The 72089-nt window shown below is 36.8% G+C and overlaps 1 protein-coding gene and 1 pseudogene across 1 annotated transcript; both read left to right on the top strand.

Moving 5' to 3' along the window:
- The first annotated feature begins 27993 nt into the window (after positions 1-27993).
- Positions 27994-29034, top strand: LOC111148817 (annotated as a pseudogene).
- Positions 29035-37324: 8290 nt separating this feature from the next.
- LOC111149178 (sulfotransferase family 1E member 1) lies at positions 37325-57305 on the top strand. The gene is made up of 8 exons (XM_022506117.1): positions 37325-37444; positions 43048-43210; positions 45973-46098; positions 47671-47768; positions 51513-51639; positions 53523-53617; positions 54754-54934; positions 57193-57305. The coding sequence occupies exons 2-8, from the start codon at positions 43063-43065 to the stop codon at positions 57303-57305; spliced, it is 888 nt and encodes a 295-aa protein (XP_022361825.1). The 5' UTR covers positions 37325-37444; positions 43048-43062.
- Positions 57306-72089: the final 14784 nt, after the last annotated feature.

The following is a 72089-nucleotide window of genomic DNA, read 5'->3' on the forward strand; positions in this document are numbered from 1 at the left end:
AAACGTTATTTACCCTGGTGTCAGACAGACCTAATTTTACAGAAAGACTGTGTTACCTGAAGTCATAAATAAATTGTTAACAAAGGGAATTACATTTGCCATTTGACAAATGCCTTCTGTGTGGCAGACACCTCATTCTCACAGAGGCCTTCACAGCTTTCTTCTTCCCTGACCGTCTTACCATACTGATCTCCACCAACCTTCATTCCTTCCTTTTCTTTTTTCAAAAGACTTAATTAATTAATTAATTTGAGAGAGGACATGTGTATGCATGGGAGAGGTGTGCACAAGATGTGGTGGGAGGCGAGGGAAAGAGAGAATCTCAAGCAGACTCTGAGCTGAACAAGTTGAGTGTAGAGCCCAACATGGGGCTTAAGGTGGGGCTTGATCTCACAACCCTGAGATCATGGCCTGAGCCAAATTCAAGTTGGACACTTAACCTACTGAGTCACCAGGCATCCCAAGTTCTCTTTTTTTCAAAATCCTGCACCATGCTCTAATGTAATGTATAATTTTTATTATATCTATTAAAAGTTTATGGTCTGCTACGTCCCTGTAGAATTCAAGTACTAAGAAATAGGCATCTTTGCCAGCGCTGTTCACTAATGTATCCTAAGTACCTAAGAAAGTGCCTGACCCACAGTATATAGCCAATAAGCAGAATTTCAGTAGTTAAAAGAAATAAAACATAGTTACTAAATGGTAATTTAGAGATTCTTAAATAATATAAAGGTTATTTTTCCTTATACTGATATGCCATACCTTACAAATCTATTCTTATTCTTAGAAGTCATACTTAGTTTTCTCTTTTTTTTTTTTTAAGATTTTATTTATTTATTTGACAGACAGAGATCACAAGTAGGCAGAGAGGCAGGCAGAGAGAGAGAAGGGGAAGCAGGCTCCCTGGTGAGCAGAGAGCCTGATGTGGGGTTTGATCCCAGGACCCGGGGATCGTGACCTGAGCTGAAGGCAGAGGCTTTAACCCACTGAGCCACCCAGGCGCCCCAGTTTTCTCTTTCTGACTTCTATTGATTTAAATAGTGTTCAGCAATGGGCAATGCATGAAATTGTTGAGTCACTGCATTGTACACCTGAAACTAATATTATACTGTATGTTAACTAATGGAACTTATACGAAAACCTAAAAAAAAAATAAAGTCAGTGTTTAGATGTGTACATTTCAGGAGTACACTAATTGCTTTGTGATCTCTAAATACATTAAGTTTATGGATATTTCTTTACAAAATTATATGAGTTTTTATAAGAAAGGGTTAAAATTTAGATATATGATGAGGAAAATAGTGTATGTTTTTAGGCATTTAAACATTCGTGAATTTGAAATAATAAAAAAGGTTAAAATGAGGCATTAGGAAATTAAGATGTCATGGATAAAGTGCCTGGAAAGTAAACACCATACAGTACCAAGAAATGCTTTTTTTTTTTTTTAAGAGATTTTATTTATTTATTTGAGAGAGAGAGATAGAGAGAGCACAAGTGGGGTAAGAGGCAATGGGAGAAGCAGACTCCCTACTGAGCAGGGAGTTGGATGTGGGGCTTGATCCCGGGACTCAAAGATCATGACCTCAGCAGAAGGCAGATGCTTAACTGACTGAGCCACCCAGGCACTCTTCAAGAAATGTCTTTGACTAACTGGCAACTATTTAAATAAAGGTAGAATTAGAACCAGGGCATTCTTTGCAAAGCATATTTCAGTGACATGAGGTCTATGGTTTCAATACCTTTCTTCAGCCATGATTAATGTGTAAGTATGAATAAGAACACACCAGTCTTTGACTCCATAACATAGACTAATTATACTATAATCTAAAGGCAGACGACAATCACTTCACATGTGCTCTTTAAACTTGGAATCTCAGAATATTGGAAAGGAAAGGACTAGAAAATTATTATGTAATTGAATTATATAGTCTGATGGAATTCAGTTCTGTTACTGATCTGCTAATATTGATATATTGGTTCTCACAGTTAAAAAATACAATTTGGTAAACTTTATAAATACTTATCCTTCTCAGGACTGGAAGCCATATTGAGCTCAGAAAAAAAAATTCTATACTTAGTTCTTTAATATTTGGAAAAGAAATAGAGGCATAGAAAAATGGTGATTCTTAATAGAAAATACATTATGCCTCATGATATGAATGTGGGCACTGATAATGGCTTAGCCAATGGGAAGAGAGACATTTGCATTTTGAAAATATAATTCTAAAAGTGATAATTATATTTAATATTCATGAAACAAATGTGGTTGTTAAATATGGTTGAAATTTCTAATTAGCAGCCATAGATCATACCTAACTACTCAATATCAAACCAGTAAATGGCTAGCATGGAACCACAACAGCTACTGAGGTCCCTGGCAGTTTCAATCAGAAATCAGTTTCACTGAGTTTTGCTTTTGGACTTAGTTCTTTTTTTTTTTTTTTTTTAGATTTTATTTATTTATTTGAGAGAGTGAGAGAGAGAGCACAACCAGGGGTAGAGGGGGGGAGAAGTAGCCCAATGCAGGGTTCCATCCCCAGGACCCTGGGATCATGACCTGAGCAGAAGGCAGATGCTTAATGACTGAGCCACTTGGGAGCCCTAGTTCTTTGTTCTTTTTTTTTCTTTTTAATTCAATTTAATTTAATTTTTTTAGTTCTTTGTTCTTAAAATGTATTTTGTCCTGGGTCGCCTGAGTGGCTCAGTTAGTTGGGCGACTGCTTTCAGCTTAGGTCATGATTTTGGAGTCCTGGGATTGAATCCCGAATCAGGCTCCTTGCTCAGCAGGGAGTCTGCTTCTCCCTCTGGACCTCTCCTTTCTCATGCTCTCTCTCTCTCTCTCTCTCAAATAAATAAATAAAATCTTAAAAAAACAATCTATTTTGTCCTGATCTCATTGTTGGGTCCCTGGGGTTCAAACCTACCTTTTCCCCTTACTAACTACATGAAATTTGTGCTATGCTTCATCCCCTCAATTCAGCTGATGATCCCAAGTCTTCCTTGTTCCCTTGAGACTTCATCCTCAAATTCCCCTTTTGGAACCACCTCTTTGCAGATCAGGTATTTGATTTTGTGTGTGGCTAAATGGTCATAATGCTTACTATCCCTTTGGGCTCAAACTAGAAAATATCAGAGATGGAAATAGAAGGGAATTAATATGTGAGAGGATGTGGAATTTAGAAGAATAGACCTTATGGAGTGGGAATCACGGGGGGAAGGCAGAAGGAGAGGACATGGGGAAGATAAATTTTTGAGCCTCTGGCTTACTTAGCACACTTAACAGTATCTGAGATGGCTATCTAGTATCCCAAAGTCTGAATATTTTCTTTCACTTGAAACGTTCAAATGTTTGCAACATTAAAAACTTTCATACATAATTCAGTAATTATGTGTATTGCAAATTTTATTGGAAAATCTCCAAGGTTTTTAATGATTATATTGTACTCTCTTTCATGAGCCTAAAGAAACCCCCTTAGATTGTTTATTAGAATAATAATACATGTTTGTTGAATAAAGTTCCAAGTATTTTATATAAATTATACTTTTTAATCTTTACAACAGCCAATGAAATTATGTCTAGTTTATAGATGTGGAGTCTGAGTCTAAGAGAGGTTAAACAACTTGTCCATGGCAAAATAGAAAGTGGTAAAGCCAGGATTTGACCTAGATATGCAGCCTCAGAGGTAACACTACCATGATATATAATGACTATATTTGTAATAGTAACTTCTTTTATCAGTGGAAAAGAGAAAGCATTCCAATACAAGAACATCATAACTCAACAACTCAAGGACACATAATTTTCTCATCTGGTTTGTTAATATCTCTTGAGTCTTCTTCTTAGAAATGAATAGCACCCTCACACTCCCCTGAATTCTCAGGTGACTGTGATTAAAAAAATAAATAGATAAAATATACAGGAGTTTGAAATATTCTGGAACCTATCCTCTTAAACATTAAATTATTCACTTGAAATAAGAGGAATTCCATCTTAATAAAGCATAATATGGCATGTTAAATAAATGGAAATTTAAGGAAGAAAATCAAGTATTATATTAATCAGCGAGGTTAGTAAAATTGTATCCTTTATGATACTATTCTTTTTAAAAATCATATTTATTTAAAGTAATCTTCACACCCAATGTGGGACTTGAACTCACAACCCTCAGATCAAAAATCACATGCTCCTCCAACTAAGCCAGCCAGGCACCCTCTTTATGATACTATTTTTTAAATTTAGCATATATTTATTGATCCATTCATTTATTGCACATATTGTAGGTGTTGTTGAAATACCAAGGAACAAGACAGACACGGTCCTAGCTTTCACAGAGCTTACATTTTATTTGTCCAGCAAAGTGGACTAGTGAATTAGTGAAAGCCAACAGTGAATTTCAATGCCTTGGTGGCTTGGTTATCAATCTCTCTCTCTCTCTCTCTCTCTCTCTCTCTCAATCTATCATCTATCTATTTAAATGAGTAATTGGACCAAGCACATAGGTTGCTATAAGAAGTAGGCTTAATTCTCCCTGTTTTTGCATCCCAACCTGGAGTAAGGCAGTAGGAAGACCAGGCCAAACTGGAAGTGACCATTTCTTTAGGACTCCAGAAAATAAGAACACAGAGAGAGAAAGGGCTAGCAGAAGGGAAAGGACTACAAAATTGATCAGAAAAATTCCATTGGAATTAAAGCCAAAGACTGTTTGGCAATTCTTTTTTTTTTTTCCCTCTCTGATAAAAACAAGTAACTCTCAGCAATATAAGTTCAAGATAAAAGAGCAAATAGTTGGGTAATTTATTGATGTTTCATCATTACCTTTAGAGATTTTGGAGCCTAAAAACTGGAGCCTAAAAAGATTGGCAAGTGCCTTGATTTATGGTCATCAAAATATATTTACCCACCAAGACAGAAAATGAATTCAGCTAAACAGATTCTTGGTTTTTACCTCCCATGGGTTTTTGCCATATTTCTAGTTATGATGGAGAAATCAGAATGCATGTTTGAAATACTGATATTTCTGGAACAGTATTTTTTTATTAACATATAATGAGCTATTTGTTTCAGGGTACAGATTTGTGAATCATCAGTCTTACACAACTCACAGCACTTGCCACAGCACATACCCTCTCCAGTGTCCATCACCCAGCCACCTCATCACTCCCACCCCACACCCCAGCAACCCTCAGTTTGTTTCTTGAGATGAAGAGTCTCTCATGGGTTGTCTCCCTCTCTGGTTTCATCTTGTATATGATCTCACCGACAGGAAGAATTTGAGAAACAAGACAGAGGATCATAGGGGAAGAGAAGGAAAAATATGCTATTCTTAACAATGAATGTCCTCAGGAGGCCAAGGGATCTTTGATTCATCACTTTTCCCTAAGACTATTTAGGTGTCTCTCCTCTGTACTCTTTAACCTCTCATGCTTGTCCTTATCACAAGTATCTCACTCCAGGACTGTGAATTTTTTTGGAAGAAGCAACAACAAAGTCTTCTTTAATCCCACATTTTACTGCTAGGGATCCAAAAGTTTCTTGGAATGATGTCCTACACTTATGCTGCTTACATTCTTCCCTCCCATTCCTTATGTACTATAAATTCACCCTTTGCCTCATTATCCCTAGTAACTGCCTCCTCCGGGGTCACTAATGACCTCTCTCTGGTTGGTTCCTAATGGATACTCCTAGACTATCCTGTTAAATTTCTGTGCAGTATTTGTGTCACAAATTCTCCTATTTTCAAAGAACACCCTCTTCATATGTCATCTCTAAGAGTACATCCTTCTGATTTTCCTCTTCTCTCTCTAGTTTCTTTAGCTGGTTATATTTCCTTAACCATCTCTTATGTATTGATAGTTTCAGAGGTTTTTTGTTTGTTTGTTTGTTTGTTTTAATGAGCCATTGTAGGAGATATTTCTTATGTATGAGTGATACTCAACTTCTTTGGAATGCCATCTCCATATTTTGCTAATTTCTCATGACTCCTCATCTTCTCATGATGGAAACCTAAAAATTTGCTTTGTGAGCCTCCCTTGATACTACCGCAAGGCATGTGACCTAGGTTCTGCCCAACCAATTCACTCTCAAGGTACCACAGTTGGAAATTCAGCGAACATGAAGAAGCAGGTATCTGGGGAATTAACCTCTCAGTGAGGATGATGGATGAGGGCTCTAGCTCTTTGCTGGTTAGGTTGGTAGAACTTCTGGTGTTTATTCTCTAGTATGGTCTATATGAACTATAAATCCTCAGGGGACTGGCATACACTGCATGACCCTCATTATTTTCCAAAGAAATGCCATGTTTTAGGTTTTAGCACTGCTCTTGTCTAGTGCTAGACTTGGATCGCTGAACCAAATTCTGTAAACTACTAAAAATCTTTCAATGCAAATTTTTTCTGCTTAAACACAGAATAGGTTTTTATGTCAGCAACTGAGAATAGTGATCAATACAGCCTTGATTTTCTTCCTTCTTCCCTCCCTTCCTACCTTTCTTTCTTTTCCACTCTCCATGCATTTTTTGAGTGATCTGATTCACTTCCATGACTGTGAACATTATTTTTGTTTTAAAGATACCTGAATCATATGACCCATGTAGACTTGTTTCTTAAGCTTCACATCTCTCTATAAAGTATACTCTGTACCTCACTGCTTCATTGCTCCATTCAACAAGTAAGAAGTATGTGTTCACCATCTGCCAACATCAGATTGGGTTCCAGAAACCCAAAGATGAGTTAAAATCAGACTCAGTCTTGTCCTCATGAAAGCTGACACTTAGTGGGTCAGGAGACACGATCAGCATAAACATACGCAAAAGTGCAATTTTGACAAGTTCAGCAAAGGAGAAGTGCACGGTGCTCTGGGTGATGTGAAAGAGGTGCTTGATTTAGACAGGTCAGTCAAGGCATCTTTCCTGAGGAACTGGCTTTTACAGCTGCAGTCAATGGAATGAAAGAGTTGAAAGGAGGATTGAAGAGCATTTCTGGCAAAAACAGAGCATGACGTGCAAAGCCTGTTGAGGGAAGATCAAGAGGCAGCTGAGGATGGACAGGACCAGTGGTTTGTTGGAGGGAAGGCGAATGGGGGAATGGGAAGCGGAAAGGGGATGTATGATATATGAGCTTGGCCATTCGGGGATTTGTAGGCTAATTTAAGGATTTGGCCTTAATCCTGAGAACAACAGGAAGCTATTGAAAGGTTTTAAGTAGGATTATGTTGGGAGGTGACCAGATCAGATTTATATATTAAGAAGCTCACTCTGGCCTCAGAGAGAAGTGAAAGCAGGTAGACCAGTACAGAGTCTTTGAAGTTATCCAAATAAGAGATAATAATGTTTAAATAATAATGTTGGTGGGGATGGAAAGAAGTGGACAGATTAAAGAAAGCTTGGAAAAGAATACATGTATTGAACTTTGCACAAAGGATATGAAGGAAAAGGGAAATAACACAAATGTGGATGTTAGAGCCTTTCATTGACCCAGCCATCTTTCTGAGGAAAAGATTGGGAAAGCCTTACAAGCATGTCCAACTCAGTGTCTAAAAGGAACATACCACCTTTTGCCCAAGCCTAGCTCTTGCTTCTCTAGATCATTCCAATTGTTCTGTTCAGACACCTCTCTCTCCCCAACCACCAATCTAGCACTAAATGGTTTTGAGTGTACCTACCAAATGTCCCAGGTCTAGGTGAGGGTCATGAGCATGCTACGAAGGCACACACACGAGTTGTGTCTTTCTACAACATCAATTTTATTCAGTCATAAAGCAAAGTTAATCAGAATTATAAAGCATGTTCAGGATTCCAAACTCAATGACATTTCACCATGTGGTTGAACTTGGCTTCTTACACAGCACACAGAACGGGGCGTAAGACAAACCACAGAGCCAACGACATAACAGAAGGGTGTAGGAAATTAACGAACCAAAGGTGGAGTCAGTCTGTGGGCAGGCAGTTGAGATAAGACCTCTGTAGTCGGGTCTGGGTCAACTCTTGGCACTTACTGCTTTTTATGGTCAAGCAATGAAAAATCTTGGTTCTGTTCAGAGAGCAAGTGGGCAGAGCCTTGGGTGGTGGATGCCTTTTTTAAGTGGTCAGACAGAGAAGTCACATCTGAAGAGTCTGACAGTTTGCTGCCAAAAGCTTCCCCTTTTTAAAGAGATTTAATGAGTCTCAGGCCCCTACAGACCTCCTCGGTTCTGCTTGGGTATCAGCTGATGCTGACCTCAGAAATATATGGTAGCTGCAGAACCTTTAACTACTTGTGTCATTGCATGACCCAGGACCCTTCTTGACATGGGAGACTCCATTTTTCTCTCTACAGTGAGCCACCACCAACTTCCTGGAGTGGTCGTCTCTTCACTCATCTCACTGTCTCTAATGTTGCTCCTCTCTGATCTGTGTTCCACTCCTGAGCAACAATGAGTCTCTCAAAATACAAAGCTGATCAAGGTACCTGTTTTCCCACGGGCTCCCCATTGCTTATAGGATAATTGTTCACCTAAACTCACCTATAACCCCTGCATGATATGAGCATTGCTGACTTCTTCAGCTCTACTTTCGCCAACCAGCATCTTTCCTTTCTTCATCTTTTCTGAAGGACACATCCACAACAAACTTCTTTTGGTTTCAAGAATGCATGAAGCTCTTCCTCCTCTATCCCTGGTCACCTTGTTTTCTTCACATGGACTATTTCCGTGTTCCATTACTGCGCTGCCTCCCCGCTCTTCCTGGCCTACACCTGCTTTGTCATCACCTCCCTTCCACTGTTTAAGTGACCCTTCTTTGAGTCTTTTGGACAGTGTTTAATTCCTATGTGAGCAGTATTGTATTTTATCGGCACCATAGTTTAATTGCTTACTCACACTTTTGTCTTTTCTTCTCGTTTGTGAGATCTTGGAGGGCAAGGACAGACATCACTGTTTCATCAGCAACATGCAGCACTTGAAATAGAAATGGAACTGAAATGGAATTAGCTCTTCATCCCTAACCCCATAGCCTTGACATAAACTCAGGAAAACAAGTAAGGACATTCATGAAGGTAACAAATTCATTTGTTCATTTTCATGTCTAGTAACTAATGATTTTAAATATCTAGGATCTGATCCATTGATGATAGAAATATTTAGACAAATTAAAATTAGTAATGCTTATTTTTTAGCAAACATAAAGTAATTTAGGGGCCCCTGGGTAGCTCAGTGGGTTAAGCCTCTGTCTTTGGCTCTGGCCATGATCTCAGAGCCCCTGAAATCGGGCCCTGCATCGGGGTCTCTGCTCTGCATGGAGCCTGCTTTCCCCTTTCTCTGTGCCTGCCTCTCTGTCTACTTGTGATCTCTGTCTGTCAAATAAATAAATAAAATCTTAAAAAAAAATTTATATAATAAAGTTATATAGACTTTGTGGAATTTTTAACTGAAGTATTGTTATGATCTTCAGTGATTGACAGGTTATGTTTCAGGAAATTTTAATAAATCTGTTTAACCTTATTTCAGTCCAGTCCTGCCTGCCTAATTAAAGATGATTTTTTACAGGACTTGTTCTGCTTTTCTCTTACTTTACATTTATCTGAGCATATTATGTTGCTCTTTGGTGATACCTAATGATCAAAGGAGATACTTCTTTCTTGAAAAGAAAGGAATAGAAATAAAAATAGATGTATTGTCCCTTCTCAAATCCTAGAAGGTACAGAGGGGATTAAGTCTCCCTTGGTTTTGTGTGTGTGTGTGTGTGTGTATGTGTGTGAGAGAGAGAGAGAGAGAGAGAGAGAGAGAGAGAGAGAAGGTGAAGAAAAAGAAGTGGGAGGGAGGGGAGGTAATACTTTGTAATTTCCTCTAGTCCATTCATTTAACATTGCTTTGCCACCACAACTCTTCCCAAGACACAAAATTTAAACATCTTTATTTAGAATGGTCAGAAAACACCTAACCTAGAAAGCAAAACTTTGCACTGCATCAAGACTTGTAGTATGTCTGACAAAGGTGTGTGGAATTAAATCTTAAGGTCTGGGTTTCGCCTTAGCTTTCAATGTTTCTTCTCTGATGCTTCCATTTAAAATCCTTAGGTCTTACCTCCTCCTACTGGAACAAAAGAGAATATCGCTTGCAACACCACCAGAAATTGAAATATCAATTTTTCTTTGAATATTTAATAGACTTCTCCTGTGAAACTGTCAAATCTGATACTTATTTTCCATAAAGTACTAAAAAGCTTATTAAGTTTCTTTAAAGGGTATAGTATTATTTAATTGGTTATTAAATTATGAAATTTCTTAATGTGGTAATATAATATTCAATAATCATTAAAGGGAATATAATCAAAACAATGTTTTTGATGTTTTCTCTGTATTTGCTACTAATTAAGATCAAATTTTATCAGGGATGTCCCCATTTTGTTTATTTTTAAAATTTACTAACAAAAACAAAGGTGTTCTATAGATGTCTTCATCAGTTTCATGTTACGAATCACCTGTTCTCATATCCAATATTGTTTATAGGGGTGATATTTTTATCTTTGTCCATTTTGGTTTGATTTCCTCCATTTTAATCTTTATCTTAAAGACAAAGATTGTATGCCTTTGCTTTTCTTCTCTAAGCAGTCTTTCATGCTCTTGTTTGTAATTGAGTTCTCCATACTTGAAGTCTATTCTGATATAATATTTTTTTCTAACTTTTAAGTTGAATTATTACTTCATTACTTGTTTATTTTAATTTTAGAACAGTTTCATATTTATAGAAAAATTGTGAAGACAGTGGATTTCTCACATAACCCAACCTGATTTTCTCTTCTAGTAACATCTTGCTTTACTATTGTGCATTTGCTACACTGAATAGACTAGAATCGGTACTTTTTATTAACTGAAGTTCATATTTGATTCAGATTTTCTTAGTTTTTACACAATATCTTTTTTCTGTTCCAGGACCCTATCTAGGATACCAGATTACATTTAGCTCATATGTCTTGTAGGCTCCTCTTGGCTCTAACAATTTTTCTTGTTTTTGATGACATTGACAATTTTGAGGAATAATTGTCAGGTAGAATGTAGATGTGGGATTTGTCTGATGTTTACTCATCAGACTGGGTCATGAGTTTTGGGGAGGAGCACCTCAGGTTAAGTGCTATTTTGATTTCAGCATATCAAGCATATATACTATTAACATGATTTATCACTGTTGTTGTTAAGTTTAACAAATATGACAAGCGCTTTGTGCTTTGGATCTCATCCCCTCCTGAGTTTCTGATTCGATAAGACTGGGGTAGACTAACAAGTTTCCAAGCGATGCTGACACTGCTAGCAAGTCTGGGGACCACACTTTGAGAACCACTGTTGTGAAGGAATAGAATGAATTGTGAGCAGTGACTGGCCCATAAAAGATGGTGAATTTCTCTGTCTATACATTATGCTTCAATAAGCTGATTTAAATAATTAAACAAACAAAAAAGAATTTTAAATATTATTTAGAAAAACCACTACTGTGGATTCTGGAACAATCATCCTGGCTCTCTTACTTTCTAGGTGAAGAATGTTGTGTGCATTCCTTATCACTTCTGTGCCCCTATTTCCTTATATACAAATGTAAATGATAATTCTTTTGAATTTATAGAGTTTTCTGAGGATTGAAATAGTACTTGGCACATGGTAACATTCAATTTACATTAGATAGTAATATAATACAGTGGTAATGTCTCATTAAAATGAAAGGAAAACTATTATGTCAGTACATTTTCCTAGTAAACCCCAGAAAAAGAATGAATCTGATTTCTTTTTATTTTTCAAAGACAACCAGGGTTAATAAAATGATAGAGCAGATTACCATAATTTTATTCCTAATAAAATAGATGTGAAAAAATATAAATATCTATTTAAAACCGAGCTGTATTCATGGAATTGATTATGTCTGAAATTGCAAATAGCAAGTTTTGCTCAAGCTGTGTGATGTCATATACTTTGACTTAATATATGATATAGATATTCACAAACAACTTCAATTGTCATGTTGATGAAAAAATATTATTATAACGCCTTGAGTGGGTTGATACTAGGCCTCAGTTTGTGCCTCTACTTAATTTATCTGTGATCTTTGGAATGAGTTAGACTGGTGGTTTTCAAATTTAGTATGTTTTAGAATCATCTTGAGGAATTAATTAACTTTGAGGGCTAATTAAAACACAAATCATGAACCCCACCGAGAATTTGCATTTTTCAGTTTGGCTGATGATATTGATGCTCCTGGTCCAGGGATATCATATTTTGAGAACTGTTCAATTAAAATTATGTGCGAAGACTATTAGAAACCTGTGGCATCCTACAGTCCTTTAATAACTCATGGATGCCTTTTAAGTTATGGGGTCTTTGAATAAAATGCCATATCAGAGAGTTGTAAAGACTTATCTTATTCACCTACTGCCACAACCCTTTGGGAGAAAGACTGTAAGGTAACCTTCCCGACATGTTGTTACTGTAATGGGTGTATTCTTTCTGTTCTCACTTACTCTTCAAGCTTTGCCCTCGCCGTTGCTCCTAGGAAAGCCGTCTATAAAAGTGGCCGGTGATCTCAGCTCTCTTTCCCTGAACCCACAGTCACATCACAAAGGAGTAAGGGAGTAAGGGTCAAGCCTTTCACCTCCTACTTCAAACTTCTCTATTCTATCCAGAAATTGGTCCTAGAGCCACTTAAAAAGTCAAACTGAACATTCAACTTCTTGCTTAAAAACCATAAAACTCTCCTGAATCTCCTGCCTGTGCCAATAGACACAGACCACTTCACATTTTGTCTTTGCTCCTAAGACTCACTAGCCTTGTCTTGCATTGTGGTGATCCAAGTTGTGTGAAGTTCCCTTTGTGCCCTGGTGTATTTTCCTCACTGCTCCTTATTCACACTGCTTCATGGCCTGGAATGATGTTTCTCCCCCATTCTCCATCTGACTGGTGAGGGCCTTGGATGCCGATTCTTGGCTCAGACATCTACTACATGATTCTCAATTTGCCAGGTAGAAGTCACCCGACCTTGTGCACCTGACCATGCTTGATCTTAGATCTGTAACACTGTATTTTATTTACCTGCATACTTGTCTGAATATCTCTTCTAAAAGGAATGTGGACACTAAGTTATAGCTGCAAAGAGGACTTCTTTCAGATAATAAACACGTATTTGTCCACATTTTCAATTTTATGAGCCTGTGTATCTTACCAATAGAGTATTTCTGCAACTTTGAATAGTATGTTGAATGTTTTTGTTTCTTTTTTTCAAATGCCAAAACTGAAGCTGAGCTGGGAGAGTCTCTTTTCTTGTTCTTCCAGTCTGGATCCTTCAGCAGATTGAATTCTAGAATCACCTATCCTGGGCTGCGTCATCGCAGCTCTGTATGTCAACTGCCTGAGGAAGAATTCCAACACCACCACTCACCAAAGTGTAAGTTAAGTTATCCCAAGGCTTACATTACAATGTTGTAAATGGGGCTCTGCCCTTTATTCTGATGCCCACAGGGCTCTCTGCTCTGAAATTTCTCCTTGACATACCTTCAGATGCCCTACATCTGTGTCTATGTTTGTAATTCTTCTATATGCATTAATTTTTTTTTAATTTCACTGTGGAAAAAACATTACCATGTGTGTGCTAAATGCGCTTACGCAGAGAGCGATTAACTTTCTACCTAGCCATTAGAGGCAGTTAGCAGACCTCTGCCTTTGGATGTCACAGTCTACAACATGACTTATAATTTGTCCTTCTGATTTCTTTATATTTGTGTCTCATGTGGAGAGAAAGGTCAGACTTAACAGAAGATGCTGACTTATCAGCAAAAAGAAAAGTGAAAGTCTTTGTGAACAATCTAATCAATTTGTTTCTAAATATATTAATGAAAGTTTCTTAGCAAGATGTGGATGAGTTCTGGTCTGCTTTTTTTTTTTTTTTTTCCATTTTTACTCCTTGTCACTATAATGGCTCTTTCAAAAAAAAAAAAACCAAAAAACCACAAACACCTATTTTGCCCCGGTTTATTTTTATTTCCTTTGCTTTGCATTTTCTCATGTCTGTCTTTCTGGAATACTTACTAAATAGGTTTTTGAATACCTAGATACATATTCAGTTTAACTCTTCTCCTACATTTTGTGTCTTCTTGACCTTGGTGGCTGATTTGATATTTTATTTTAATATCTAGAGAATTTATTTCAATAATCATGTGACTAAGTTCTAAAAGTAGTAATTTTTCCTTGTTCAAAGCAGTCGATTTTAAAATAGGTATAATATCCTGCTGAATAATTAATGTCATACCAATTATTCATTTTCTAAAGTTTTTTTGAGTTTTCTGCATAAACCAGATTCTTCAGGTATTAATACTTCTTTTTGTAACTTGGGTGTCTCTCTACCAAGTTTTTGTGTGTCTGTTTATACTATAACATGATTCACTATATTGCATATCATTATTCTCTAAAGTATATTTAACAGTATTCTTGAGGTATATTGCACAATTAACAACTAGAGAGAATAAGACATGTATTCGTGTGCTTTTCTTTACGGTGTACATTTAACTTCTGTTTGACAAAATCAGTTTGTTTTCTTAAGTGGTCTTTGTTGAGTCGGCAGCTCCAGGAATGCGGGAGGAACAATACAAATGACCACTGGGGTCACCATTTTCCAGCACCCCCTGTTATGCCCAAGTTTTCGTGTCCGAGAGACCACCAAGGAGCCAACACCAATGCAATCACACGAGGGTTTATTTGACAAGCTTAAGCTTGGGCCCTCGTATACCCGACACAGCAGAGTAGGGACTTGGACCCCGAACCAGGTTACAGTCAGAGTTTTTAAAGGCAGAGTAGGGGTGGACTCGGCGGTAGATGAGGACAGAGGGGATTAGGGATGATGTAAGTCTCTAAGGAATTTTGGAAGCAAGGTCTCCAGGACCTTGAGGGGCTAGCTATTGTCTGTGGAAAAGGTTATTCATTACCAGTAATAAAACCTTCTGTGAGACCCTTTAGATGTATATCAGTGGGTCATATGCTTGGGAATGATTGTTGACACTATTTTGGCGGTTTAGAGATAAAGTTTCCTAAAGGAATTGTTAAAGTAGTCTTACAGAATCCTGGTTGGACCTGTTGGAGTAGGGGTTCAGTCAGGCTAGGATTGTCCTTAGCAAAACCTCAAGGTGAGGGCAGTTGAATCCCCAGGGGAGAGCCACTCTGTCTGTTTCAAGGGCTTGTCAGGAGGTAAGGAATTTTAATGATTTTCTTCTGCCTCTGTTTCCCACATCACCCCCCTTCCTTAACCCTTGACTCTCCCGCCAAAAGGATGTATGTCCAGATTACGTCTCCATAGGTAACCTGATACCTATGCAGGAAACAGGAGTATCAGGATCCCCCACCCTATACCCTCCGGTCACCAAAACCTTACCATGTATGGATGTGAGCCCATGCCCTGCCTTGGCCCAATAAAAGACCCCGGCCGACTCCCTCCCAGCGAGACTTCCCCGACTGATCTCTTGAGTCACGGAACCTCGCCCGAGGGTGCCGACCTCCTCCTGGCGCCACTTTCCTGGCTCCCCTTCTCCTGAGCCCTGAAACTTTGCCAGAGATGCCTTTAATAAATCTCGCCTTGGGCCTGCCTCGTCTGGTGTTGTGTTTACCTCGCCTGCAAAACTTTACAGTCTTAAGTTACTAGGGTTGTGCTTCTCCATCTGTAGTATTTGTTCTAGAAATTTATGTTACTAACTAAAATTTGATTATTGTAAATTCTGTTGTCAATTGAAATTTCTGTTGGAAAAACCCATTTTAGATAGCTTCACTCCCAGCTTTTGTCCAGGGGAAATCTCCACAATCAGAAGCGGAGCGTTAGAACAGCTATTTGGCTACCCGTAGGTTAAATGCATAGGTTAAAACGCATAGGTTAAAATGCATAGGTTAAATGCATAGGTTAAAAGCTACCTTGACAGGCATCTCCTTCTGTGCACTTCTGCCCTCTCTGATCTTGAGGTTATCCTGTTCTGCTGAGATAACTCAATATCTTTGAAGACTTGTCTCCAGGGGACTGTAATTCTGCTGATAATATGACCTCACTTGTTTTATGTACTCCATCCTGATAGTTGTCCCTGTTTTGGTCATTTGGTGCTTATCAGAATTTGGGGGAATGTGTGCTTATAGTTATTCTATGATTTCAATATTATTTAAGGAGAGTGAATACATAAAGCTATATTTTCAATCAGCCTTCCTGACTCAACAAGTGTTCATTTCTTTTCCAGGTGTTTAAATATTTTAACATTCTGGACATAAGACATACAAAAGCTTACAGGACTGATTTTTTCATTCTGCTTACATACACTATTCAATGGCTTTGGGACATAATGCATACCCCCTGTCAACTGAAGCTACAATAAAAGATTTGGGCTATAATAGTAATCACTGAATTTTATTTCTAAAAGGATTTGCCTTCCAGGTAATCTCTAGAAATCATAATCTAGAAGTTTGTTGTTTCACCATTTAACAAATAACTTTACTACTATCTAGCTAAATATTGTGTTCCTTTTCTCTCCTTAAAACATGAGATTCCACCCCCTTACACACCACACCACAAATCATCATAAATATGTTCACGTCCTTCTTCCTTCCCATTTCAAATCTCATGTTGTTTTAATGCTTTGACCATGCTTTTTAAAAATTCTAACTGATTCTATGCTTTGTTCCTCAGCCTCCCCTGAACAAAACAATTCATGATATTTTTATTCTTACACATTCATACCTGGAAATAAAAAAATTATAAGTGCCTCACATTGAGTACAAAAGACAGTCTCAGTATCAGTCTTGAGAAACAGTCTCCCACTGGTTGCAAATTCTTTCATTTGGGGCTGAATATATCCCCAAGGACTTTTCTGTTCTTGCAGATAATCCATTGTGGTTCAGAATATAAAGGATGTGATCTTTACTTGCCATTCAAGCATCTGAGATGATTTTCTAGACATATTTACGACTGGGAAGGATAAGCTTACATATCAAGCTGATTTCAGAGTTTTGGGAAAAAGGTTTAAGGAAGTTCAGTTATACCTTCTGAATTAATAATCTTTGTTAACAGATAACTGTCAGTGTAGTCAACTCATGAGATTCCAACACAAGTATAAACAAGACTGAGAGTGTTCTAGAACATATAAAAATCTTAAACACAGGGGCACCTAGGTGGCTCAGTGGGTTAAGCCTCTGCCTTCAGCTCAGGTCATGATCTCAGGGCCTGGGATCCAGTCCCGCATAGGGCTCTCTGCTCAGGAAGGAACCTGCTTCCCTCTCTCTCTCTGCCTGCCTATTTGTGATCTGTCTCTCTCTGTCAGATAAATAAATAAAATCTTTAAAAAGTTAAAAAAAAATCTCAAACATAGGTGTAGAATCAGGAAAATACAATGTTTGTGTACAATTGAATGGAACTAAGATTTTTGGAAAGTGCCTTGGAAGTAAAGCAAAGCTAAAATAATGACTGAAACATATTACGGAAAGTGTTAAACACCAAAGATTTTTAAAAGTATGTAAAATGAAAAATTAAAATCATACTCAAAAGCAAAGATACAGCAAGTTCCATCTACCTACCAGCCATCAACATTTTTCAAACCTTGTTTCACCTCCCATCCTCAGTTTGATTTTTCTTGGAGTAATTTTTTAAAGATTTATTTATTTATTTATTTATTTGAGAGAGAGAGAGAGAAAGAGCATGGGGGGAAGGGCAGAGGGAGACAAAGAGAGAGAATCCAAGCCATCTCCCTGCTGAGCACAGAGCAGGTTGCGGTGGAGCTCAATCTCAGGATCCTGAGATCACCTTGAAAACGTGACCTGAGCCAAAAATCAAGAGTCAGACACTTTACTGAACCACCCGGGTGCCCCAGTTTTTCTTTGAGTATTTTAAAGCACATCTCAGATATCATACCATTTTGCCCCTAAACACTGTAGTGTGAATCTCTAAAAAAGTATTATAAAAAAGTACAACCACTGCTATAGACTGTTTATATACCTCTAAAATTTATATGTTGAAATTTTAATTCCTAATATGATGGTATTTGGAGGAGACCTTTGCGGAGTGGTTAGGTCATGAGGGGAAAACCCTCATGAATGGGATTAATGCTTTATAAGAGAGGGCCCAGAGAGCTTTCCTGCTCCTTTTGCCATAGGAGGTCAGGCAAGAAGACAGCTATCTACGATCGGGAAGAGGGCTCTCGCCAGACACTAAACCTACCAGCACCTTGATGCCGGAATTCCCACCTAATCTATGGAAGTTCGTTATAGCAGCCAAAATGGACTAAGACAACCACAATGTCATTTTATACCCAATAAAATTAACAATCTTTTACAAATGATATTTAATGTCAAGCACTTATTCGAATGTTTCTGATAACCTTTAAAAAGTCATTTTTTGAGCCTATTTTTCAAATCAAGATTCAAACAAGTTCCATTTTTAGTATCTCAGTTTTTTTCTTGAGTTCTTTTTTTTAATTTTTAAATTTTTTAATAAGCACATAATGTATTATTAGCCCCAGGGGTACAGGTCTGTGAATCGCCAGATTTACACACTTCACAGCACTCACCATATCACATATCTTCTTTTTTTTTTAATGTCTAGAACAGTATCAACTATTTTCATCATTGTTATTGAAATATGGAAAATTATTTTTAATTATTCTATGTATTTTATTATATAGAATGCAAATTTTTCCTTAAAAATACTCTGAGTTCTCTGCCACCGATAACATGATTGAGATACTTATTTTATATATTCAAGTCTTCTTGTGATCTAGTGCCATTTTGTTATAGTGCATCTCAGAAATGAAAATAAACAAAAAAGTTTTAGGAACACATGTATTTCCACCCACTAGTATATTTATAAATCATATGAGATACATATCTTCAATGAAATCAGTTCAGCACATATTTACTAAGATAATGGCAAGAAAATTTTATGGAAAAATAAAAATTGAAGGAGAAAAATTATTTTCAACTTAGATTTTTAATGTCTTAAAATAACATCAACTCTACAAATCACATTGTTCCCCTTTCAATCAGTCATGTTTATAACAAGACATAGAAATGGCTCTGAATTTGATAAATGGATTTGTTATATTTTAAACCATTTTCTTAAAATAAAGCACAATTTAAATCCAATTCTACATCTCTGCTTAAGTTAATATTGCGTTAAAATGACTTTGCATGAAACACTAGTTCTATCATAGTGGTAGTATGCCTAAGAAACATTCTTTAGCATTCATAGAACTATGTTACAGATACTTCAAAATTCACTTATGTCTTTCAGCATATACGAAACCTTCCAATAAAAAAGACAAAATTTGACAATGTTAATCTCTATCTTGAAAGCAAAGATATTTAACATTTATTATTACTGCCTCTGGAAAATACATTGACTTTCAAAAACATATGTAAATCACCCATAGTAACTAGTAATAAATTTGAGTTATGCTCAAAAATTTATCACTTGTGGTTGAATTTCTACAAAGCTACTACTTTATGTTTGTTAAATGGATGACTTTTCAAAGAAAATTTCTCAAGTTTCCAGAAAAGCTGGACAGAAAGTGCCTAGAGTCCCAATGAATCCTCAGATGGCTGGAATCATACAGGCTGCATCCATTTCGGACTGGTTTCTTTCAATTAGCAATATGAATTTAAGGTTCCTCCATGTCTTTTCATGGATTGATGGCTCATTTCTTCTTACCGCTGAATAATATTTAATGGTATGGCGGTGTCACAGTTGCTTTATCTGGTCACCTATTGAAGGACATCTTGACTGCTGCCAGCTTCTGCTGATTATTATTAAGGTTGCTATAAACATTCATGTGCACATTTTTGTATGGACAAGTTTTTTAACTTAACTGGGTAAGTACCTAGGATTGTGATTTTTGGCTGAAATGATAAGATTATGTAGAGTTTTGTAAAAAAAAACTGCCAACATGTTTTCCAAAATGACTACATTATTTTGTATTCTTTTTTTTTTCTTTTAAAGATTTTATTTATTTATTTGACAGATAGAGATCACAAGTAGGCAGAGAGGCAGGCAGAGAGAGAGGAGGAAGCAGGCTCCCCGCTGAGCAGAGAGCCCGGTGTGGGGCTCGATCCCAGGACCCTGGGATCATAACCTGAGCCGAAGGCAGAGGCTCTAACCCACTGAGCCACCCAGGTGCCCCCATTACTTTGTATTCTTACCAGCAATGAACAAGAGTCCCTGATGCTCCACATCCTCACCAGCACTTGGTGTTTTCATTGTTTTGGATTTTTGTGACTCTAATAGGTGTCTAGTAGTATATATCACAAATGTAATGCATAATTTTCTAATGTCATGTAATGCTGAACATCTTTTCATATGCTTATTTGCCATCTATATGTTTTGTTTGTGGCGATGTCTGTTCAGATCTGTTATCCACTTTTTTTTTTTTCTTTTGGACCAGGTCATTTTATTTTATTATATTTTTTAATTTTAGGTTTTGAAAGTTCTTTGAATATTTTAAATAATACTTATTTACATGGCTACATTTTATTTTATTTTTTAAAGATTTTATTTATTTATTTGAGAAAAAGAGGGAGAGAGAAAGAGCTTGGGAGTTTTGGTAGGGGAAGGAACAGAGGGGGAATTAGAGGGGGAGAGAGAAAGAATCCCCAGCAGACTCTGCATTGATTTGTGGGGCTTCCTGGCTGGCTCTCATGACCCTGAGATCATGACCCTGAGATCATGACCTGAGCTGAAACCAAGAGCTTGGCGCTCAACCAACTGAGTCACCCAGGCACCCCTGTATGGATAACTTTTAAAGCAATATTTACTTTTGCTAAAAATGTTAAAAATATGTTTTTTAAAAAGTTGTTCTTTTATCTAGTGGGGTACAATTATGAGAACAAAGAACAGGATTTCATTGTTGGTTTGTAAGCTGTGTTTTACTAAACTTAAAAATTCAGCTCTCACATTTTTGTTGTTGTTGTTGTTCAGCTCTCATATTTCTGTGCAACATAACCGAATGTATTTATTTTCATATTAACATACAACATCAGAATGTTTTAAAAATTGTAACTATCATGAAAATCTTGGAATAACATTATTTGCTAATGGCAACAATTTGAAATTCTACTTCCACATAGCGCTTCAAAACTTTTTCCTAAGGGAAAAAAAAAAAAAAAGAATTATCTGGCATCAACTTAAGGATTTTTCAATATTTTAAACTGCAACTTTTGGAATAAAAAAAGTATAGGAAATATGTTTGATTTGTGAGGAACAAAGAAAGGAAGAATAAAAAGGAAAAAAAAATGAAGGAAAAAAAAGAACTAAAATAGCAGTGGTTCCTATAACCTGGTAATATTCAACTAAATGTTCCATCTAAATAACATCTTATTTCTCTCTGACAGCTTATTAATGGGGTGTGGGGGTGAGAGGCAGGATATTATTTTTAGTCATGGTGAGAAAACTGCTTCATGAGTTCATATGTTATAAGGCCAAGCTTGTGAGGGAATGTCCTGAATGTCATTAACAGATAAACCAGGTTATAATCTCTTTGGAATTCCTTGATGTCCATAGACATAGCTCATTTGTTTCTCTCATGATAAAACACTTCAGATTCTGCCCAGCAGTTCTGAATTGCATTCGCCTATGTTTACATCAAATGCACTGTCTGTGTTATTATGGCTCCAGCAGCACCACGGCAAATCATTCCTACCTTGCAGTGTTCCCCTTTCACTTGCATTGCTAGGTACTTTGACCATGGCAAGAAGATAAGTGTCATATCTCATGGATCCAGTGATTAATCTGTACCCATAACCAGAAATCCCCACCTTTGTAGTAGTGAACGTTTTATAATGTTTGGATGCCAGAAATTGGATTGAGTTATAGGGAAAGATTAGAATCATAATTGCTTCATTCCCTTCCTATGATGTCAGGTCCTGCCTTTTGGGGAACAGCTTACAAAGCAGAAAACACCATGAGTGTCATCCTGGGAGGGGGCCAGCCACTGCCTGCGTTGTTGCCAATAGGGAACTGCAGTTCCCAAGGCGTAACCCAAGGCCATGGTTACAGGCTGCCTACTGCCTGATGGTCCAGACAACTCACTTACCATTTCCAGATCCCATTAGCTCTATGGTCATTTCTTTGCAAATCCCTCACTTTAATTTTGTCCAAGTAAATGGACCATGGCCCGGATAGTTGCAAAAGCTCCAACTATTCTTTCTGCTCTGCTCTCATCTCACCTCCAAGCTCGTCTTTGTTTTCGACACAGTGGTGAGGGTAAATCTTTTAAAATAGAATTTGGGTCTCTTCTTAGTCCTCTGCTTAGATCCTTGTGATAAATTCTCCCAGAATAGCCAAAGCAGTCTCCCTGGGCTACAAAACTCTGCATCTGGCTTCTCATCTCTCCCACCTCATGTCTTCATTTTTGTCCCTTTTCCTCCTGAATCCATACTAACCTTGTCGTTCCCCAAATATACTGGCCATGTCCTTGACTTGGCTCATTTGCATTAGCTCTGACCTCTTTTCTGAAATGCTCTTCCCCAAAATACCTTTAGGACTCACTCAATTTATTTGGATCTCTGTTCAAATTCGACCTCCTCAGAAAGGGTCTTCCTGGGCATCATATTTAAAATAAACTCCTCACCCTACTATCCTGCCTTCCTTTAAAAATTAAAGCTAATCACTATTTGACTTTCTAAATGTTTACTGTTTGTCTTTTGTCTACCTCATCCCAAAGATTTAGATTTAGGTTTAGATTTTGGTCTGTTTTTTGGTGCCTACTAAGCCCTTAATAGATACATGTGAAATAAATCAAGTGAAAATAATGTCTTTAAATCTCTGTACTGAAAAGGATGGGATTTAAAAAACCAGCTGAGAGACAGCCACCTTCAACCCTGCCATAGAAGTTTTACTCTTCAATGGAATGGATATCAGTGCTGTGGTAAGTGTTTAATACCTATGTTTGTTTGTGCTCTCTGAAAGTAAACATGAAATTCTTGGTGCAGAGATCAGAGGTACTATTAGGGTGACAATCCTATCAGTCCCCCCTCTGCCCCTTCTCTGTGCCTTTCTCCGGAAGCAATGTGACAGGCTGTAAATGCAAAGGCAATTTTTGCATTACAGGAGAGGAACCCCCAAAAAGGATGCATTTGGGAGTTTATATACGTGTCATCCTTCTCTGGTGCTGAGAGATGTAAGGAAATTTAATCTCCCAATCTAAACAAACTATAACTGGGACATGAATAAGAGAGTTTCAAGGTACTTATCCTTTGAAATGCCAAGTCCTGCAGTTTGGCAAACCCAAGAAAGTTTCCTCATTCTGGATTTTATTCACCTTTGAAATGTATACACGTAAGTCAGTCCAAGGGAGAGTGAATCTCAGTTCTCACTCTCTATTCAGCCATTTTTTAACTTTCAAGCCTCGTTTGTTAATCTGGAGGGTTATTACACAGGGTTCAGTTCCCTTAATCCTGTGGTTATTCCTCCATTCCTCATTGCCTTCCAGCCTGTTAGAACAGGAGTTAATGTGTACGGAATGTGAAGGAGAGCCTTCATAAAAGAGATGGTCTTCGAGCGGCTTCAAAGGGCAGCTCAGATCTCTTAAAAGGGCAAGAAGGAAAGGCAGAAATAGCAGAAACCCTTAACCACACAGAAATAAAAAAATATTTTCTTTCCATCCTGCCATCCAATTATCTTTTCATCTATGCTCTTTTTTTCTACTGAGCATGTTTATTCTTTCTTCTCTACAAGCTGTTCTTAATTTCCCAAGGAATACACTAATACACCCCCACCCCCACACAAAATTCTATTCTATGACAAAATACGAATTCAAACAATTAGATAAAGCAAAGTCGCTATTTGGTACTACCCAACTTCACAACTTTTTTGGAGGTCCTTGCAGATCAATTTGCAAACTTTTGCTTGTAATGTATGCATACAGTAATACACATATACATATACTAAGAAATATGTAATATTTTATTTTACATTAAGGAGAATATACTCTATGAATTGTTTTTCCCCCAGTTTTTGTCACTCAGGAATATTTGGAGAACATTTATTTCAATAGACACACATCATTATTTTTAAGGACTAAGTCATCAAATGCCTTGGGTCTGCTCTTCTCCCTCATTAGAATGCTATTTCTCCCTTTCCTTCTTGCCCTTTTAAGAGATCTGAGCTGCCCTTTGAAGCCACTCAAAGACCATCTCTTTTACGAAGGCTCTCCTTCACATTCCGTACACATTAACTCTTGTTCTAACAGGCTGGGAGGCAATGAGGAATGGAGGAATAACCACAGGATTAAGGGAACTGAACCCTGTGCAAGGTTTGTCCTCCTGGAGTGTTCATAAATCAAGGCGCAGTCTATTGGAGTAGGACAAACTGGCAGGTGGTTGTGGGCAGTATCCTTACCCGTGGGGGAAAAGGGTTTTAGGTGGGAAATCTCCAATAGCGGTAGTATTTCTAAACAGGGGGAAGGTGGGGTGTTTGGGTTTTAGGGCTATCCTTTTTTGAAAAAGGGTTTCCCCACTAATAGGGGTGACTAGGGAAAGCACTGGGTCTATCTACTCCTCAAGGACTTAGAATTGAAGTACATGTCAGAGTCTCTTCTGGTTAATTTGAAATTCAGCACAGAATACCAGTCCCCGCTATAAGGATCATGGAAGAAGTAGTTTCTTGTGGATAAACACACTTTTGAGGTTAATGGAAAAGGCTTCGGGGACACAGTGAATAAAGGGAAAAAAAATTTCTGAGTGTTAAAAAGCAAAAATTTAATTGATTAAATTTGACGATGAAATTGACTTTATTCAGCAATTCATGAATCTAGCAACATCCCGTCTAGCAATGAGCTATAGAAAACTGGGCTGTAGAAAAGGAAAGACTTTCAATGGTGAAAAGGGGCCAGAAAAAGGAAATTAGTTGCAAAAAGTGCATTGTTTCATGAAAGGTTGCCTTTCTAAGCAGAATGGAGGGCCTCTGGAATGGGTAACCTCACTAGTGTGAACAAGGTAATTTCAGATTGACTGGTTAAAATTTTGCATTCCTGGCTGGGCGGGGGAGGTGGGGGTTTGAAAATGCAATTAGCTTAGGTAGCAAGTCCTTGGTTTGTTGAGGTGGTGTTTAATAGAGGTGACTCTGTTCTGAACCTGTATCTCCTTTTCAACATAAGGAATAACCTAAAATGAGAAAAATAATTAAAACCCTCTTCTCCTCTACCAAGCTGTAGCAGATTTGGTTCAAAAACTAGACATTGTTGATGAAAATCTTTTATCTGTAACTGATCAAGAGTGAGAAGAGTGAAGACATTTACTCTTCTTCTCTGTACTTCCTTTGTACTTTACTGTTAAGATAAATGACCTTTACTGATAGTGTTCTATTATAGTGTGAGCTTCTTAAAGGTAACATCTACTGCTGACCAAACTATGTGTGTCCAGTGACCAACATGATGTCCAGTACTTAGTTGATGCTAAGAAATTGTTCCTTGGATTAATTTTTAAATAATTACTTGAATTGCATCCAAAAATATTCATTTGCTCTCAACACAGCTTAAAACAAAACAAAACAAAACAAACACCAAACAGAAAATTAATTGAATTGACTGCCTTTAAACTTTCTGATCATTTTTGGTTTTTATTGTGCTCCAAGCCCAAAATTCAAAAGCAAATTAATGTTCCCTTGTCAATCGTCACAGATGCTCTGTGTGACTGGAGAGTAGCATGATCTTATCCTGTCAGAGTGATAAAGCCGCTCTCCCGGACCAAACTTTCCTCAAGCTCCTCGGAGCCCCCTGCTCATGAGACCTGGTCTTGAGCTTCATCTCAGTGCTGTGGAGTCTAGTTTTGACAGGAATCCTGCCAAATCAGTTTAGCAATATCTGATCACCCTCAATATCTGATCAAATTCCTCATCCCCGACTATCCCCCAGGGTAACACCTGGTAACTGTAGCTACTTTCAGGAAGATTCTTGTTCGGTTAGTTTAGCAAAGAATGGCATTCTACCGTCTTAGTAATTTTCCGCCCATTGACCCCTTCCCACATAGTATGCATCTTATAAATCCCCATCCTGCCTTGCTATATAGCAAGGGGGCTCTCTCCCCTAATGCAAACCCTCATTTCACTAATCCCGGTACCCACTGCAATCATCTGCATCTGCCTTATAGTCTTTAACAAGTTTCATGAATAATTTTTTTCTTTAAAACTAGCTTAGCCCATAGACTCAGAAAAATCTGGAGTTGGTCTGGTGGTACAAAGTTTTCAACAGTAAATTCTTTCCCTCTTTCTTTCTTCCTTTCTTCCTTCCTTTCTTTCAGTAGACCCCATGCCCAACATGGGGCTTGAACTCACAACCCAGAGATCAAGAGTCACCTGCTTTACCAACTGAGCGAGCCAGGTATCCCTTCTACTTCTATATATATAGAAATGTACTACATGGATTTAAAAAAATTCAAATAATGAAAAGATACAGTGTTTACCCTCATAGAGCTGATATTTATATAATTAACCAGTAACCTTTTCTTTTTATTTTGACCTTGCAACAATCTTGTTCAAACCTTCTTGGATAGTGAGACTTTAACAAGATCCTAAATACTGAAAGTATAAAAGACTTCATATTTATTTATTCATATGCCTTCTTTTTCTACAATATATGTCACAGAAGAATAAAAATTAATTAATAAGGGACTATTTCTAGGAAGTATAAAGAATGTTTTCGTTTCATCTATTAAAATGTTTTTGGTTTGTATGTTGTTGTTTTTTTTTATACAGTGACCATGCATGTGTTTTTAAGTTGAAGTATAAACGAGGGGGAAATGCTTATGACATTTGGTGCCAACTTGTTTGTTTGAACTAAGATTAGCCAAATATGATAGTGAGGAAGCAGATAGAAGGGCAAGGAGAGTGCTCACTGGTGATGGCTTAGTAACCACCACCAATGTTCTACCTTCTAAGATGAAAGGCTGGTTCCAAATTCAACTATCAGTATAAGAACTTGCAAATAATCATGGAATCACCTGCTAGAAGAGACAATTAATTAAACCAGCTCTTCACATAGCAATAATAACAATGAGAATAATCAAGTTGAAATATGCCTACCCACACTGCTGGAATCATGTAAGACTTAAAAAACAAAAACAAAAACAAAAACCATGAAGCCTACAAAAGGATGCAAATGAAGACTTGTGTAATTGGAAGATTCTATAATTTTACACAGGAAGACACAAACTCATACACTTGACAATTTTTCGTAAGGTAGCTCATAAAGCATTCAATCTAAAATAATTCAGTTTAAGTACATAGCTCTTTGATGGCCTGGCCTAATCCAAGGGTAACATTTTAAATATCCAGAGGAACAGATAGAACCCACTCCCTTCAACAACTCTCCATAAATATTGCTTATCCTAACCAGGCTTTTGATAAGTACTGGACAGCAGAGATTTCAAAATTACTATTTCTGGCAAGTTAAATTTAATTTCTTTTCTATTTGAGCAAGATGTGGAGGCAAGCATAAGGCAGAGGAAGCAATGTGTTCTAACAAACTAGCAAAGAGAGAACACGGGGCTCTTCTTGTCCCCTTGTATCTCTACAGCCAATGTTCATCCTACACATATTAAAATAACATGTGTGATGTTTTTCAGTTTACAGAAAATTTAATAATAATACTCCTTTCCACTTAGTAGGGGAGGTAAATGTTGTAATCTTTCATGTTAAGAAATACTAGTTAAAGTAATTACCTGGCTAGCTCAGTTCATAGCAAGCAGAGCAGGCAGCCTCATTATCAAGTCTGTTCTCATTCGCTATCCTGTGTTATACAGTATACCATGGAGGGCACTGTGACCTCTTGAACATTTCATTCCTTATCTCAGTGTATTTATAATTTTGGGATATTGCTGATGACATTGAACTGTACCTGAACACCACGTCCCTGGAAAAGAGGGGAGGTTGAAGGAATTCCTTCACCATTTTGTGTCCCAGAAAAGGGCTTACTACAAAGAAACCCCTTGGGAGGGGTCTGACCATCAGCGTCTGCATCCGTGTCTACCCATGCAATGGCTCCTGGGAGCTTTGCCTCCAGCGACATCTCAACATCTTCAGCATCCTCAGCCCCCTTGCCCTCCACAGTGGGGTCGTCCGGACTGTCTGGGTCTGAAGAGCCAGGCCCGAGTCACGGCGCCTTCCGAGGACCTCGCTGCCACCCCCCGGGCTGCACGTGGTCCTGGAGGCACTGCAGACGGAAGAGCAGCACCGGGGCACCTCTGTGGCCGCCATCAAGCTTTATATCCTGCAGAAGTACCCTATGGCGGACAGCCTCCGGTTCAAGCACCTGCTGAAGCAGGTCCTGGCCACAGGCTTGCACCGCGGTCTACTCATCAGGCCCACCAACTCCAAGGCCAGGGGCGCCACTGGCAGCTTCAAATTGGTTTCCAAGCGTAAAAGGAAAGTCCAACCCAGAAAGACATCTACCATGACAGCCCCCAGGAAGCCCAGTGAGGCCAAGGAGAAGGTCCCTAAGAAACCGAGAGAGACAAAGAAGGGCCCTTCCAACCCAGCTGAGGTGAAAAGGGGACCGAGGAAGCCTTGAGAGGTGAGGATGGCTCCTCCCAAACCAGGTGCAGCCAAAGAGAAGGTTCCCAAGAAAGGTAACCAGACCAAAGATCAAGAGGCAAGAGTGAGTGAGGCCAGGAAGGCCTCCCAACAGCCAGACAAGGCCCCATGGGCTCCTCCCAGTGCCACTGGGCTCAGTGGGAAGTCAAAGGTCAAAGGCAGAAGGAAGAGCCAAGGTGGTGAGGGCCCCAGGAAGACAAAAGCTGGGAGTCAGAGTGTAAAATCCACAGTCCCTCAGGGCAAGAATGGTGCTGTTTCTCCAGCCAAAAAGAAGGACAACCACATCCCTCAAGAGGTCATTGCCCACGTGGCCAAGGAGGGGCCCAAAGCCAAGGCCTCTGCTCGTCCCAGGGGTGGCGGGTCTAAGATAGTACCTGAACCTCTGGCCCGGAAGATAGAAGCCCCCAAGATAGAGGAGGTCGGGCGTGCCCACCAAGGCCTCGTCATCCGAACTGGCCAGTAGGAAGGCAGAGGGTGAAAGCTAGGGCTGGGGTGGAGACAAGGAATCCTACCCGAGTTTTTATTCCCCAAAAAACTGCCCCTCTGTTTATTTCACTGTAACCTATTTACCAATAAAGACTTCTTTTTCCATCATAAAAAAGAGGTCATCTTTTTTCCCCATAAGAAGAGGATTTCTTCCCCATAGGACTCAGATTAAGGCTCAGGGATGGCCCTTTGTTTACAGACAAGCCAAGACACAGACATTCTGGTTTCCTATTCTTTGCCATGTAAGTGGTGTCTCATGGATCAATGGGAACAAAATATTTGTTAACTAAACTTTGGTTAAGATTCCCTCCCTCCATTATGAAATAAAAGAAAATATATATTGGTTTCTGCTCCTGGTTCCTGGCGTAGGGCTCTTAAAACCTTTATCATTGGGGCACCTGGGTGGCTCAGTGGGTTAAGCCTCTTCCTTCGGCTCAGGTCATGATCCCGGGGTCCTGGGATCGAGCCTCGCATCGGGCTCTCTGCTCAGCAGGGAGCCTGCTTCCCTTCCTCTCTCCAATCACCCTGGTGATTGGATTTCCCAATCACCCGGGAAATTCCAATGGATTTAGTCGATGTAGGTCGGATGCTTCCATCACCCAGGAAATGATAAAGGTTTTTTTGTTTTTGTTTTGTTTTGTTTTTTAAAGATTTTATTTATTTATTTGACAGAGAGAGATCGCAAGTAGGCAGAGAGGCAGGCAGAGAGAGAGGGGGAAGCACGCTTCCTGCTGAGCAGAGAGCCTGATGCAGGGCTCAATCCCAGGACCCTGAGATCACGACCTCAGCTGAAGACAGAGGCTTACCCCATTGAGCCACCTAGGCATCCCGAAAAAGTAATTTCTTGATCATGCTGCTTGAGGACTGCCACTCAATTATGGCTTAGCTGGGCTCTGCTGAATTTTACCTGTCTTCTCGTTGGGGGACTGAAGGTGAAGGAAGAAATACTATCTGGGACATTATGTTCTCATGGTAGATGATTAGAGCAAGACTGACAACCAAAACACACAAAGACATTCCAAGCTTTTGTTCAGACATAGCCTATTGTCATGTCTGTTCATATTTAATTGAACAAAGCAAGTTACATGGTCAATTTAAAGATTATTGGAGTAGAGAACTATATTCTACCTGCAAGTAGCAAGGGCAGGACATTAATTTCCTTGGGCTGCCATAGCCAACTACTATAAACTGAGAGGATTAAAACAGCAGAAATTTATTCTCTCCCAGTTCTGGAGGCTCAGAGTCCAAAATCAAAATGTCATCAAGACCATGCTTCCTTTGAGACTGTGGACAGAATCCTTCCTTGCTCCTTCCTTCCTTCTGGTGGCATCTATCAAGCATTGGTGTTCCTTGGCTTGCAGCCCATAACTCCAGTCTCTACCTCTGTCTTCACCTCATATCTTTACCATTGTCTTCTTAGAAGGACATTATCATATTGGATTAGGAACTGCCCTTCACTACAGTAAGATATTATCTTGACTAGTTGCATCTGTAATGACCCTAAGGTCACATTCTGAAGTCCTAGGGTTAGAATTTTAATATCTGTTTTGGGGAGACACAATTCAACTTATAACAGGTGGGGAGGGAAATACCTTCTTATAAACACTACAAATCTACCACCATTTTTCTTCCTTCTCCCCTGTCTCTGACCTTTCAAGAATATAAACTATATAACCTACAAGAAATTGAGGAAGTAGAGAATGGATTGAGATTCAAAAAGGAATCCTTTCCTAAGAAGTGGCTGAAGTAATAGAAACTGGTCTGACTACAGAGTGGAGATCAGAGCAGAAACCCACAGGTGCTGTGGAACTGCATGAGTGTAAGCTATTTCCGTATCTTCAGATCCTCAGGACTTGTCCCTGGAGTACCAGTCCCCTGGTCTTGTTGGATCTAAGAAAGATTCTTGAGAAGGTGGGGTGGGGGTTGGGATGCAATTCAAACATGGGAATTACACCCAAGGCTCTCCACACAGAAGCAAAAGCACTTAGGTAGGTGAGAATGATTCTGATGCTATGTCTTGCCCCTTTCAAAACTGACTCAGGTCTAACTGGGTGATTTCGTCAGAGATAGAACTATAGGGAATTGGAACAAGGTAAGAGACATGATGCAGAAATTCAATATTTTAAATGTCACCAGGTGCCACCAGGGTTGAGAATTACCGGACTAGACTAAGCAACTGGGAAAAGTCTAAGAAGCAATCTCCTCTGACCCCCCAAAAGGATTTCTGTATCATTGCAAGGATCAGCAACAGGAATCTGAGAGAAGTTCTATAAGGACACCCTAAATCCCAGTCAGATCTTTCTGGTTTCCACGTGGCATCTTCCTATGCTCTGAGACCAATCCCACTGGGAATGAGGAGGAAGTGAGAAGTAGAGGGACAAAGCTAGGGATAGTACAGGGAGATTAAGTGTACTTAACTGCTACAGTCCTTTGGCACAGGGGTCTACGATTGAGTTCTTGGATTCATTGATTCAGGTTCAAAACCCAAATTTGTGCAACATAACTTACTCATTGGGCTTAATTTTTGCATCTGACAGTGAGGATAATAGTACTAATTTGTAAGGCTATTGTGAGGATGAAAAGAGATAATCTATGTATGGTACTTAGCAGATTCTGAGAAGCAATAACCCCTTGTGAAACATTAGATATTATTATCGTTATTTAGCTATGATTTAACAGTTTAACAAGTAAGGGACTTTTTCTTATGACCCCAAACCTGCTTTGGGTCCCAGATTTCTCACATATTTTTTTCACATATCCGAATCTTCATCTGAGCACCTTATCTCCTCTCAGATAGGAATTAGACTTGCGTTTTTTTCTGTCATTCTTGGAATTAGTCCTGTACCTGAGCTCCAGGCTTGTGGCAACACCTCCGTCACGGGCTTAGCGCTTTCCTAACCTGTGTGGAGGCTGTCAATGTCCTGCCTGACTCTTAGAATACCACAGATTCTTCCACGCTCCAGCTCCTGACTCCTGACACACACATACCTAACCTGTTACACCATGCTCTCTCCACTCCACGGTCCTAGCACCTTCTGCCTATCTGCTGTGTAATTATTCTTGCTTATTTTTATCAAGATATCTAATTCAAATCTAAATCATTTTAAAGATGAAGAATATACCTTATTGGAAGGGTTTACAATTATTCTGTCTTCTCTCTCTCTCTCTTTACTGTGAAGCTTCTTCTTAGAGCTAGATTCCAATATCACAATATCATCCTTCCAGTATCCACCTGCTGACAAAGTCTCAGAATACAGTTCTAGGACATACCTCCAAATGATGAATGTGATGATCACAGGATCACAGGTAACTATACATAAACTGCATGGCACATAGTAGGTATATTTCTATTTTTTTCCTCTTCCAATCATTGTTGCTGGCACAGATGGATGAATAAGAAGCGAGCCCAGTAACTAGTTATAGGTTAACATGGTACCAATAACAAGGTTGAGTTATTACAAAATAAGTATACTGGGGCACCTAGGTGGCTCAGTTGTTAAGCATCTGCCTTCAGCTCAGGTCACGATCCCAGGGTCCTGGGATCGAGACCCCCATTAGGCTCCCCACTCAGCGGGAAGCCTGCTTCTCCCACTCCCCCTGCTGTGTTCCCTCCCTCACTGGGTCTCTCTCTGTCAAACAAATAAATAAAATCTTACAAAATAAGTATACTATTAATATTTTTTCAAAATATTTTATAATTTGCCAAGGATTTGGAATGGAGAGTTTGAGAAGGGTTAAAATGAAAAGAACTTAAACCTATGTATTGGTATTGTCTTTGAGGATTAGACTCACTGAGGAGAAAAGGAATCAAAATAATAAAAGAAAAATGTGATTTCACAATCTTCCCACATGCTGATACTTGCTTGAATTCAAGAGAAGGAAATCCCTACAAAATAAATAGACCCACAAAAAAATAAGTGGTGAGGATTTTCAAAAGTCTTTACCAAATAATCAGTGCCATTTTTAAAGATATAGCAATAATACACTAATTGTGTGATGGTACAGGTAGTAAAAGAATACAAATTATAGTCTATTTTACACGTAGTTTATTATTTTTTAATGTATAAATTTGTTAAAATAACTGGATAAGTCTAATTTGGAATCAACAATGTAATTTATAGGTCCAAACTCCTGTTTTTAGCTTTAAAATTAACTCTAGGGGCGCCTGGGTGGCTCAGTTGTTTAAGCATCTGACTTTGGCTTAAATCGTGATCTCAGGGTCCTGGGAGTGGCTGGCATCTGTCCTGGGTCAGGCTCCAGTGGGTAGTCGGCTTCTCCCTCTCCCTCTGCCACACCACCTGCTCATGCTCTGTCTCTCTCTCAAATGAATAAATAAAATTTTTAAAGAAAAAAAAAACTAACTCTAACAATTGGATAACAAAACTGTATCTGATAGGAATGACAATAAAAGATAAACTAATAAATTTGACATTGACAAAATATGAATTTAAGATTTTCTTTTGCTAAGATTACATGAAGATGTTGAGTTTTGTAAATTGTTTCAAAATTCCCAACATTAAGTTATCTGGCATTTCAAAGTACCCATATGCTCAATTACATGCTACTAAAAAGTTAGTGTTTATGTCTTTTTTTTTGTGATAAGACTCCCAGGGACTTTTCCTGAGTGAGAGAAGATTGTAGTCACTTACTTTTTTAGGCTCATGGAATATTAAAAAGTGAGGCTCATCAATGTATCAGAGCATAATAATGGTGCCCCTGGTTTTAGCTATGACACATAATGAACTTTAAATAGTCCCTTGCAACAATGACAAAAATGGAACTAGAAATCAAGAATTCTTAGACTTATCAGAGAAAGGGGGTCACAGGGAAGACTGCAGCTCCAAATACATAGAATGAGAGACAGTGAGAGTAGAAGCCTGTGGAACCTTAAACTGGTAGGAAGAGTTAAATATAAACTGGTGAAATGCTAGAGGCTAAGTGTGGATGAGTTTAAGACTTAAAAACTCCAGGAGGCTCAGTCTTAAATCCGCTCCATGTTTTCCTGAGTTTGACTTCTGGGAGTCTCACCAGCTTACGGTGGTGAAGAATGAATGGAGAAAAATCTCCTTGAGCTTCAGGCAGAAGGAGGGGGTTGGGGATAACCATTTACAAATAAACCTAACATCCTCTCCACCACAAAAGTCTTACTCACTATGGAAAAAGTCATTACCAGAGATGTATGTAACCCAGAAGAAGAGAAATACTTAACTATATAGCCTTCCTGGCCTTTCTGTCTCATAAATGGGGAGAAAGGAAGACAAAAGAGGAGATAGATCAAGGACATTAGAGAAAACTGAGATCTGTGAAACTACAGCACACGATATCCTAAACTGAGAACACTAATGCTGGTGACGATGCAGATCAATAGTAATTTCTATTCACTGCTGGTGGGAATGCAAAACAATACAGCCATTTTGGCATTTCCTTACAAAACTAAACGTAGTCTTATCATATAATCCAGCAGTTGAACTCGTAAGTATTTACCCAAGTGAGGTAAAAACTTCTGTCCACATAAAACCCTACATGTTAATGTTAGTAACAACTTTGATCATAATTGCAAAAATTAGAAACAGCCAAGGTGAAGGGATAAACAAACTGTGGGGTATTCAGACAATTGGATGATAATGAACAACAATAAGAAATTAGCTATCAAGTCACCAAAAGACATGGAAGAACCTTGAATGTATATTGCTAAGTCAAAGAAGCCAGTCTGAAAAGGCTATGTAACAGATTACAACTCTGTGACATTCTGGAAAAGGCAAAATTATAGAGACAGTAAAAAGATCAGTGGTTGTCAGAAGTTCAGGGGAAGGGAGGCAGGATTGATTGGTAGAGCCCAAGAGTTTGTAGGGGATTGAATCTATTCTAAATGATATGGTAATGGTGGGCCCATGACATTATGCATTTGTCAACACCCATAGAACTTTACTGAACAAACAGGAAATCTTCATGTAAACTATGGATTTTATTTAATATTAGTGTATCAATATTGGTTCATCAATTCTAACAAATGTACCACACTAATCCAAGATGTTAATAACTAGGGAAAACTGTACAGGGGAGAAGAGCTATATCAGACCTTTCTGTATTATCTGCTCAATTTCTTTGTAAACCCAAAGCTATTCTAAAAAATAGTCTATTAACAATAATAGTTTTTTAAAAAGTCACTTATCTTTTCACAATTAATTCTGAAATCTTGTTTATAAAACAAACCCTCAAACTTGACCCAAAAGAAATAAGTGTGTGATCAGAAGAAGAAAAAATTTAACAGTCACACAGAGGGAATAAGTAACTGTTGCCTTGGGAACACTTCGTCACACAGATATGCCCATCTTGCATTTATTTTCAGTGTTTTAGAGAATGACAGTGGTATGATGGCAATCCTACCCAAATTCTACTAGTCACGATAAGTATTAAAAAAAAAAAAAGTCCTTATCTGGGTTTTTATTTTCCTAGCATGGGGGTACAAAGGAAGAAAGCTCAGACCAAGGACCCAATCACTCTGTAAGTTCTCTACTCATTGCTCCTAGAGAAGGATGAAAGGTTAGTTAAGGTGGCCATTTTGCCTGTTGTTTTATTTTGATCAGCAAGTGAATCCTCATTTATAAAATTTTCTAAGGCTCAATGTGTTTTTGCCTTTGGAGTTTACCAACATCACATGATTCTGAAGCATTTGTAATGTTCCTGTGGCCAATTGTCTACAAGAGAAGGATGAGAGAGATGGCCTGAGGTTAAACCTGCTCAAGTTAGCTTGTATTTGTATCCTGACTTTTTGAATAAAAGATTATTATTGGTAAACAATAAAGTAAGTCTCACAGATCCTTATTATTATTGTTATTTTAAGATTTTATTTATTTATTTGACAGAGAGAGACACAGTGAGAGAGGGAACACAAGCAGGGGGAGTGGGAGAAGGAGAAGCAGGTTTCCTGCTGAGCAGGGAGCCCGATGTGGGGCTGGATACCAGGACCCTGGGACCATGACCTGAGCCGAAGACAGATGCTTAATGACTGAGCCACCCAGGCGCCCCCAGATCTTTATTATTAAAAAATAATAATTAAAGGTTAAACTATGCAACAAGGTTAAAAATTATCATCTCTATTAAATGTGTATGTTTAATGATTACATTTTATAATGATCAAATCCTTTTAACACACATTTTATTTAACTCAAAAATAGAAATATATAAATGACCAACCACAGAAAACCAAGTAATATAAAATCTATATTTGACCCTCTGTTACTCCTGTTGTACCTTGATTTTGTATTGTGAGAAGCCTCATTTCTCAAAAACCACGCAACTGTTCTATTTTACTTTTGGTAGGGCTAGATATTAGTAACTTCTATAACCAACAATTACTTTTTTTTTTTAACTTCTGCTGTCTCGAACACACCAGCCACTTTCATTCAGTTAGTATACATTCACGCCAGCAACATGCTAATCACAGAGTAAAAACCCTCTCTCTAAGTTATGTACTATCAGAAAGCTACACAAGTAAATTTTAATTACAGTATAATGGGTTAAGTATTAATGAGTAGCATAGGGTTTGGAGGTCACTTAGAGGGTTGCTCAGTTCTGCAAGGGTCATAACAAACCTTTTAAAGAAAGTGTCTTCTCATTATAATCAAGAGACAAATAAGAACTAATGAGATTTGGAACTAACTGGGTTAGAGGTATTGATTAGGGCAGGGGGTGAGAGCAAGGGAAAATTTCCTCAGCAGGTGCAGAGGCCTGAAAAGAAGAAAGGTGAAGGATTCTTGGGCTCTACAAATCTTTAGGGTTTTGTTTTTCATATTCTCTTATCTAAATTACATTGGCATCAAAGGTTAACATCACATGGAAATACCACACTATCCTGTTACGCATGTGACTGGGTGCAGAGAGCAGTGAGATTTTTTAAATAATAATTCAAAGGTGAGTGATGTCTATCTACATTCTTTCTTTAGCTGTCATCTGTTTTTGATTTTCAGGTCCGCTTCAGAGTTGAAAGTACGAGGTGTTTTCCAATTGACTTGTTAGGACACAACCAGGTACTACAAAGCCTTCTTTGACATCCCTCAGGAAACTGAGCTATGTCTACTGATCCAGGGTCCTCACTGACCTCCTGGTTTTTCCTTCCTTTTCTTTTCTCCTCTCACTCCCCCAAGAAGTTTATTCTTTTGAAGGTCAATCAGATTTTATTATTCATCAGTGAATAAATAAAGAACTTCCCCTTCCTAGCATATATTTTGCTCCAAACCCCTTCTCCCTCATTTCCTCTTCACTTCCCCTCCCTCCCTCTCCCCAACCCACTGATTGCTATTGGCAAATTTAGGAATTTGATTATGAGCCAAGAATGAAAACTAACAGCAGAGGCTTTTCACATCCCTGTATGAATGAGCATGACTCTGTGGTTAAATCCATCAGCAGGTATGTATATGTATTTCTGATCCTTGTTGCATCACAGACGCTAGAAAACCAAGCCCCACAAATTAATCTCCGCCTCCCTCTCTGGCATTGGGAATAAAAGCTCACCAGAAATATTTCAAATGCTTAAGTGGTTCTCATCTTTTTAGGAAGCCTAAAACCTGAGTGGAGATGGAAGAAAACTAAATTGGATCACCCAGTTTTTTTCCCAGGATCATCAGGACAGGTTGTATTTTTACTATTATTACTGATGTTAATATTTAGATTTTTAGATGTAGAAAATTTAGATGCAAAGTATACATCACAAAGCTGTTAGAAAAAGAAACACAGAGAGAATAAAGTATTAATACTTCAGTTACTTAATAATATAAAACATTTCGAAGCCTTTTTAAATCATTTGTCACTAAAAATAAATCTTGCATTATATAGTGCTTTGGTGTTTAAAGAGTTTTAACATAAAACTATGGTATCATAGCGACTCTGCAAGTTCTGCATGCTGGACATGTCCTCCATTTCAAGCAGGGTAGAAACAGTTAAAGTGGAGACTGACTTCTAGTGTGGTGATCAGTTCTGTGAAGTGTGACAGAAGTAGTTGAATGCCACCATGGGCCTTTATGTATATTACTGTTACTTTTAAATGAGAATATAGCATAAATCCAAGTCCTTGGCCCATCATAGACGTAGATTATTGGCAAAATAGTAGCTATTTTATCTAGGAGTCCTTAATAGAAATGAGAGAGAGCAGAGAGATTCAATTTGGCAATTAAATTTAAGAAGTATTTTTGAACATCTGCTTTGTGACATAGTATGGAGACTGGATGTTCACTGCGTTCAACAATTTCCCCCAAATCTGAGTAAGTAGAAGATGGTGGGGACTAAGTGAGCTCTATTCATCTGCACTCACCTTGTGTCTCCGACCCTTAACACTGCATCTGGAAACGAGGTAGGTGCCCACACACATAATAGCTGCTGGATGAGAGGCAGATTAGGGGATAGAGGAGGGGAAAATAGAGAAAAGGAGAAAGAAATAAAGAGGAAAAAGAAAAATTCTTTCTGAATTCTATTGAATTTGTAAAGCACAGTTCTAATGATTTTTGTTGATTGGTGTTTCTAGACAACAGTAACCTTTATACTCAGAAAATAAAATTGACAATTTCTAACTGGAACACATCTTTTGAGAAAGAAGAGAGTAGCTAAAGGGTGAGTCCATACATTGTGATATGAGATAACTTACTAAGAGAAGTTAATAAGAAAAGACATTTTATTATATGCCATTCAGCTTAACTCTGAGAAAAAAATTGACCATGAAGGGGTAAGCAGAAGCCAGCCAACGGCTGAATGATAAAATCGGCTACTCCCAGTTGACTGTAAGCCAATATTTGCAAACTTGGCAGAACACCAAGAAAGTTGTTCACATGAATAAACAAATCAATAGGCTGGGCAAGTAACATCTGTTATACACATTTCTTCTAGTGAAAGATTTCTGTTTCTGAGAGCAAGAAAGGTTTAGGGAACAAGATGATTTATTTTATTATTTTATTATATTCATTTTATTTTTATAGATTTTTAAAAATTTATTTGAGAAAGAGAGAGAGAGACCTTGAGCAGGGGGGAGGGGTAGAGGGAGAGGGAGAGGGAGAAGGAGAAGGATACTCCTCTCTGAGCAGGAAACTGGATGCAGGACTCCATCCCAGGACCCTAAGATCATGACCTAAACCTAAGGCAGACGCTTAACCAACTGAGCCACCCAGGCTCCCAACAAACTGATTTATTAACAAGACTAATTTTTCATCAAAATCTCATAATTTTGGTGAGATGACATCTAACCTACCTGAGAGGGAGGTCTTCAAAGAGTTGAGTCTGCTCTCAGGGACTGGGATTTTTTTAAGTTTTAGTAACAACATGCAGGCCTAGTGTTGTTCTGTGTTTCCAAAACACATGCTAAGCCATTCTTTAGTCAAAAACAAATGAAAAACTCTCTTCCATTGTGTCTGTCTTCTGGTGTGTAATCTGAGGCCAAATGAAATAAATATATTGGGTTGTCCCAAAGAACTTAAGAGAAGCAAACAAATAGAAGTCATTTGTTGTAAAAATCATATTAGATATTTACAGATTTTACCCTCTCCAGTGAGAAAACAGGTTATTGATTATCAGTTTCTCCAGGTAACTTTGTATTTATGAAATATAGTCTTGGGAATTTTTAAAAAGATTTTATTTATTTATTTGGCAGACAGAGACACAGCGAGAGAGGCAACACAAGCAGGGGGTGGTGGGAGAGGGAGAGGAAGGCTTCCTGCCAAGCAGGGAGCCCCATGCAGGGCTGGAGCCCGATGCGGGTCTCAATCTTAGGACTCTGGGATCATGACCTGAGCTGAAGGCAGATGCTTAATGACTGAGCCACCCAGGTGCCCTTATTCTTGGGAATTTTAACAACATATATTTCCTCTGCTTTTAGAGGAGATGTTACCATGTTATGTGTACTATTTCTAATTGAGAGTGTCCAAAGTGTCTGGCTCCTTATCATGAGCATGCTATGAAGGTGACACATTATGTCAGCTTTATTCAGTCAAAAAGCAAAGTTAGTCATAATTATAAAACAGTTTCAGGATTTCAAACTCAATGACATTTCACCATGAGATTAATGTGGCTTTTTACACAGCACATAGAGCAGAACATAAGACAAGCCGCACAACAAACAAGATAACACCTGGGTGGTTCAGTTGGTTGAGTGTCCAACTCTTGATTTCAGCTCAGGTCATGATTTCAGGGTTGTGAGATTGAGTCCTGTGTCGGGCTCCTCACCGAGCATGGAGTCTGCTTGGGATTTTCTCTCTCCCTCTGCCTCTGTAGTCCCCTACCCCAGTCGTAGTTTCTCTCTCTTTCTCTCTCTCTCTCTTAAAAAAAATAAAAACAAAAACAAACAAACAACAACAACAGAAGGGTTGTATGAAGTTAATGAACCAACCTGAAGTCAGTTTGTGGATGTGCAGTTGAGTTAAGGCCTTGATCCAGTCTGGGTCAGTTCTCTGCACTTACTACTTATCATATTCAAACAATGGAGGGTCTTGGTTCTGTTCAGAGAGCAAGTGGGCAGAACCTTGGGTGGTGGCTGCCTTTTTAAAGTGGTCAGACATAGAGAGATCAAGAGATCACCTCTGAAGATTCTGACAGTTTGCTGCCAACATTTTCCCCTTTTTAAAGAGGTATAATTGGTTTGGGGGCCCAGAAGACCTCTTCTGGTTCTGCTTGTTATCATTTGTGGGATGTCAACCAATGCTGGCCCTGGCATATCTCCAAGATGCAGAACTTAACGGCTTGCATCATTGCTTGACACAGCCCCTGCTTGACATGAGAGACTCCATCTTGCTCTCTACACTCCTCCATAGTATCATATGGATTTGGTATAATAACAATATAAGCTCATAGTTATTAAGAATTTATAATGGGAATTTATAATTTCCATTCAGTGTTTCTGGTAAGTATTATCATTATTATCATCCTTAATTTGTAGATGAGAAAATGGAGCATAGCTGACCTGAAGTAATTTGCCAAGATCATACAATTTCAAATAGCAGTATCAAAAAGAATGAAATCTTGCCATTTGCAACAATATGGATGGAGCTAAAGAGTATAATATTAAGTGAAATAAGTCAGAGAAAGATAAATACTATATGATCTCACTCACATGTGGAATTTAAGAAAGAAAACTGATGAACATATGGGACGGGGGAAAAGAAAAAAAGGAGAGAAAGATATAAGTCATAAGAGACTTTTAACAACAGAGAGGAAAATGAGGGTTGATGGATGGGTTAGATGGGTAATAGGTATTAGGAGTGCACCTGTTATGAACAGCCCTGGGTGTTGTGCATAAGTAATGAATCACTGAGTTCTACTCCAGAAACAAATATTGCACTATATGTTAACAACCTAAAATTTAAATTAAGAAAAAAAATTTTTTTAAAGAATAAGTGTGTGTCATAGTCTTATCTCCAGAGCAGACCAAAGACATTTTGCCTTGAGGGTGTACTTAAGGGTGTGGTTAAACAAAGGGAAAGAATGTAGGGAGGTGATGTGCTCAAGAAGGCTTCACATCACAGAGCAGTCATCATGGCACATGTGCACTAATCTGGTTCACACAGATGAATAAAAAGGAGATCTAAAGAGGCTAATATCAAAGGACTAAATTTGTTGAGATGTTATATCACAAACTCAGAATGGAAAAGGAAAGATAGTGGAAGAAGTTGAAAGTCAATGAAGGAAAGTTTGCTTAATTAAAAATCCTATGACCAATGCTGAACATCAAATGAGTTGTCATGGGATCAGGAAATGAATTATCAGTTATAACCATCTTGTTTAACTTTATATGTTTCAGACAAGTCATTCAATGGGAATATGTACTACTTTATTGATCAAATGAGAAAGAAAGGTGAAGGTAATGTGAGAGATCCCAGAGGAATCTATTATATCCTCAAGAACCCATGTTTTAGGTATATCCATTACAGTGTCATTAATTTCATCTTTTAAATACACTTATCAAGCATTTGAATTTTTTCATTAAATGAAACATTCAAGAACTAAGGAAGCCTATGACTTTGAGATCGTGCAGTGGCTATCAAATGTGACCATCCATCTTTTCATGTTATTTGATGTATACATGATTAATCACCATGGTTATTTGCCAGAATACTGTTGTATTTTTAAATCTCTTAGTCTTTTCATATACTCCATCAATTTTGACAAGGAAATGGAAGGCTCTGTTTTTATTCATCATGGAATTTGCTATACATAAATATAATACAAATTTTTAAAAAGATTTTATTTATTTGTTAGAGAGAGAGAGAGAGCATGAGTAGGGGAAGGGATAGAAGGAGAGGGAGAAGCAGGCTCTCTGCTGAGCAGGCAGCCTCATACAGGCTGGATCCCAGGACCCTAGGATCATGACCTGAGTGGAAGGCAGACACTTAACAGAATGAACTACCCAGGTGCCCCTAGTGGTGTTTTTTTAGGTCCATGGAAGAGAGTACAATACAATTGTTAAAAATCTTAGAGATTATCCATGGGTGCCTGGGTGGCTCAGATTTTAAAATCCTTAAAAAAAGTAACATAATACAAGCACTTCACATTATTTTTTACATAGGTTTATTTGGGGGGGGGGTGGATTTATTTATTTATTTAAGAGAGAGAGAGAGACTGGGGAGGAGAGGGGTAGAGGGAGGGAGAATCCCAAGCAGACTCTGTATTTCATGCAGAGCACAATATGGGGCTTGTTCCAATGATCCCAGTATCATAACCTGAACTGAAACCAAGAGTCAGACACTTAACAGACTGAGCCACCCAGGTGCTCCTATTTTTTATGTTATTTTAAACAGTTTATAGTGCCTTGTATTTTCTCACTCTTTTATATTGTTAGACTTACCTTCTGAATGAGATTAGAGATTCTTAAAGCACCAAGACTATGTTATATACTTCTTAAACATGCCTTTACTCTATATACTCAATAGCTAAGAAATGCTAGAAACCCAAGAGAACCTCAATGTACAGAGCTATTATTAATTTTAAAACATTTTAAAGTACATATAAGTGGAAAATATACATTTTTCTTTCAGGGCACGACCCTTAGGATGGATTCTTCCAAATCTGACTATGATGCATACTTTGGCACAGTCCACGGAATTCTAATGTATAAAGACTTTATAGAATATTGGGATGATGTGGATACATTCCAGGCAAGACCAGATGACATTGTCATTGCCACGTATCCCAAATCTGGTAAGTTTCCTTATTACCTCAGTGCTGTTCTCTTTTCATCTAGAAATGACAAACCCACCTTGAATGGTGAATATTAAGCTGTTCGCTTCTTCCACACTGATTCTTCATATTAAAGACAGACATAGTAGTTTTAGTACAGACACAGAAAAAGTGGATATTATAGCTCTGTTCTAAGAGCACATTCTGTACCTGTGACTTGAGCAGCACAGATTCCATGTACCTTTAGAAAATTATTAATATAAATGCATGAATATAGAACCATATTGTCATTTTGTATAAACAAAGGACAATTTTTTCCAGACTTTTAAAAAATTACTTTTTCAGCTAACTAGCTCTCCTTAAGTTTGCCCCCAAACTCCTTTTTTAAGTAACATATTTTTTTTCCTGAGATTAGCACAACTTAATTATAGTTCTGGAATCTCACAACCATAGATCTTTAGAAATTAGATCCGATCGAGACTTCTCTATTTGGTTGTTACATTTAACACTTATATATGTGTTAAATATATTGTTATCTTACTGAAGGAATTCTTCCAAAACAGAGTCCTCATAATCTTGCTCTCTTGCTTAATGTGTATCATTGCCTTTCCAGAACTTCTAAAAAACGCAAACTCTAATATGAACTCCAAGGCATGTTACACTTGCCATCTGCTCGCTTCTGCAGCTTCCTTCCCACCCATTTCTTCTTCCATTCAGGCTTTATAATGTATTTCCAATTCTTTTCCTCATTACTGTGCTATTCTTAAGTATCTGATCTTGGTGGGGGGGGGGGGGGGGGAGATGGTTCTGCCTGCTAGAATCCTTTTCTCACAAAACTGGTGAACTAATGCCAGTAATGTGTTAAGTCTAAGTTCAATTCTCATGTTGTCTTGAAGGCATTTCTTGTTGATCCATCACAGCAGCAGAAGCACGCTGAGTTAAATAGTCTTCCTTTGTAGTCCTTGAAATTCCTGTGCCCACGTGTATTATAGCATCTCAAGAAAAAAAAGAAGTTTTGGGGCACCTGGGTGGCTCAGTGGGTTAAGCCTCTGCTTTCGGCTCAGGTCATGATCTCAGGGTCCTGGGATCGAGTCCCACATCGGGCTCTCTGCTCAGCAGGGAGCCTGCTTCCCTCTCTCTCTCTCTCTCTGCCTGCCTCTCTGTCCACTTGTGATCTCTCTCTGTCAAATAAATAAAATCTTTAAAAAAAAAAAAGAAAAAAGAAGTGTTGTAATTATTGTGCACTGTTTCCAACTCTTAAACATGACTTTGAGCACTAGGAGGCAAGGATCAAGTCTATTTTTTTCTGTTTCCTCTGTACTGGGGCTCAGCTTGAGGCATCAGAAGTTAACAGTAAAGTCTGTGGTTGAAGCATGCTTGAGTGCATCATCTTTTATTCAAGTCTCTTTACTTTTTTTTTCTTTTTTTCAAAATTAACAATTTATTTTCATGCACTATTTGTAGATATCTAATAGACCAAAAAGATAGTTCAAATCCTGTGCTCAAAATACATGTCTTTGGAGTATAAGTCTCCATAACACATGAAACACTAGCATAGTGACTACATCTTACTTAACTGTGTATTCCTGACATTTAACATAATGACCAGCGTATTCTCGATATACATGTGTTGAAAAGAATGAATGAATGAATGAATGAATGACACCTTCCTATGCACATTATCTCCCCCGAAGTACAAACCCTCTATTCTCATTGACCTGCCTCTTCACCATTTCTTTGCATGTTTTTCCCTTTTCTGTTTTTTCAGTTGTTCATTTAGCAAATTTTTATTGAGTTTCTGCTATGTGTCAAGGGTGGTATTAGCCACTGGAGATACAATGGTGAATAAAACACATTTAATCTCTGCCTTCTTAGTGTGTATAATCCAGAGGGGAATATAAATAAATAACCCAGAGGGGAATATAAATAAATAACCCAGAGGGGAATATAAATAAATGAAGTGGCAGATATGATACAGTATGAAAATGTGGGTGAAGGAGGTCCATTAGGGTATTGTGAGAACATATAGCAGGAGTGCTTTGCTTGGGGCACTTCAGAGGCTTCTTAGGGTAAACAAAACAAAGATGTGAGAGATTTAGCTCCTAGAAGATTGTTCCAGGCTGCAGGAATAACACGTACATGATGTGGGAGCCTCTGAGGACATGCTTGCTCTCTGGCTTCTCCAACTTGTTCAGTTCTTTCTTGCCCATCTGTGTTTAGTCCATTCTTCAAGACTTACCTGAAAGCTTTCCTCCTCCCTACTTGAATACTCATCTTTTCTTTCTTTAAATTAAACTCAGGATTCAATTGTGCATTATTTTCACTTGTACGACTTTAGTCAGCTTAAATATATTTATTGTTAATGTGTCCTAGATGCCAGGAACTGTATCTTATTCCTCTTTGTTTTTCCTGATAATGTCTAATTAAATGCAATGCTTTCTATGTAGTAAGAATTCAATAATTCAAGCCTCCTAACTTTTTAGATGTAAAAATTTAAATCCCAAACTGTTACCAGCTTGCACAATGTCCCAATTCACTGTGGACAAATTTGGACTCCTACCATAGGTGTGTCTTACTACAATATTCATCTTCATTTATTGAGGTTATTTTGAGGTCTTGTAAGATTAAGTATGAGAAGAAATTTCTTGAGTTCTAAAGTTATTCTGATATCTTTCAAATTATATTGCATTAGGACACTTCTGCTTTATCTAGCTATAAATACACTACTTGCATTGTCAACCTGAATGGTCGGTGAAACACTGAGATTTGTCTAATTTTTACAGGTACAACCTGGGTTAGTGAAATTGTGTACATGATCTACAAAGAGGGCGATGTGGAAAAATGCAAAGAAGATGTCATTTTTAATAGAATACCCTATTTGGAATGCAGAAAAGAAGAGTTAATGAATGGTAATGTTTAAGTAGATTTTTTAAGTTTAGATTTTAAAAACTATGTACATATATTCTAAAGTGTGGATATAGACTGTGCAAGGAAAGAGACTGTAAACAAAAGTGGCAATTAGTATTATGTCTTCTCCATGAAAAGCATGTAAATTTAAATTTAAATCTTGACAGAGTTTACATTGTAACATTAGACTGAAATAGATTGAATAAGGATAGCTCTTATATGTCTTCATATGAGAGCCTAGTAATATTTAAGCATTTGTCCCTATATGGGCTGAATGTGATAATACATTAAAAACTAGAAAAATATCCATAAATTTTCAAGAATATATCTAAAAGGATATTCATCACAGATTCTTTTAATATTGTGAAAAATTAGAAACAATCTATTGATCAATGAAAGAATAAAGTGACATAATAACTCTATGATATAATTAAAAATTTTAGGATGTCTTATGTTTCTTCACATTGCAGTTTCAGTATAATATATTGAGGAAAAAAATCAATTAGGAGGTATTAAAAATTCCATCTGCATGTGTGGTATTTAGATGGCTCTGAGTCTAATCATATGGATCCACAGTTGACCCCTGAACAATCGTGGGGTTAGGGATGATCACCCCTCACACAATAAAAAATCTGCATATAACTTCTGACTCCACCCAAATTTAGCTACTAATAGTGTACTATTATATTGGAAGCATTACCAATAACATAAACAGTTGTTAACACATATTTTGTATGTTATATATGTATTACATACTATACTCTTACAATAAAGTAAGCTGGAGGAAAGCCAATGTTATTAAGAAAATTATAAGAGGGGCCTGGGTGGCTCAGTTGGTTAAATGTCTGCTTCAGCTCAGATTCCTGGGATTGAGCCCCAAGGCAGTCTCCCTGCTCAGTGGGGAGTCTTCTTCTCCCTCTCCCTCTGTCTGCGGCTCCTCCTGTTTGTGCTATTTCTCGCAAATAAAATAAGTAAAATCTTTTTAAAATAAGAGAAATTATATATATAGTACTATAAAATTTATATAAAATTTATATAAATATATATTTATTTGCATAAATATATATAAATTATATTTATTTGCATAAATATATATAAATTATATATAGTAATATTTATGCAAATAAATATATATTTATATAAATTTTATAGTACTATATATATAATTTCTCTTATTTTTAAAAAGATTTTACTTGCATAAATATTTATTTGCATAAATATATATTTATATAAAATGTATAAATATAAATTTTATATTTATAACACTGTAAAAAATCCATATATAAGTGGACCTGTGCAGTTCAAGTACATGTTCAACGCAGAATGTTGATAATGATTGTGTTAATATCTTACTAAAGTGTTAATAAAGATTTTTTCCAAATGGTGAAATTTTACTTTATCTTATTTTTTCTTTATAATTTCCTCTACCTAAACTTCTGTCATGGTATGTACTATTATTATTATGAATATACTTAGAATCTTAAGGTTACTTTTATTTTTTAAATGTCTATAAAATTCATATAAATATTTCTAATTTTTTAAAGTTATATAACCTTTAACTTTTTAAAAATCAGGAGTAAAACAATTAAAACAGATGGCATCTCCTAGAATAGTGAAGACTCATCTGCCAGCTGAACTTCTTCCAGCCTCATTTTGGGAAAAGAACTGTAAGGTAAGCAGAATCAAATATTCTTAAAACTTCACATTTGTTTATTTGTTCTTTTTTGGAATCTATGGACATTTAATAAATTAAATGTGTATTAAGGTCAATATAGTCAGAGTCTAGCTTTCAACTCCAACTTTCGAGGTGATTTGGAAAAAAACAAGTAAACTCCAAGCCACAGCTTCCTTATCTGTAAGAGAAGGATAAAAATACAATCTTCCTCATGGAGTTATTATAAGGATTAAATAAAAATAATGCTTGTTATATGTTTAACACAGTATCTAGTATATTGTAAACATTTACTAAATGGTAACTACTTTTATATTTGTTGCTTTTTTTTTTTAAGATTTTATTTACTAATTTGAGAGGGAGAGTGCGAGCGCCCACAAGCAGTGGGAGGGGCAGAGGGAGAAGCAGACTAGCTGGGAGCCCTATGCGGGGCTTGATCCTAGGACCCTGAGATCAGGACCTGAGCTAAATGCAGACACTTAACTGGCTGAGCCACCCAGGCGCCCCTATATTTGTCATTATTACCAATGACGCTGAATGTATTCCTTTTTGCAAACTATTGTGCTTGGCGCCATGAGGTGTGGAAGTGAACTAGAGAAAGATAAACCAGACAATATCATATAGTAATTATTTACTGAGTGCCTATCATGTGCCAACAATATAAAGATTAATAAGACCCATGCAATCCTTGTCTTCACGATCACATGGTCCAGTGTGGGACGGGGCAAATAAGCAGACAATGAAGAAAGGGCCATAAGTCAAGTAAGAGAAGAATTCTAACTCAGACAATGAAGGTGGGGGAGGTAACTAAGAGCAAGTAACATCTCAGATGATGTTTAAAAGATGTGTAAGAGTTAGTCTGTACAATCCCAGAGGCAACTCCACTGGGGATCTGAAACAAGTTCAGTTTAGCTGCAAGTTTGAGTGTACACATTAGCTGAATAAATGAAGGGAGGTAAGCTAGGGTTTGATCACAGCAGACACTGAAGCTAAGTTGAAAAGTCTGGACTTTATTTAATGGTAACAAGTTACAGACATTTTAAATTGATGATTCACATGATCAGTTTTGCTTTTCACAAAGAATGATACATGAAACCCTAAAACATTAAGTCTTGGATCATTCATGCTGTTTCTCAAGACCTTTTAAGCTTTTTCTTAGGATACACTATGACCCATGTATGCTACACATTTGAGATATTAAAGTACTATATGTAGTCTTAATAACAAAATAGGGGGTTTATCATTGTCACGAAACATTTTTATTTTGTACTCTAATGTTACCTGGCGTATTTGATATTTTTCTGGAGATCCATGGTCTAAAATTCTGAAGATTCTATTTTTTGTTTGTTTTTTTAACTTGAACAATACATCCTGCTGACATCATTCCATACATAAATATTCTCTCATTAGCTAATGCTATTTATATATTTGGCAGGAGATGTGTAATCACCACTTTTTCAAGAGATTTGACCAAGTCACTTTTTTCCTTTGGAGAATGGGTTGTATCCCCTTCACTTCTCAAATGAAAACAGAAACATTTACAATAGTCTTAGTCTTCACTAAACTGTTCAACCTTCACAAAACTGCTTATCTTAGGGATACATCAAACAGTTAGATGGATTCATTTCCTGAGTATTTCTGGGATAATTCACTGGGGGACAGAAAGATATATGGATTGAAAGTACTAGTAAAAATGTATTTGGAGTGGTGAGCCAGAAGCTGTAAGTGATTTTTAAAAAGTGGGGGGAAAGGGATCAAACAAATAAGAGAAACAATTGAGGCCAATAAATGTGAAGCTTTGGAATTGTTGCTGGACAAGTATATTGGGAATAACTGATAAGGAAGACGGGAAGAGTAAGACTGTCTTGAAAGAAAACATGATGCTCTGGAATAAGGCTTCCGAAGTGAAACCTTTAGAGTGCTAACAAGATTCATGATTTGGACATAAAAGTGGTTGGCTGAAATAAAATAAAAGCAACAATGAATGAATAGAAGAAGCTAGAGAATCAAATGGTTCATGCATACAGATACTAACATTATGCTGGATGAGGACAAGATTAGGAATGGAGAATAATACTATGAGGCCGATGTTCACATTTTCAGTTAAAGCCAGGGAATGACCACAAGCATAGAAGGGCTTTAGCTTTCTAGAGGTATGAACTGAGAATCACAGGAACAGGGGTTTTTCAAGTGTAGGATTTTTTTTTTTAAAGATTTTTTATTTATTTGACAGAGAGAAATCACAAGTAGGCAGAGAGGCAGGCAGAGAGAGAGGAGGAAGCAGGCTCCCCGCGAAACAGAGAGCCCGATGCGGGGCTCGATCCCAGGACCCTGAGATCATGACCCGAGCCAAAGGCAGAGGCTTTAACCCACTGAGCCACCCAGGCGCCCCTCAAGTGTAGGATTTTTAAAATGGATTATGATCCCAAGTGAATTGTATGTCAACTAGAAATTTTGACTTGAGAGAGCTGCAGTACTAGCTTTTCCTCGAAGGCAGGAAGAGCATGTGGGGTAAAATGTTTGAGGTATAGAGTAATATCTGCTAAAATGGAGATAAAATAAACTAATGGGAGTTTAGGGGAAGAAGGATAGCTTTTGTTCACACCTTATCCCCATCTGGGAAAATAAAAAGTTTCATAGAAACCTGGAGCCAAGCTTTAAATATGGACAGCATTTTGAGATGTAGAGAATATTCAAGACAGAGGGAACAGCCTGAAGAAATGCAAGGGATGAAAATTCTGAAGGGAATTCATGGATATAGTGGCAAAGAGTTCCATTCAGCTAATAGGCAAAAAGAAGTAGGAAGAGTATTTAGTTAGGTTGAAAAAGTTCAATATGGTTAATGATAGCTTTGATAAGAAAAGAAAACTCACTTTTGGGGGGGGGGCAGTAATTGGAAGTTTCTCTAGCAGGACCTTCAGAATGAGAACCATATTTTTTTTAGAGATTTTATTTATTTATTTAAGAGAAAGTGATAGTGAAGAACCATATTTCTCAAAGTAAACTAGAAGATTTCTTTAAAACAGTTTGAAAGTGTAGAAACCTGCGAAGTTAAGACAGGCTTGTGAGCCAAATGAAAACCAGTAAACAGTGTAGAGTCATGAGTAGCCTTCCCTAACTCAGATGGCCAAGGGAGAGAGTGGAGACCACAGGATATTGGAGTTTACTTCTGCAGACTGACTAAAGATCCCAACTCACTTGTTTATTGGAGAGAAAATTGGATTTCTATTGGATGGAAAATTTCTATTGGATAGAAAATTTAGAACCAAAATTGGTGCTTTGCACAAGATGATAGAACTTTTTAGTGCCAGACTGACAATGAAAACAAGGCTTCCTGATTGCTATGTCTGATTGGTGCTTCTTCTATATGTAATATGGAAACTCAAAAATATTGGTGAAGATTATATTTTTACTGAGATAAGTGTGAATTTAAGTAAACCCTTAGTAAACAAGTTTTCTCTCTAAGATTGAATGATATTTGTGACATTAAAATAAGTTATTATATGTGAAAATGGCATGAAAAATGTAAGGTGAGAACTAGCCCTGAACAACTGTACACAAGATGCTATCATTTTAGGTTACTGAAGAATTTTTCTTCTATATAATTTCATATATTTTATCCACTTTCTACAATGAATGTGTATTATATTTGTAGTTGAAAACATAAATGTTTTCTTTTTACATCTTGATAGACTATGTTTGAAAAAAATTAAAATGATTTCATATATAATCTCACCTTTTTAGATGATCTATCTTTGCCGGAATGCCAAAGATGTGGCTGTTTCTTATTATCATTTCTTTCGAATGGTAGCTGCTCATCCAGATCCTGGATCTTTCCAAGAGTTTGTGGAAAAATTCATGGAAGGACAAGGTAAGAGGAGCTTCTTTACTCTCAACTCCTTAAAGGTAAATAATACAAGACAAATGACATCTCTGAGCAAAAATTTTTGTTGTCTTGTTATGGTCTGTTATCTTCTCTGATCCTTAAATAAAACACAGAAATTCCAGAAGATTCTGAACTCTGAAGCAAGCATAGGGTTTCCAGATGTGGGTAGCAAATTGCAGAATTTGGACATTCCAGTTCAGTGCCTAAAAATAAATATATAAAAGTGTGTTTGGAGGTCGGCTGTAACAGATTTTCTGCTCTACGACTGAGATTCAGTGTCTAATTTTCTCTCATTTCTTTTTATTAGAAAAGTATTTCACAGTGTTACAATTCTACTGAATAAAGGGCAAGGAAATAGAGAAGAGAGAATGCCCATTTGTTTCCAAGGAAAATTTCAAGTGTTTTGTGGGGTCAGAATTCATAAAGAAGTCTGAATATCTACAAAGTTCTTATTCTTTCCACCAGGGTACAGTCTGAATGTTTCAGCTAGATTTCTCGGAACCATACAAGGGTTACTTGAGCTGAAATTCTGGGAAATTTTACCTTTTTCTTTAACTTCAGACTACAGCAACTATCTAAAGTTGTAGAAGAAAGAGTTCAGCAGAGTCCAGTATTATCTAAAGAAGGCCATCCTGATCCTGTAATCATAACTGCAATAATAATAATAAAATATCAACTTTATATTCATAGAAGATAATATTGGCTTAATAAAACTAGAACACATATATTTTATGTTTGTTACATTTTGGGAAAAAATTATGCTAAAGCGTCATGAATTAAACAAATGACACAAGATCATCAAAATCCCCATTGTAAGGCGGAGAAAGACAGTATTACTCTTCTGCAAAACGGATGAATGAGGCACTATAAATATCATTGTGTGACCTTTTTCTTTTAGGAGCAATTGTAAATAGAGTCAAAGAACAGAAATGGTAGTCAATGACAACGCAAAGCAGAATACTTTGACTCAGACAACATTATATTATTCTGTCAGCTTTTTATTGGGTAAAACATTGAGATAAGCATGAGACACGATAAGGGAAGAGAGAGTTAGACAGAGACAGCATTTCAGCATGTCTTATCATATCATCTTGAAAATCTTCTAACTTTTTTGAAATGAGAATAGCACTAAGGCTCCCTAACAAATCACCCCTGCTATATAAACTGCAAGTAGTGTAATAAGAAATTATATAATTACTGGTTTTAATTGCCAAAGACAGTTTGTAAATGGTAAATTTGAGACCTAGACTGAATTCAGATTACAAGATCATTAATAGTTCCCACTCTACTCTCCTCACTGACAGCTTGATTTTACACACACATACACACACACCCCTCAAAAATTCTCATAAGCTCTGAATCAAGTTAGTGGAAGGGGAATTTCCTTTACTTTTTCTGTGTCATTAACCATGTCATAATGATGAAAGTTTAGAATATGTTTCTGTACACAAATTACTCAACATACTTTGCCTCTCTTGCTGCAGAGAAATTTGCTTAAGATGTGTGACAATGGGGCACCTGAGTGGCTCAGTTGGTTAAGCATCTGCCTTCAGCTCAGGTCATGATCTCAGGGTCCTAAAGACCCAGTCCTCCATCACCTCCCTGCTCAGTGGGGAGCCTGCTTCTCCCTTTCCCTCAGGCTCTCCTCCCGCTGGCGCTCTCTCTTTCTCTCTCTATAGTGCTCACTCTCCCTCTCTTTCTCAAATAAATAAATAAAATCTTCAAAAAAAAGATGTGTGACTGATCTCTTGTTTTCATTCCATGATAATTCACTTATATCTATTTGTTGCTACTGTTGTTTGAATATCATTTTCAAGCTGTATAAAGATGATACTATGCTCTTACATTGTTTTTATCTCTAACTTTAGTGCCATATGGCTCCTGGTATAAACATGCAAAATCTTGGTGGGAAAAGAGAAATAATCCACAAGTGCTATTTCTTTTCTATGAAGACATGAAGGAGGTGAGAAATTGAAAACATATGGGATATTGTACACCTGAGACTAATATAACACTTTATGTTATTAAAATAAATACTTTAGAAAAAGAAAACATATGGGCAACTTAGTAATTTCTAAAATATTAGCATTTGACAACAATGTAGTTACAAAAATCTGCCTTTAAATAGATGATGCAGCTACCTCCCCAAATCACAACAATCCAGATACTTTAGCATAGATTTGAAGCTAAGAAATAGAACTCTTCTGTGAATATGTCGAAACCCAAATCTCAAAAAATTACCAAATACAAAATTTGAAAGAACTTGAGTTCATAAAATAAAGAAAAAAAAGGCAAGTGAAAAAAAATTATGAGAATAAAGACTTTTATATGGGAATTTACAGGAGAGAAAATAGGGTCATCTCACTCAAACTGAAGTAGTCAAGGAAATCATGCCAAAGAAGGTGATACTTAAGCTGAAGTTTGATAGGCAAGTTGTAATTTGCAGGACAGAGAATTTGAGAATAACATTCTTTGTAAAGAGAACTATATGACAAAATAAGCATTATAGTTGGTATTGTGAATATTTGTATGAGTGGTTTATCTGGATAATAGGGTACACTACAGAAATGACGTGTAGGGGTGGGGATGCTTGAGCTATGGTTCATATACATCTGATGTTCCATGTTGGATATTTGAGTTTTTATACCTTTTCTTAATCTTTTTGGTTACTTTGTTTCTTGGTATGTACATCAATAAATTAGAAGAGAAAAGTAAAACTATGTACATATTTTCAACCCCAAATTTAATCTTTCACAGGGGACTCTAGTCTTTGAGAGTATATATTCATACTCGTAGATAATAGTTATTGAGCATGTACTAAGCATCAAAGTCTACAATAAATATTTTATAAACGTCATCTCATTTAGTATTATAACAATCTTTGAAGCAACTTTTATGTCCATTTTATGGATAAGGGCAATTATGCTTAGAGAAGTTAAAAAAATACCACTTCTCCAGGAAGTGTTTTTCTTCATTAAAAGTCTAATTCCAATACCAGTGGGGACAAAAGGGAAGAATTTCTCTCTCTCTCTCTCTTAATCTAAATAGTAATGAATTTAACTTTAGTAATTGAGTCCTCAAAATGTTTTCTCTTCCTAGGATATCAGAAAGGAGGTGATAAAAGTGATACAATTTCTGGGAAGACAGCCGTCAGAGGAGCTTGTGGACAAGATTGTACAACACACTTCATTCCAGGAGATGAAGAACAATCCATCTACCAATTATACAACACTACCAGATGAAGTCATGAACCAAAAAATTTCTCCCTTCATGAGAAAGGGTGAGAGAGTCATGTAATTTGCCTCGATTGCTCTACAAAGTGGCAAGTTGAACGAGTTATAGGCAAACATCTATTGAAGTCTATTCTTGCCTGTGGACCCAGCTTGTTTTCTTCAAAGCTGTCTCACATTTGAGCAATATTTTTCCTGAGTTACCAGTTCTGTAGTGAGATTAAAATAGTAGTGTTACTACTACTACTACTGCGGCTGCTGCTGCTGCTGCTAAATTGCTACTATTTGCTGATTACTTAGTATATGGAGCATGCTAAGAATTGTCAACAACCACCCAAGCCTCACCATCAGCGCTAATACCACACGCTACTGTCATTTATAAAGCCTGTGTGCCTTGGTGTTATACCATGTATGTTATATAAATGTATATAATTTTAAAATTCTTATTCTCTTCAAATTCAAGTAAGAAACTCAAAAGAAAACTATAATTATCTCACCTTGAGATGAGGAAAAAAGCCTAGAACAATTACCTTTTCCTTGACCAAGCGGCAAACATTTTTCAAAACTAAGTGCCAAATACCCAAACTCATCAAGCTATACGAATACGTACGGTTCTTTGTAGATCAGTTAACCTCATTAAAGCTGTTTGAAAAGATTAAGTTTCAAAGCACTTGCTGCCAAATATAGCTTTGTTTGGCAAAATATCAAAATACAATGAGGTGACATTTTATTGGGAGGAGGAATGATCTGAGGAGCTGTGATCAGTTTATAAATCCAAAGGCATGTAGAATATGTAGACTCCTGGGACATCAGTCTACTAATATGTGAAGCAGAAACAGAATAGAGAAAATCTTGCCCTTTGAACTGAACTTTCAGTGACAGAGCCAGGAATTTTGAAGATGATAAGAATAACAAACCTGCTACTGACACCACCAGAAAGCCCCCAAAAGCGAGTTAATGTATGGATTATGTTTTAATTGTCTAGTTCTCAGATGATCTCAGTCTTCTTTTTCATAAGGCCCACATGGATTTTTAAGACTAATGGACTTAAAATAGTTGTCATGCTTGTAAAGGGCTGCGTAGTGCTATACACTTAGACCCTACCTAATTCTGAAGACACAGATTTTCTCTCTTTTGGGGTTACTTCACTGGGAAAGTTTAGAGCTCCTTTAACTAAGGGGGTAAGGAAACTACTAACTTAAGATACTCCTTCTGCTGGGGGAACGTTGGATATGTTGGAATTCAAAAGAAAAGGACCTGCTAGTCTTGCAATAACACAAGGTAGGAGATGCTGAGAAGCTTATCTGTCAGTGGCAGCAAAAATGGAATGGAAGAAATGGATATGAAGAGAGTCTGAATATGAGTATAAAATCAAATATTGTGGTTGAGGGACAACTTCCAAATTTATGCTTTGGATACCTGGTGCTGCTATTAATCAGGTTATGGGAAAGTACACATGAAAAACCCACAATTTGGTGGAGAAGAAAACTAGTTGGACTAGTTGAACTAGTTGAATCTGAGATACTCTTATGGAATCCAGGAGGCAACGGGCTATGGATACATAAGCCTGGATTTGAGTGTTAGTATGAAGATGATATATTTTTCTTTCGTATTTATTATTATTATTATTATTTTTTTAATTTTATTTTTTATAAACATATATTTTTATCCCCAGGGGTACAGGTCTGTGAATCGCCAGGTTTACACACTTCACAGCACTCACCATAGCACATACCCTCCCCAATGTCCATAACCCCACCCCCCCTCCCAACCCCCCTCCCCCCATCAACCCTCAGTTTGTTTTGTGAGATTGAGAGTCACTTATGGTTTGTCTCCCTTCCAATCCCATCTTGTTTCATTTATTCTTCTCCTACCCCCTTAACATCCCATGTTGCATCTCCTCTTCCTCATATCAGGGAGATCATATGATAGTTGTCTTTCGAAGATGATATTTAATATCTTGGAAGTGTGGCAAAAATGGATCTCATCTTAAGAACTCCAACATTTCAGGGGGAATTGGGAAAGAAAAATTAAATAAAGTAGCAAAAGAGAAAAGGGTCAGAGAAAGAAATTTGCCGGGTTTTGTTTATTTGTTAATAATCAGGACACATCTTTCTTTACAAGCTCAAATATATATATGTGTGTATACACACACACACTCACACACTATTTATATATATATTTTATTTTTATAATTGAAGATTATAAGAATAAAATTTGATTAGGTGTTAATGAAAGTATGAATATTAGAAAACATCATGATTCTGGCTGGAAAACATAATATTTACTGTTTTCTCTTTTGTTATAGGGATTGCAGGAGACTGGAAGAATCACTTTACGGTAGCTCTGAATGAGAAATTTGATATACATTATGAGCAGCAAATGAAGGGGTCTACACTGAAGTTAAGAACTGAAATCTAAGAAGAGTTTCTTAATATATATGAGATTAAAGCTTTCTTTTCATCATTCTTCACTTTTTTCAAAGTTTAGGTTGGTAGAGGGGTGCCTGGGTGGCTCAGTTGGTTAAGTGTCTGACTTGATTTTGGCTCAAGTTGTCATCTCAGGGTTGTCAGATCAAGCCCAACATCGAGGTCTGTGATGAGTGTGGGACTTGCTTAAGAGTCTCTCTCATTCTTCCTCTGCCCCTCCCCCAACTCGTGCTGGCTCTCTCTCTTAAAAAAAAAAAAAAATTAGATTGGTAAAGAAGTCATATGAGAGGGGTGCCTGGATGGCTCAGTGGGTTAAGGCCTCTGCCTTCGGCTCAGGTCATGATCTCAGGGTCCTGGGATCAAGCCCCACATCGGGCTCTCTGCTCAGCAGGGAGTCTGCTTCCTCCTCTCTCTCTGCCTGCCTCTCTGCTTCTTGTGATCTCTGTCTGTCAAATAAGTAAAATCTTAACAAGAAAAAAAAGAAGTCATATGAAGGATCATGATCAGATTCACATGATTATTGAGATATTCATATAAAAAGATTTTTCCGCATTACAATCTTTTTTCTTTCTTCTTATCTTTTACAAATATTACACAAATCTATAATCTATAAATTATTACAAGTCTATGATGTATGTGTATGATGTAGGAGCACACATACAGTTTGAATTGCCAGAGTCTCATTTAAAACAACAAAGCATTCCAAATTATTTTTGTGATTACTTTCTTCCATTTAGTAGTATATTTAGTATATGAATATATTTATATACACATATATGCATGAATATGTATATTAATAACTCTGCATGGACTTTGAAGACCGTGGGAGAAAAACTAAAGAATAAATACATTTGGAGGCATAATTATAATATTATTTCCTTCTTGATTTTCTTTCATTTTCTGCAAAATCACTTAGGAATTTACCTTAGTCTAATATAAATTTTGGGCAGAACAGAACTGATTTCCAGTTGTATAAATAATCCTAATGAGTACTATTTATGCTTGAATGTCTTCAGCTAATCTGAAACATTTATGCTGTAGAGGTCCTTCTGTCCAATATGCAATGTATGGAATGTAAGCTCTGTAAACTAAAGTATTAAAGAATGTGATATTTGCCAGTAAAACAAAACAAAAACAAAAGTAAGAGAAGAATAATTATTATTTTGTATTTAAGCAATGTTGTTTTGGCTTATGTCTCCTATTTTTCTATATCTTATTGGTGATTTTCTTTTCTATACTATGCTTATCATAACACTAAATGCTTCCTTTCTCTAAATTAGAAGACACACAAGGTCATGAAAAATTCACTATGTGCCTTTTGTAGAATATTGTATCTTTAGTTAGTAAGCTAAAAAGCCAAATCCAGGGATAAATTGATATGATTTGTATTCTTACACCTTGGAGAAAAGTCTTGGGATTTTTCAGTACTCTGTTCAGTAATTATGATTTTTCAGAATCAGAGTTATTTTTAAAAAATGTGTAACATAGTTATACATCATGTAAAAATTGGAAAGTCTCAAAAACAGTTAAGATTTGTTTGGGGTGGGATGAGAAGTAGAATTTCAATCTCTGAAGGGAATAATTTTTAAATTTTCTGATTATTTTTCATTTAACATTATAGTTTATAATAACAGAAGCTTTTTAATTTTCTAGTTTGTAGAACTGACAGTGGCTGTTGCCTAATGTATAACTAAACAAGAATAAACTCATGTATCTCTCTGACTTTAGTTCTTTAGTGAACCAGTGTATTCCAAGTTGGCCTGACTGAAATTTAGATCAATCACATTTCCCGATAGCTTGTCCAGAAATCTTTGTAACTTTTTTGGAGAAAGAAAGAGACTAGGATCTAGTTTGAAATTCAGATAGGAACTTCAAACCCTCTGAGATTTTTTGTCATCTTCCCTGAGCCGGGCTTCATGTCTGTGTGAGCTGGAGACAACTGAGCCTTGGATAGCATCATGTAGCGGGGCCGCAGGTATAACCACTGTAGCTTTGGTTCTGCGCATCCTGGAAAGTTAGAAATTTCTGGTTACCTTAGTGTTTAAGGTTTCCCAATAATTAAATCTCTAGAATGATGTCTTCAGACAAGTGCTAGATATTTAAAAGCACTAATGCTTGTGGACTGACTAACTGATTGATACCATGTTAAGACCAGAAAGTGCTTAGTAAGCATTTATTTATGACAGTTGTAACTGCACAGAACTTGAACCATGGCATAGAGTTCCTTTATATGGCTAAAACACCTGAGAATTCAATCTGGGCAACAAAATAAATAAAATAGTACTAGATTAAAACCCACTGTATAAAATGAATATCCACAAATTCATGCTGATATAAATTAATTGAATAAATAGTTATGTGAAGGAACATATATAAATATCCCATACAGAAGAATTCTAGCTATGTATAACTCCCATTCCATCCCTTAAGTATAGGATTCAATAATGACTTCAAAAGAGTATGGAAAGGGTCAAGGCTAGAGTGGGGAGGGGAGAGTGACTTTACAGTGGAGAAACCTGGCAAATACTAGCTCAACTAGTTGATCAGGGTTAACATCTTCAATGATAAGACACATTCATAGAAAATACCTCTGGCACATGATGAAAATGTCTCTAAACTTGCTGATCTTTTCCCCCAAAACTTATAACCATTGTATAACCACAGAAAAACCATCAGATAGGGATGCCTGGATGGCTCAGTTGGTTAATCATCTGCCTTTGACTCAACTCATGATCCCAGGATCCTGGGATTGAGTCCCACATCAGGATCCCTGCTCAGTGGGAAACCTGCTTCTCCCTCTGCCTGCTGCTCCCCCTGCTTATGCTCTCTCTTTCTCAACTTCTCTCTCTCTCTCTCTATGATGAATAAATAAGTAAAATCTTAAAAAAAATCAGTGATGCCTGGGTGGCTCAGTGGGTTAAGCCTCTGCCTTCGGCTCAGGTCATGGTCTCAGGGTCCTGGGATCGAGCCCCACATTGGGCTCTCTCTCAGCAGGGAGCCAACTTCCCCCTCTGTCTCTGCCTGCCTCTCTGCCTACTTGTGATCTCTCTCTCTCTCTGTCAAATAAATAAATAAATAAATAAATAAAATCTTTAAAAAATAAAAAAATTGTAAAAATCAGATAAAACCAAATTGAAGGAAGAACAATACAAAAATACCTGACCAAGGCTCCTGTTTTATCAAGATCATCAAGAACAGAGAAAATCTGAGAATCTCGTCATAGTTAAGAGGAGTCTAAAGACACATGACTCCTAAATATAATGTGGTACCCTAGATGTGAATTTGACTAACATCTACAGAATTCTAATAAAGAATAGCCTTTAGCGAATAATAATGTATCAACTTCAATTCATTAATATGTAATGAAAGTACCATTGAAGTATAAGAGGTTAATAATAGGGGGAAATGGGAGCTAATCGTACAGAAACTCTTTGAAGTTCTTTCTTTCCTGCAACTCTTGTGTTTTGTTTTTTTTCTGTAAAAGTACAGATAGTAAATATTTCCAACTTGCAGGCTATATGGTCATCATTGCAACTATTCAGCTCTGTCACTGTAGCTTGAAGGGAGACAGAGACAACAACACGCAAGTGAATAAGTGTGTCACTTTGTTAAAATAAAATTTATTTACAAAAACAAATAGAAATGCAGATTTGGTCTGAAGGCTGTAATTTGCCAGCCTCTCTAATTTTTTCTTTCTTCCATTTTTGGAAGTGTAGAGACACCTTCCATTTTTAGAAAGCCTAGGAATGCACCAAATGGTATATTTTATCCATAACTTACTTGCTCTTTGTTGACTGTCTTTCAAAATATCTACATAACCACATTGCTAGAATCAAGTGTCTTTTAGCTTATATTAAATATACAAGTATATTAAGACAAGTGTTGGAAGTTAAAATCTTTATCTGTACCAAAATTAAACAACACGTTTTTAAAAAATATGAGTACTGGAATTAGAAAGAGTACTTTAAGGATTTTTGCTATTTCTTTTAATTGCAAATAAAAAAAATAGCTTCTCCACCGTCAACAACAAAAATGTCTCTCCTTAAAACTGAATTTTCCTTTACTGCAGAGGAACAGTCCTTGGTATCTGAGTAATGCCAGCCTCTCTACTTGTGCACTAAATTCTTCAACTGTCATCTAGTTTAGCAATTGATATTTCTCTCTGTATCCTCATTATTTTCTCTTCTTGCATGCTCAGTTCCCATCAGCAAAAATGTTGGAATATCTTACAATTTAAAACACAACAAATATTTGCATCAAACATCCTCCAGATAGTCCTACATTTTTCTGTTCTTCTTTATGTCAGAAGCATTTGAGAATTGTCTATAACTACTGCATCCAGTTTTTCACTTTACCCTTCTCCTGTGTCTTTTTCTGAATGTTTCATTAAATTTCACTACGAATTCACAAATACAAAGAACATAGATATTCATACACACATGTGCATTTTTATAAATACATATACATTTATTTCTAAGTCTGACTATACTAATTATAAAAAAATACGTTTATATTAATACCTACAAATCCAAAACCTCAAGGGATTGTCTAGCCTTCTTATTTTCCAAAATTGTAAATTTGTTCCCACTATCTCTAATGTACTTATTTGTTTGCTCAGTTCCCCCAACCCTATGATCATCTTGGCCACCTTCTCTGTCCTTCCCCCTACTTGACCCTTGGCCTCATTGCCACTTTCTCATTCTCCAAGCATGCTTTTGCCTGCCAGACCCCAGTAGCTTCTTAGCCCTTAGCAATGCTTCCACTTGCAAGGGAAAGAAATAAAAAGAGGAATTTGCATACTTTTGTGGCCTAAAGTTTTCAGGACTCATTTAAAACACAGGTTATATAAGCCTTCCTATTAATAATAATAATAATAATAATAATAATTCTATCCTGAATATTTGAAAGTTGCTAAGAGAGTACATCTTAAAAATTCTCATCACAAGAAAGAATTTTGTACCTATGTATGGCAACAGATGTTAAGTAGATTTATTGTGGTAATTTTTGCAATATATACAAATATCGATTTATGTTGTATACTTGAAATTAATCTAATGTATATGTCAATTTCATTTCAACTAAAAAAATTATCCCTTTAACATCTGGAAAAAAAAAAAAAAAGCTGTCCTGTCATAAGTACACTTAGCTCTGTAGACAGACCCTCATGGCGCATAAATGAGGTCATCTGTCATTGACCAGAGTGGAGCTGAGGCTTCTTGCTAACAACGATGCAAGTCAAGCATCTTAAAATTGAATTCTTGAGTTCAAATTGAGCCTTAAGATTATTGGAGCACCCACATTTTGACTATAAACTTGTGAGAGCTCTAAGACCGAACCATCCTGCTAAATCATATCTAGCTTCCTAACCTTCAGAAACTGTGCAAGATAATCAATGTTTGTTGTTTTAAGCCACTGTATTTTAGGGTAATTTGTTACACTACAATATGTAACTAACCCAGTGTGGAACAGGATATTGCAAATACTAAGTGTATCTTTCCAGAAAATACTAATCAATTGCAAAGAAAGAGAAATGGTAAAATTAAGATGTAATTATGGTAAAATGGTAAAATTAAGACTCCAGTTTGACCAAGGAACCAAGGATAACATTTTTTTTTTTTTTTTTTGTCTCTCTCTAACCCAAATCAAATTAAACTCCGTGGAGACAGGGAGTTTGTGTTATTCACTGATCAAAACAAAGGGCATAGAAAGGAGACTTACTCACTGTAGTATTCATGTGTATTTGATGAATGAATGAATGTCTATCCAGGTACATATGTATATCTGTTATCAAAAGAATTAAAAAAAATCCTTACTGATTTACCAATGAAAATGTTATTTTTTTAATTTATGTCAACTCATGAAACTGTTGAACATTAATTTTAATTGAATTATTTAGTAATTTTGTCCAAATCTCCAAATATCAAAACCAAAGTTGTCTCTAAAGGGCCAGATTTATTTATTATTCTTTTTTTCCCAAGTTTTTATTTAAATTCGTTAGTTAATATACAGTATAATATTAGTTGCAGATGTAGAATATAGTGATACATTACGTACATACCATAAACACCCAGTGCTCATCATAAGTGCCCTTCTTAATACTACTCACCCATTTAACCCATCTCCCCACCTACCTCTCCTCCTGTAACCCTCAGTTCGTTTTCTACAGTTAAGAGTCTGTGTTCTGGTTAGTCCCTTTCTCCTCCACTCCATGTTCACCTGTTTTGTTTCTTAAATTCCACATATGAGTTAAATCATATGGTATTTGTCTTTCTCTGACTGATTTATTTCACTTAACCTAATACTCACTAGCTCCATCCACATCATTGCAAATGGAAAGATTTCATTCTGTTTAATGGTTGTGTAACATCCCATCATTCATATAGATGATAGATAGATAGATAGATGATAGATAGATAGATGATAGATATAGATACAGATATAGATCACTTCTTCTCCATTTGATTCTTTCCATAGTTTGGCTATTATTGCTAATGCTGCTAGAAACATCAGGGTGCATGTATCCCTTCAAATCAGTACTTTTGTATCCTTTGGATAAACATGTAGTAGTGCAATTGCTGGGTCGTAGGGTAGTTCTATTTTTTCAACTTTTTGAGGAATCTCCATACTGTTTTCCAGAGTGGCTGCACCAGTTTGCATTCTCACCAACAGTGTAAGAACATTCTCCTTTCTCTGCATCCTTGCCAACCACTGTTGATGCCTGTGTTGTTAATTTTAGCCATTCTGACTGGTGTGAGGTGATATCTCATTGTAGTTTTGATTTGTATTTCCCTGATGATGAGTGATGTCGAGCATCTTTTCAGGTGCCTTTTAGCCATCTGTATGTCTTCTTTGGAAAGATGTCTATTCATGTCTTCTGCCTAATTTTTAACTGGATTATTTGTTTTCGGGTGTTCAGTTTTATACGTTCTTTATATATTTTGGTTACTAACCATTTATCAGATATGATTAAATTTCTTTGCTGATTGTGTCTTTTCAATTTTCTATTTCTTCCTGTTTCAGCTTTGGTAGTTCACATGTTTCTAGGAATTTATCAATTTCCTTCAGACTGTCTGATTTGTTGGCATATAGTTTTTCATATATTCTCTTATAATTGCTTCTGTTTCTCTGTTTTTGGTTGTTATTTCTCCTTTCTCCTTTGTGATTTTATTTATTTGGGTCCTTTCTCTCTCTCTCCCTTTATCAGTTTGGCTGTGGGTTTCAATTTTATTAAGTTTTTTCAAAGAACCATCTCCTAGTTTCTTTTTCTTTCTTCTTCTTCTTCTTCTTCTTCTTTTTTTTTTTTTTTTTGTATTTCTTTTCAGTGTAACAGAATTCATTGTTTTTGCACCACACCCAGTGCTCCATGCAATACGTGCCCTCCCTAATACCCACCACCTGGCTCCCCAACCACCCACTCCCTGCCCCTTCAAAACCCTCAGATTGTTTTTGAGTCCATAGTCTCTCATGGTTCACCATCTGTTTTTCTCTTTTTTAGTCTCTATATAATTTATTTCTGCTCTCATCTTTATTACTTCCCTTTTTGGCTGGCTTCATGTTCCTTTCTTAGCTCCTTTATGTGTAAGGGTAGGTGACATGCTTGAGACTTTTCTTGCTTCTTGAGGTAAGCCTATATTGCTATATACCTCCCTCCCTTGACCTCTTTTCCTGCATCTCAAAGATTTTGGATTGGCATATTTTCATTTTCATGTGCTTCTATTTTTGTTATTTATTCTTTAATTTCCAGTTTGAGCCATTCATTCTTTAGCAAACTGTTCTTTAACTTCCACATATTTGTGATCTTCCCAAATTTTTTCTTGTGGTTGACTTCAAGTTCCATAGCATTGTGGTCAGAAAAGATGCATGGTATTTTAATCTTTTGTACTTGTTGAGGCCTGATTTGTAACTCAATATGTGATCTATTCTGGAGAGTGTCCTGTGTGCACTTGGAAAGAATGTGCATTCTGCTGCTTTAGGATGAAATGTTCTGAATATATCTGTTAAGTACATCTGGTCCAGTGTGTTACTCAAAGCCATTATTTCCTTGTTGATTTTCTGCTTAGATGATTTGTCCATTGATGCAAGTGGGGCGTTAAAGTCCCTTACTATGATTGTATTATTATCAATGAGTTCCTTTTTATTTGTTAATTGTTTTATATATTTGGATGCTCTCAAGCTGGAGGCATATATGTTTACAATTGTTAGATCTTCTTGTTGGTTAGTTCCTTTATTATGATACAGTGAATGGCCATATTTATTGCAGATATTTTAGAGCAACTGCTCATAGGAAGAATATTAAACTAGTCTCCAACTTAGCAACGATTTAGGGAAGTTCTGTCAAAAGAGATTGTATTAGCTTTACTAAAGAAATGTAATGATTTCAAACTTCTTGTTAACTACAACAAAGGGTTATTCTTGTTAATGTTGCTTTTGGTCTGCCATGGTTCCAGAATTTAGACAGGCTAAGATTCTGACACATGTATTTTCATTTTGTGTCTCAGGGTGAAAGAGCAGCCCTTTTATGAGACATGCTCATTTGCATGGTAGACAAAAAATAAGAGATCCATGGTACAATGCAATGCTTCTCATAGCATCATTGGCATGTTCTTCCTTCTCACATTTAATTGGTCAAAGAGATCATGGCCTAAATTCAAATTTGCTGGGGAGGATAATATACTTCTTTCAGAGGTAAAGTGGAGAACAATGAATATTTGCCTACGTTAATATCATCAGCTCCCATGGTCTTCTCTCACTTTTTTCAACCTTTTATTACCAAAAATGTTGACATTGATTTTATATCCTACAGAAAGAATTTCATAATGAAGAGTTCAAGCATTTCCCAGTTTTGCTCTTAACCCCCTGTCCCACTACAGCTCAGTCAGTTATTCATTTTCTTCTGGTGAAAATGCTGAATTCATCACACAATGCTGGGTTCATCACATAAAGGCTTATGAAATGCACAATACCATACTTTACTATAACATACCTTACCATATGATAACTTCTCATACCATAACTTATTATACCATGCCTTGCTCCATACCTTAAAGATCACCCAGAGAACATACTACATACACACTAACATAGGCATAAGAAACCAGAGATTTAAGCTTCGAAATATCTTGCCTTAAGTTTCAGTCCTGTCCAAGAGGGTAGGGTAGGATGAAATCCACCGATGTGTTACCACCATTCTGGTTACGCATAGTCATGTATATATGTATGTATATATATGATATGTATGTATATATGTATATACATATGTGTGTATATGTATATACACATAATGTTCTGCAAATTTGTAAAATTTATTCTTAAATTATATTTATTTAGACCAAGAAGACAAAAGTAACAATGCTTTTGTCTCATAAGATAGGAATCAAAAGGATTAAGTGTTAGGTGAATCTATGATATTAAATATTATATTCCATAATAAACACAATCACAATTTTATATTTTAGGAAGCATATGTCCAAAGTAAAAAGAAAAACTCATATACTGCATATATTAAAAGTTTGAAAGAAATTGATAGCAACATGTACAGAGGGAAATCTTATACAATATTAATCTTCTAATAGATTAAATTTAAAAAAGATTTTGGAGATTTAAAAATATATTGATACTGAATTCATTTGTACATATGCATATATATATATATATATATGCACATATTTATGCTTATACTATCAATAGACAACATAACTTGCAACAAATTGATCATTTATGGACACAGAATCACAATCAGATATAAAATACAAAATTTATGGTGTTTACATTCTTTAGACCAGCAGATTAACATAGAGAATCTAATTAAAAATTATTGTAATATGCAACAAATTAAATTAGCAAATCAAATACATTTTCTTTAAAATAATCTATAGGTTAGCAGTCATCATATAATTAAATACAAATTATGTTGTAAATGTATATAAAACCTGGAAATATTAAAGTCTCTGGGATTTGGCCAAAACTGACCAGGGACAAATTCAAAACTTTAAATACTTTCCTATCAAATTAAATAAGAAAAACCTAATTATTCAACTGAAAAACAAAAAAACAAAAAAGGAACAAGATGGTCTTCAGAATCCATGAAACTGGTTATGATTTTTTTCTGAGTATAGATGACACATAGTGTTATATTAATTTCAGGTGTACATCTCCATGATTTGACAAGTTTATACATTATGTTAGGTTCACCACAAGTGTAGCTATCATCTGTCCTGTTACACCACTATTAAAATATCATTGCCTGTTTCTTTCTTTTTTTTTTTTTTATTTATTTATTTGTCAGAGAGAGAGAGAGCAAGCACAGGCAGACAGAGTGGCAGGCAGAGGCAGAGGGAGAAGCAGGCTCCCCACAGAACAAGGAGCCCGATGTGGGACTCGATCCCAGAACGCTGGGATCATGACCTGAGCAGAAGGCAGCTGCTTAACCAACTGAGCCACCCAGGCGTCCCTCATTGCCTGTTTCTTATGCTGTGCCTTTAACTCCCATGATATATTCATTCCATATCTAGAAGCCTGTATTATCCCTCTCCCTTTCACTATTTTGCCCAAACCCATACCCCTCTCTCTGGCAACCATCAGTTTGTTGTCTCTATTTATAGTTCTGATTCTGCTTTTTGTTTGTTTATTCTTCTCCTTTTCTTTTCTTTTTTTTTTAAGAATCCACTTTTGAGTGGAATCATACAGTATTCTCTGACTTATTTCACTTAGCATAATGCATTCTAGCTTTGCCCATGATGCCTCAAATAGCAGAATCCCGTCTTTTTTTTATGGCTGATAAGTAGTCCATATCTTCTTTATCCATTTGTCTATTGATAAACACTTAGGTGGCTTTCATATCTAGGGTATTGTAAATAATGTTGCAATAAACATAGGATAAGCATATATCTTTTTGAACTGGTGTTTTTTTTCCTTTGGGAAAGTACCCAGTATTGGAATTATTGGATGATACGGTATTTCTATTTTTAATTTTTTGAGGAAACTGAGTACAGTTTTCCACACTGGTTGTACCAATATATATTCCCACCAACAATGCACAAGGCTTCCTTTTTCTCCACATCCTCATCAACACTCGTTTCTTGTCATGTTGATTTTAGCTATTCTAACTGGTGTAAAGTGATAGCTCATTGTGGTTTTGATTTGAATTTGCCTGATGATTAGTGAGGTTGAGCATCTTTTCATGTGTCTGTTGGCCATCTGGATGTTCTCTGGAAAAATGTTCATTCAGGTCCTCTGCCCATTTTTAATCAGCTGGTTTGCTTTTTAGTATTAAGTTTATCAATTAGTTATATATTTTAGATATTCACCCTTTATTGGATATGTCATTTACAAATATCTACTCCCATTTAGTAGGTTGTCTTTCTGTTTTTTTTGATGGTTTTCTTTGCTGTGCAACAGCTTTTTGTTTTGATGTAGTCCCAATAGTTTGGTTTTGGTTTTGTTTCCCTTGCCTTAGGAGACATATCTAGAAAAATGTTGCTATGGCTGATGTCAGAGAAATTACTGCCTGTGGTTATGATTCTTTACTTCACTATGTACATGTTGTTTGATATTGGGAATTGCTTATAACGTCTCTAAGCTTCAGTTTACTTTTCTGAAAGACAGGGATAAATAATATCTATCTCAAATATTGTTATAAATGTAAATTATTATTAAAGTTATTTTTATTGTTAATATTCTACTGATCTTTACTCTGTGTCAAACATTGTTCCAAATACTTCCTTCCTTCTTTTTTTTAAAGATTTTATTTATTTGAGAGAGAGAGAGTGTGTGCATGTACACACATGCGCACATGAGCAGGAACAAAAGGAGGGGCAGCAGAGAGAAGAAGAAATAGGTTCCCCGCTGAGCAGGGGCCACGGGGCTCAATCCCAGGACACTGGAATCATGACCTGGGCCAAAGGCAGACGCTTAACCAACTGAGCCACCCAGGCATCCCTACTTATTTAATTCTTACAGCTATTCAATGTGATATGACATAAAATAATTCCCATTTCACAGATGAGAATAATCTGGCAAAGAAAATTTACATAAATTATTCAAAATCACATTTGAAAGGTCCTTTTGAACACTGGCTCCAATCCATTGTAGGTGCTGTGAAATGTTTATTTCTCTACCTTCTCCAATCTACCCCTGCCCCTTTTGATCTTATAAAACGGAAACTTTTGTTCAACTTTTTTCCAACTCTGTAGAGTCTATCTCTCTGCAGGAGAAATCCAAATCTCCTACTTTTCAGGTAAAATCATACAGCACCATGGTGACAGAAAAACCAAATTTTAAAGAAAGAAACAAAGACAAAATAGACATAAAGAAAAAAACAACCCATACACAAGCACACATGACACAATTATATTTTTAAGGAAGATACATGTTCGTTACCCTATTCCTAACATTTCATTTAGGCTTACAAACAAGCCGACCCAATTTAAAGCAGAGTTGTTTATGCTTCAGGAACTGAAATGATGATCTCACCATTCTCTTCCATTGCTATGGTACTGGAGAGCTGTTTTCTAGATTTTATTAGGCCCTGGGGATTGCAGATGGAGAAGAGTATAATTAACTCTTCACCATCAAATTCTTATATAAAAGATTTTGGTGATAAAAGAGCAGATGGCATCCAGTACTTCCTGTCTATGTACAAAGAGGGCCTGAGGATATCAAGTAATAGGGTCCATCTAACTTAGGAATGTCTGTATGAGATGGAGAAGACAGGCAGATGCAATTATCTCCACTTAAAGGCTAAAGTTGCCAAGCACTTTTAGGGTTAATTACTTGCTCAAGACTGATTACAAAGCGTAGATTAAGTATAAAAACCTTGACCCATAATCTCTTTTCATGGGACTGAATCAGGCATGGAGAATAGTTCTCCAGGTGAAAGAGAATTTTTTTTTTTCCTGATTTGAGTCAGGGTTGAAATTTAAAAAGAGGATGAATTTTGAGATTATGATGGTATAAATGGTGATAATATGATAACTCTTTTAGAAATATATGTTAGTGTAAAGTTTTTCCGACGAGATAAACACGACACCAGGCAAAGTGGTGCAAGGCAAGATTTATTAAAGGCATCTCCGGGGAAGTTTCAGGGCTCAGGAGAAGGGGAGCCAGGAAAGTTGCGCCGGGAGGAGGTGGGCACCCTTGGGTGAGGTTCCACAACTCTGGAAAGTAGAGTGGTGGAAGTCGCACCCAAGTCAGGGAGAAGGGGGCTTTTAAGGGGCCTCGAGGGGAGGTCAGGGTTTTTTGGCAAGTTTCCCTTATTCGGATATTTCGCCTGCTCGTCAGGGTCCCATGGGTCCACAGGAGCCCGGGGCGGGGTCTCAGATTCCCACTTGTCAGGGTCCCATTGGTCCACGGGAGCCCGGGGCGGGGGTGTTTTCAGATTCCTGCTTGGGTCTTTGTTCTCCTGTCCGAGCTCAGGTTTTGTGGTGGGAACTTTTGCCATCTTAAGTGGCCCTTTCTTTCTGCCAGCTCAACAGTTAGCATGTGGCATTTTCATACACATTAAATTATTTCATTTATGAGATTTTTTTCAAGTTTTATTTAAATTCTAGTTAGTTTCATTTATGAGATTATAACAATGACCATGACACAATGATTCTATGAAATGGATACTATCTGGTCAGATAAAGTGCTCTATGCTCAAAAATGTTCACTTGCCCAAAACTGCATATTTGGTAAGTTCTAGATTTTTCTAACAGTGGCCTTTCCAGCAACAAAGTGAGTGATTTCACCATTAGATGTGTTAATATCCAGGATTTGAAATCTGACTTTACCATATATACATTTTGTGTCATAGGGCAAGTTTCTTACACTCTGAAAATTTCCAGTGATAATACGAATTTCAAAGCTATTAAGTTGAAATGGAAAAACACGATGTGGAAATTATAATGACTATAAGTGTTCATAAATCTTAATATTCTTCATTTATTATGCCTTAATGTTAAACCATATTATCTTAGCCATTTAATTTGACAACATAAGCTACAATCATTTATAAGATACAATGTGTGGGAAAAGAACATGGTCTCATTTCTATGTATACAGCAAATAAACAAAAAACAACAATCGAAAGGCAACTAATTGGATAATTTATTACAGAGATAAATTGCCAAGGTCATGTGAGAAATATAGAATATTCTGTATTATTTGAGATTTCATGAGTGGGAAGCTTTTATAAATGTGCACTTTGAATTTTGATAGAAGTGAAGCAGTGTTTTAATTTTTGGCTCCTAACAGAATTTTTTAGCAATAGAGTGTTCTGTTAAACATCTTCCTCCTTTCTTGTTTCTATTTTTGTGACTTAAAGCATATATTCATTTTAGTTAGAATTATGTAATGTTAGAGGTGAAATAAATAGGACTGACAATTTCGTGCATTTCCCACATTTTTTAGACAGGTAAAATATGGCTCAGAAATATGAGGTGAGTAGCTCAGGGCTCTACTGCTGATATAGAGAGAGTCGTGAGAGAGCTGTGTGTGCCCAAATGTCTCTCTTCAGGTTCCTTGTATTGTTGAAACAGTTGAGTTTTTACACATTTAAAAAGGAGTTAATAAAATCTATCCCATTTAGGCCAAGAATCTGTTGAATATCAAAATATTGTCACTTTCCAGGAGAATAACGTATTGATTATTGTGATCTTAATATTAATATTTTTATGATTAAGGCACATCATATCCTCAGGTTCAAGATTTCGTTATTTTAACTCATTAATGGGCATGAAAGTCAATTGTTTTGTTCAATTAACATGGTCTAACATTGGCTTTTATCAGTGCAAAGAAT

The sequence above is a fragment of the Enhydra lutris genome, unplaced genomic scaffold, assembly GCF_002288905.1.
Source record: "Enhydra lutris kenyoni isolate GAN:26980312 unplaced genomic scaffold, ASM228890v2 scaffoldscaffold21, whole genome shotgun sequence".
NCBI classification, from domain to species: Eukaryota; Metazoa; Chordata; class Mammalia; order Carnivora; family Mustelidae; genus Enhydra; species Enhydra lutris.

Coding starts and splice junctions, on each gene's coding strand:
- LOC111149178 (XM_022506117.1), top strand. CDS start 43,063: ATGGATTCTTCCAAATCTGACTATGATGCATACTTTGGCACAGTCCAC. Junction 51,640..53,522: donor AAAATTCATGGAAGGACAAG/GTAAGAGGAGCT, acceptor CTCTAACTTTAG/TGCCATATGGCTCCTGGTAT. Junction 53,618..54,753: donor TCTATGAAGACATGAAGGAG/GTGAGAAATTGA, acceptor TTCTCTTCCTAG/GATATCAGAAAGGAGGTGAT.